Source organism: Pseudophryne corroboree, chromosome 2, assembly GCF_028390025.1.
Source record: "Pseudophryne corroboree isolate aPseCor3 chromosome 2, aPseCor3.hap2, whole genome shotgun sequence".
In the NCBI taxonomy this organism is placed as follows: domain Eukaryota; kingdom Metazoa; phylum Chordata; class Amphibia; order Anura; family Myobatrachidae; genus Pseudophryne; species Pseudophryne corroboree.
In genome coordinates this window covers 910,713,579-910,785,667 of record NC_086445.1, presented here as the reverse complement: position 1 = coordinate 910,785,667, position 72,089 = coordinate 910,713,579, and positions in this window count along the sequence as shown.

Here is a 72,089-nt window from a genome sequence, read left to right as displayed (position 1 = left end):
TGCGGAGCGACCAGTGGAATCGAAAATTGTGGCTGCGAATTCCTTCAGCCTGAGCTTAATGGCCTATATGGGTACCGCACCAACCCTTCCTGGTGTTGTGCTCCTTTCTTTATCTATAGCGGACTTCCTAGTCTGCTGTACCTAGACCTCCTGGTCTGTTTCTGGACCTCCTGGTCCGTGACCTCCTGGTCTGTGCTACAGTGGACCTCCTAATCTGCTATACTATAATGCTCTTATTTCAATGTTTAACAAGGGATGCCTCCCAAGCCACCACGCGTCGTCACTTTCACGGGTGTTCCTCACGAGAACTCGATGATTTCCTGTGGTTCAACCCCAAAAATTTTAGAAACTTATATATATGTATACACACTCTTTCACCTCATATACTCTTTGCTTTCGTTTCTGCGCAGAAATCCCTTTCACTCAGTATCGCAGGCTAATCCCGAGGAGTTGCAGCTAGAGAAGGATCTATTAGCTTAAAATTTTGGACACTGAGATCGATTTGCGCTATTATCGCGTTGCCTCCTTATCGCCTAACTAAAACAATACTATCGTGTGATTTGTATTATGTGGGCGTACCCAGACGCTCCGTTGCGTAATATACGCTCCGTGCGTCGGCCCTTGCGACGCGTACGCTAGTCCCGCCCTTTGTTAGAGACACGTGTACGCAAGCCAGGTATATCCACAGAAATACAATTAACTAGAGATGAGCGCCGGAAATTTTTCGGGTTTTGTGTTTTGGTTTTGGGTTCGGTTCCGCGGCCGTGTTTTGGGTTCGACCGCGTTTTGGCAAAACCTAACCGAATTTTTTTTGTCGGATTCGGGTGTGTTTTGGATTCGGGTGTTTTTTTCCAAAAAACCTAAAAAACAGCTTAAATCATAGAATTTGGGGGTCATTTTGATCCCAAAGTATTATTAACCTCAAAAACCATCATTTCCACTCATTTTCAGTCTATTCTGAATACCTCACACCTCACAATATTATTTTTAGTCCTAAAATTTGCACCGAGGTCGCTGGATGACTAAGCTAAGCGACCCTAGTGGCCGACACAAACACCTGGCCCATCTAGGAGTGGCACTGCAGTGTCACGCAGGATGTCCCTTCCAAAAAACCCTCCCCAAACAGCACATGACGCAAAGAAAAAAAGAGGCGCAATGAGGTAGCTGTGTGAGTAAGATAAGCGACCCTAGTGGCCGACACAAACACCGGGCCCATCTAGGAGTGGCACTGCAGTGTCACGCAGGATGTCCCTTCCAAAAAACCCTCCCCAAACAGCACATGACGCAAAGAAAAAAAAGAGGCGCAATGAGGTAGCTGTGTGAGTAAGATAAGCGACCCTAGTGGCCGACACAAACACCGGGCCCATCTAGGAGTGGCACTGCAGTGTCACGCAGGATGTCCCTTCCAAAAAACCCTCCCCAAACAGCACATGACGCAAAGAAAAAAAGAGGCGCAATGAGGTAGCTGTGTGAGTAAGATAAGCGACCCTAGTGGCCGACACAAACACCGGGCCCATCTAGGAGTGGCACTGCAGTGTCACGCAGGATGTCCCTTCCAAAAAACCCTCCCCAAACAGCACATGACGCAAAGAAAAAAAGAGGCGCAATGAGGTAGCTGTGTGAGTAAGATAAGCGACCCTAGTGGCCGACACAAACACCGGGCCCATCTAGGAGTGGCACTGCAGTGTCACGCAGGATGTCCCTTCCAAAAAACCCTCCCCAAACAGCACATGACGCAAAGAAAAAAAGAGGCGCAATGAGGTAGCTGTGTGAGTAAGATAAGCGACCCTAGTGGCCGACACAAACACCGGGCCCATCTAGGAGTGGCACTGCAGTGTCACGCAGGATGTCCCTTCCAAAAAACCCTCCCCAAACAGCACATGACGCAAAGAAAAAAAGAGGCGCAATGAGGTAGCTGTGTGAGTAAGATAAGCGACCCTAGTGGCCGACACAAACACCGGGCCCATCTAGGAGTGGCGCTGCAGTGTCACGCAGGATGGCCCTTCCAAAAAACCCTCCCCAAACAGCACATGACGCAAAGAAAAATTAAAGAAAAAAGAGGTGCAAGATGGAATTGTCCTTGGGCCCTCCCACCCACCCTTATGTTGTATAAACAGGACATGCACACTTTAACCAACCCATCATTTCAGTGACAGGGTCTGCCACACGACTGTGACTGATATGACGGGTTGGTTTGGACCCCCACCAAAAAAGAAGCAATTAATCTCTCCTTGCACAAACTGGCTCTACAGAGGCAAGATGTCCACCTCATCATCATCCTCCGATATATCACCGTGTACATCCCCCTCCTCACAGATTATCAATTCGTCCCCACTGGAATCCACCATCTCAGCTCCCTGTGTACTTTGTGGAGGCAATTGCTGCTGGTCAATGTCTCCGCGGAGGAATTGATTATAATTCATTTTAATGAACATCATCTTCTCCACATTTTCTGGATGTAACCTCGTACGCCGATTGCTGACAAGGTGAGCGGCGGCACTAAACACTTTTTCGGAGTACACACTTGTGGGAGGGCAACTTAGGTAGAATAAAGCCAGTTTGTGCAAGGGCCTCCAAATTGCCTCTTTTTCCTGCCAGTATAAGTACGGACTGTGTGACGTGCCTACTTGGATGCGGTCACTCATATAATCCTCCACCATTCTTTCAATGTTGAGAGAATCATATGCAGTGACAGTAGACGACATGTCCGTAATCGTTGTCAGGTCCTTCAGTCCGGACCAGATGTCAGCATCAGCAGTCGCTCCAGACTGCCCTGCATCACCGCCAGCGGGTGGGCTCGGAATTCTGAGCCTTTTCCTCGCACCCCCAGTTGCGGGAGAATGTGAAGGAGGAGATGTTGACAGGTCGCGTTCCGCTTGACTTGACAATTTTCTCACCAGCAGGTCTTTCAACCCCAGCAGACTTGTGTCTGCCGGAAAGAGAGATCCAAGGTAGGCTTTAAATCTAGGATCGAGCACGGTGGCCAAAATGTAGTGCTCTGATTTCAACAGATTGACCACCCGTGAATCCCTGTTAAGCGAATTAAGGGCTCCATCCACAAGTCCCACATGCCTAGCGGAATCGCTCCGTGTTAGCTCCTCCTTCAATGTCTCCAGCTTCTTCTGCAAAAGCCTGATGAGGGGAATGACCTGACTCAGGCTGGCAGTGTCTGAACTGACTTCACGTGTGGCAAGTTCAAAGGGCATCAGAACCTTGCACAACGTTGAAATCATTCTCCACTGCGCTTGAGACAGGTGCATTCCACCTCCTATATCGTGCTCAATTGTATAGGCTTGAATGGCCTTTTGCTGCTCCTCCAACCTCTGAAGCATATAGAGGGTTGAATTCCACCTCGTTACCACTTCTTGCTTCAGATGATGGCAGGGCAGGTTCAGTAGTTTTTGGTGGTGCTCCAGTCTTCTGTACGTGGTGCCTGTACGCCGAAAGTGTCCCGCAATTCTTCTGGCCACCGACAGCATCTCTTGCACGCCCCTGTCGTTTTTAAAAAAATTCTGCACCACCAAATTCAAGGTATGTGCAAAACATGGGACGTGCTGGAATTTGCCCATATTTAATGCACACACAATATTGCTGGCGTTGTCCGATGCCACAAATCCACAGGAGAGTCCAATTGGGGTAAGCCATTCCGCGATGATCTTCCTCAGTTGCCGTAAGAGGTTTTCAGCTGTGTGCGTATTCTGGAAACCGGTGATACAAAGCGTAGCCTGCCTAGGAAAGAGTTGGCGTTTGCGAGATGCTGCTACTGGTGCCGCCACTGCTGTTCTTGCGGCGGGAGTCCATACATCTACCCAGTGGGCTGTCACAGTCATATAGTCCTGACCCTGCCCTGCTCCACTTGTCCACATGTCCGTGGTTAAGTGGACATTGGGTACAGCTGCATTTTTTAGGACACTGGTGACTCTTTTTCTGAGGTCTGTGTACATTTTCGGTATCGCCTGCCTAGAGAAATGGAACCTAGATGGTATTTGGTACCGGGGACACAGTACCTCCAACAAGTCTCTAGTTGGCTCTGCAGTAATGATGGATACCGGAACCACGTTTCTCACCACCCAGGATGCCAAGGCCTCAGTTATCCGCTTTGCAGTAGGATGACTGCTGTGATATTTCATCTTCCTCGCAAAGGACTGTTGAACAGTCAATTGCTTACTGGAAGTAGTACAAGTGGGCTTACGACTTCCCCTCTGGGATGACCATCGACTCCCAGCAGCAACAACAGCAGCGCCAGCAGCAGTAGGCGTTACACGCAAGGATGCATCGGAGGAATCCCAGGCAGGAGAGGACTCGTCAGAATTGCCAGTGACATGGCCTGCAGGACTATTGGCATTCCTGGGGAAGGAGGAAATTGACACTGAGGGAGTTGGTGGGGTGGTTTGCGTGAGCTTGGTTACAAGAGGAAGGGATTTACTGGTCAGTGGACTGCTTCCGCTGTCGCCCAAAGTTTTTGAACTTGTCACTGACTTATTATGAATGCGCTGCAGGTGACGTATAAGGGAGGATGTTCCGAGGTGGTTAACGTCCTTACCCCTACTTATTACAGCTTGACAAAGGCAACACACGGCTTGACACCTGTTGTCCGCATTTCTGTTGAAATACTTCCACACCGAAGAGCTGATTTTTTTGGTATTTTCACCAGGCATGTCCGTGGCCATATTCCTCCCACGGACAACAGGTGTCTCCCCGGGTGCCTGACTTAAACAAACCACCTCACCATCAGAATCCTCCTGGTCAATTTCCTCCCCAGCGCCAGCAACACCCATATCCTCCTCATCCTGGTGTACTTCAACACTGACATCTTCAATCTGACTATCAGGAACTGGACTGCGGGTGCTCCTTCCAGCACTTGCAGGGGGCGTGCAAATGGTGGAAGGCGCATGCTCTTCACGTCCAGTGTTGGGAAGGTCAGGCATCGCAACCGACACAATTGGACTCTCCTTGTGGATTTGGGATTTCGAAGAACGCACAGTTCTTTGCGGTGCTTTTGCCAGCTTGAGTCTTTTCAGTTTTCTAGCGAGAGGCTGAGTGCTTCCATCCTCATGTGAAGCTGAACCACTAGCCATGAACATAGGCCAGGGCCTCAGCCGTTCCTTGCCACTCCGTGTGGTAAATGGCATATTGGCAAGTTTACGCTTCTCCTCCGACAATTTTATTTTAGGTTTTGGAGTCCTTTTTTTACTGATATTTGGTGTTTTGGATTTGACATGCTCTGTACTATGACATTGGGCATCGGCCTTGGCAGACGACGTTGCTGGCATTTCATCGTCTCGGCCATGACTAGTGGCAGCAGCTTCAGCACGAGGTGGAAGTGGATCTTGATCTTTCCCTAATTTTGGAACCTCAACATTTTTGTTCTCCATATTTTAATAGGCACAACTAAAAGGCACCTCAGGTAAACAATGGAGATGGATGGATACTAGTATACAATTATGGATGGACTGCCGAGTGCCGACACAGAGGTAGCTACAGCCGTGGACTACCGTACTGTACTGTGTCTGCTGCTAATATAGACTGGTTGATAATGAGATGTAGTATGTATAAAGAAGAAAGAGAAAAAAAACCACGGGTAGGTGGTATACAATTATGGATGGACTGCCGAGTGCCGACACAGAGGTAGCTACAGCCGTGGACTACCGTACTGTACTGTGTCTGCTGCTAATATAGACTGGATGATAATGAGATGTAGTATGTATAAAGAAGAAAGAAAAATAAAAACCACGGGTAGGTGGTATACAATTATGGATGGACTGCCGAGTGCCGACACAGAGGTAGCTACAGCCGTGAACTACCGTACTGTGTCTGCTGCTAATATAGACTGGTTGATAATGAGATGTAGTATGTATAAAGAAGAAAGAAAAAAAAAACCACGGGTATGTGGTATACAATTATGGATGGACTGCCAAGTGCCGACACAGAGGTAGCTACAGCCGTGGACTACCGTACTGTACTGTGTCTGCTGCTAATATAGACTGGTTGATAATGAGATGTAGTATGTATAAAGAAGAAAGAAAAAAAAAACCACGGGTAGGTGGTATACAATTATGGATGGACTTCCGAGTGCCGACACAGAGATAGCTACAGCCGTGGACTACCGTACTGTACTGTGTCTGCTGCTAATATAGACTGGATGATAATGAGATGTAGTATGTATAAAGAAGAAAGAAAAAAAAACCACGGGTAGGTGGTATACAATTATGGATGGACTGCCGAGTGCCGACACAGAGGTAGCTACAGCCGTGAACTACCGTACTGTGTCTGCTGCTAATATAGACTGGTTGATAATGAGATGTAGTATGTATAAAGAAGAAAGAAAAAAAAAACACGGGTAGGTGGTATACAATTATGGATGGACTGCCGAGTGCCGACACAGAGGTAGCTACAGCCGTGGACTACCGTACTGTACTGTGTCTGCTGCTAATATAGACTGGATGATAATGAGATGTATGTATAAAGAAGAAAGAAAAATAAAAACCACGGGTAGGTGGTATACAATTATGGATGGACTGCCGAGTGCCGACACAGAGGTAGCTACAGCCGTGAACTACCGTACTGTGTCTGCTGCTAATATAGACTGGTTGATAATGAGATGTAGTATGTATAAAGAAGAAAGAAAAAAAAACCACGGGTAGGTGGTATACAATTATGGATGGACTGCCGAGTGCCGACACAGAGGTAGCTACAGCCGTGGACTACCGTACTGTACTGTGTCTGCTGCTAATATAGACTGGATGATAATGAGATGTAGTATGTATAAAGAAGAAAGAAAAATAAAAACCACGGGTAGGTGGTATACAATTATGGATGGACTGCCGAGTGCCGACACAGAGGTAGCTACAGCTGTGAACTACCGTACTGTGTCTGCTGCTAATATAGACTGGTTGATAATGAGATGTAGTATGTATAAAGAAGAAAGAAAAAAAAACCACGGGTAGGTGGTATACAATTATGGATGGACTGCCGAGTGCCGACACAGAGGTAGCTACAGCCGTGGACTACCGTACTGTACTGTGTCTGCTGCTAATATAGACTGGATGATAATGAGATGTAGTATGTATAAAGAAGAAAGAAAAAAAAAACCACGGGTAGGTGGTATACAATTATGGATGGACTGCCGAGTGCCGACACAGAGGTAGCTACAGCCGTGAACTACCGTACTGTGTCTGCTGCTAGTATAGACTGGATGATAAATAATGATATAAAATATATATATATATCACTACTGCAGCCGGACAGGTATATATTATATAATGACGGACCTGCTGGACACTGTCTGTCAGCAGAATGAGTTTTTTAATTTTTATAGAATAAAAAAACACCACACAAGTCACACGACGAGTGTACTTTTTCAGGCAGACATTCAATCACAATATACTATACTGGTGGTCAGTGTGGTCAGGTCACTGGTCACAGTGGTCAGTGGTCAGTCACACTGGCAGTGGCACTCTGGCAGCAAAAGTGTGCACTGTTTAATATGTACTCCTGGCTCCTGCTATAACCTATAACTGCTCCCCAGTCTCCCCCACAATTAAGCTGTGTGAGCACAGTCAGATATTATACATAGATGATGCAGCACACTGGGCTGAGCACAGATATGGTATGTGAGTGTGACTGAGTCACTGTGTATCGTTTTTTTCAGGCAGAGAACAAGAACAGAACGGATTATTAAATAATAATAAATTATAAAACTGCACTGGTGGTCAGGTCACTGGTCATCAGTCACTAGTATAACTCCTCCTAAGCTCCAGTAAGTAAATGAAGTGTCTCACTCTCACTCTCCTATCTATTTTAATTTCTAAACGGAGAGGACGCCAGCCACGTCCTCTCCCTATCAATCTCAATGCACGTGTGAAAATGGCCGCGACGCGCGGCTCCTTATATAGAATCCGAGTCTCGCGATAGAATCCGAGCCTCGCGAGAATCCGACAGCGTGATGATGACGTTCGGGCGCGCTCGGGTTAACCGAGCAAGGCGGGAAGATCCGAGTCGCTCGGACCCGTGTAAAAAAACATGAAGTTCGGGCGGGTTCGGATTCAGAGAAACCGAACCCGCTCATCTCTACAATTAACACGTTTATATCAATATAGATGATCTTTAACTGTAATCATCTACCGAACACCACACCGAACTTCCTTGTATCTTAGGCAAGCCGTGCGCGTGTTTTACAAATTACTCCTTAACGTATTAATATTACTTTTAACTACCAATAGCAACACATCTTTCTCAGCACGTTATCAATTGTGAAATGGCAAACAGGAAAGTGATATGTGAAAATACACAAATGAAAAGAAATACAGGTGTGTGCGTGCGTGCGTGTGTACGCAAAACAGAAATAAACAGTTTTAAAAGACAATAGCGTATTGTTCTTACCTCCGGTTCCGGATTCCACCAGCACTCCTTCAACGTAGCGAAACAGACGCTTATCTAGCCAGCACTACTGTATCCCGATTCGAAGGGATACTGCCTTCCCGCCCTTGCTGACAGATAAAGTCTGTGTTCGCTAGTGCGGATATGTGGAGGACGGACGAGCCCCAATTGATAAAGCTAACTATTTATCTTATAACATTCACTATAAATGGGTAAGAGACTCAGTACGCAATTGGCGTGTGGGGTACCGTAAGGGTACGCACTTAGCGTAGCATACGCTTGGACGTGATCGAGACGCACATGCGACACGCTCGCTCACAGCTTAATGCGTGGTGTCGAGCACGCTATAGGCGGCCGACTACCGTAATGCTACGCTACCAGCGTAGCGGACGCTCGAGTCCACGAGGAGAACACGAGCGGCGCAGACGCTCACGGGATGACAATCAGTAAACCTTGAATGTAACACACAGAAAGGATACTCTTATACTGTAAACCTTGTACTGAAATACTGTAGCGATGTAATGCTGCTTAACCTTGTTAATGCTAAAGCTGCTTGAGCGTTTGAGACGCTCCTATTACCCTCTGCAATATAATAAACACACGATACCTTGCTAAGGTTCCAACACCTTTACTAACAAGCTTTTAGTTATATCGAAAAGGGGAAACAGTTTACAAGTCATACACTACAAGCTAACATATCATTTCTAACAGAATATCTAGACAGAAATATACAATAGCGTCACAATCCTATACGATAACAGAGAGAGAGAGAGTATGGCCAATACAAACAGAGAACAAGTTGGTTACAGAGAATTACTTACACACACTGGGAACGATCGCTGCGCAGCTTCTGGTACCAGCTCCAAGTTAGTCAAGATGAAAACCGTTTGTGGAGAGTGAGAGAGCTGCCCAGGCTGGCTGATCTTATATACACTGCGTACAGTACACTACAAAGGGACCTATAATCTCATTGTTCATTGGACACAGGAATGTCTCCTCGCATCATAACGAAAGGTCATAGGTTAGTTTGACCAGGTGGGCTGTGACTATATCAAACTGCTCAGGTGGGAGGGAATCTGAAGATTCCCGCCGCATGGGTAATGAATCGCAAATATAGTAAATGTCCAGAAAATACTAATGGCCATAACTATACGCAGGAGCGATTAATCTTTACCTAACCAGCACCGGATTGTTTCTAATAAAATGTTCTTTAGTTAGGTACCAGACACAGCTGCTCAAACCCTGTCTGACCCTTCGTACCATGCAAAGAGGAATTCCTCTGTCCAGCGACCCTTTACATTAAACAAACTTACAGTCATTATTAAGGGGAACATTATCTATAAAACATACTCTTTGGTTTTATTATTTAACGATTGAGTCGCCCGCTAGACGCACACGAACTCTACCGTAAATGCACATACCACGCGCTCGAGCGCATGGCCGAGGAGGCGCCATCACGCAGCTGCGAGTATCCGTACGCACGGGAGAGAATGTGCACTTGCAGCAGGCACGCGCATGATGTGAATATATGGCAACGTGTAGCATGATATTTTTCCGACTTTGACACAACTGACCGTTTTTAGGGAGTGCTTAGAAAAACATAGGTGTGCCAGGGAAAACGCAGGCGTGGCTGGGTGAACGCTGGGCGAGAGTGTGACATCAAAAGCCAACCCTCCAACGTTAGAATCAACGCACACAAAGAGTAAGTCCAGGGCTGGTCTTGTTTTGCACAAAATGTTTTTGCAGGCGCTCTGCTGCACAGGCGTTCGCACACTTGCAAAGCGAAAATACACTCCCCAGTGGGCGGCGACAATGCGTTTGCACGGCTGCTACAAACTGCTAGCGAGCGAACAACTCGGAATGATCACCAGCTGTGGTTTACAACAGACTCAGCTAAAACCTGGATTGGATTCCATCAGACCTATTGCTGCTGCTCCAATCCTGCAAAAGCCTGCCATTCCACATTAACTTCATGTGGAAATCAGTGTTTCTGGTTTCTACATTAATCACCACTTTTACATTTGCTTGATATATTGGGGCCAAATAGTCAATACAACTGATATATCACATTTCTTGTATCGACCAACATTTATTCAGTATCGTACCACAATGTCGATATATTTGATGTATCGATATTCGATGGCCACCCCATATTTCCATTACATAAATGAGGTGCAGCATTGCATAAATGAGGTGCAGGCAGTTTGGAAGGAATGGAAACAATTTTCTTTATTGCGCTTATAAAGGGCATTATGCCTAGTAACTAGGCCCTACACCAGGGGTGGGGAACCTCCGGCCCGCGGGCCGTATAAGGCCCACAAAGCCGTTTGCTCCGGCCCACCCGCTTCTCCCAGTGAGACACGCCGCCGCTCAGTCCGGCGGCAGCGTGTCTCAGCTGTCAGTGTCAGGACAGGGAGGAGAGTGCGGCGGCGGCGTGTAGAACTTGAAACCAGCCGCCGGTTCGTGAGCCAATCAGAGCTCGCGGACCGGCAGCCAATCAGGAGCCGCGGCTGCCGGTCCGCCAGCTCTGATTGGCTCTCGAACCGGCGGCTGGTTTCAAGTCCTACACGCCGCCGCCCAACATAGCCGCGCTCTCCTCCGTGTCCCGCGGAAAAGGAGCGGTAAGTAGCACGGAAGGGGGGGGGGGCACTGTGGGGACATCTGTATACCTGGCACTGTGGGGGGCATTTGTATACCTGGCACTGTGGGGCGCATCTGTATACCTGGCACTGTGGGGGCATTTGTATACCTGGCACTGTGGGGGGCATATGTATACCTGGCACTGTGGGGGGCATCTGTATACCTGGCACTGTGAGGGCATCTGTATAACTGGCACTGTGGGGGCATCTGTATACCTGGCACTGTGAGGGGCATTTGTATACCTGGCACTGTGGGGGCATCTGTATACCTGGCACTGTGGGGACATCTGTATACCTGGCACTGTGAGGGGCATTTGTATACCTGGCACTGTGAGGGGCATCTGTATACCTGGCACTGTGGGGGCATTTGTATACCTGGCACTGTGGGGGCATCTGTATACCTGGCACTGTGGGGACATCTGTATACCTGGCACTGTGAGGGGCATTTCTATACCTGGCACTGTGAGGGGCATCTGTATACCTGGCACTGTGGGGGGCATTTGTATACCTGGCACTTTGGGGGGGGGGCATCTGTATACCTGGAACTGTGGGGACATCTGTATACCTGGCACTGTGAGGGGCATTTGTACACCTGGCACTGTGAGGGGCATTTGTATACTTGGCACTGTGGGGGCAATTGTATACCTGGCACTGTGAGGGGCATTTGTATACCTGGCACTGTGGGGGCAATTGTGGATCTGGCACTGCACTATTGGGGGCATATGTGTATCACGTCCCATTTTAACTGGCCACACCCATTTTTTGGGCGCGCACACACACAGTACCTCTATGGGGCAGACCTGCTGGGGGGCAGGGTAATTTTTTAAGTTGAGAATTTTTGTATGGCCCCCGAAGGATTTTATAAATATCCAAATGGCCCTCAGTAGAAAAAAGGTTCCCCAACCCTGCCCTACACAAACAAAGAAGAACCTGTACTTACCACATGTTCATTTTGCAGGTTTAAAAGCTGGGCAAACTTTATATTACCAACTGGTCCTTTTTTATACGGGGTTAATGGTGGAGAAATCAGATATTTCTCCAATTTTACCATAGTTACTACAGTTTAGCACAGTCCCCATATAAGGACGGTGACTGCTAACAATTTATCAAGCAGAAACACACTTAGCTTTTCACAGTGGGGACCAGCAAAACCAGAGAGGCTTGGCTGGATCCCACCAGTTCAAATAACTACGCGCACTGTAACCTTTTAACTCTCTCATTCACTCCTACCCACCTTGTCTCCCTCCTAGTTCACCCTCCACCTCTTCATCACCCCTATACAATACATGGTGGACTGCTCACCCTAATTTCAAACATAAACAGGTGCTACAATGCTAAAACTTGTAGTGCCACACATAAAAAAAAAGAAAATACAGGTGCACACTCTAAAAACACTGGCATTCAGAACAATTATAATAAACTCTGCAATTTAACATAGAGTAAAAATGAGGTTTTTAGCATATTTTTGGGCAAAAAAATTGGGAGATGTGGCTGGGCTGTTTCGGGGCATCATTATTGTAACACTTACTCTTAACACTTTTATTACCTAAGCTGCTTTTCACTAATGTAACACTTTCTAACACCCTAATTACTATTTCTCATACGTCCTAGATGATGCTGGGGTCCACTTCAGTACCATGGGGTATAGACAGTTCCGCAGGAGCCATGGGCACTTTAAGACTTTTCAAGGGTGTGAACTGGCTCCTCCCTCTATGCCCCTCCTCCAGACCTCAGTTTTAGAAATGTGCCCAGGCAGACTGGATGCACTCCAGGGGAGCTCTACTGAGTTTCTCTGAAAAGACTAATGTTAGGTTTTTTATTTTCAGGGAGGGCTGCTGGCAACAGTCTCCTTGCTTCGTAGGACTGAGGGGGAAGAAGTAGGAACCAACTTCCTAAAGAGTTTCATGGCTCTGCTTCTGGCTGACAGGACACCATTAGCTCTTGAAGGGTACTGAACGCTAGCTGTGCCCAGATGCTCACTCCCACAGCACGCCGTCACCCCCCTTGCAGAGCCAGAAGTCAGAAGATAGGTGTTAGAAAAGAGATCTTCAATCAAGGTGACGGCTAAAGGTACAGCGCGGCTGGCGGGAGCGCAGCGCGCCATACTGCCCACACAGTATGTACCGCCGCCAGTATAAATAATATCAGAATCTCTGAGGAGAAATGCGCCATTGCGGGGGCGGAGCTTCCTCCTAAGTCAGCCAGCACACTGCTCAGTGCCATTATCTCTCTCTCTTCAGGCCGCAGAGACAACGCTGGTCCTCCTCCATTACTGAATACAAATATCAGGGTGCAAAACGGGGGGGGGGGGGGGGCACGGTGAAATTGGTGCTTTACATTGTGTATTTACATTATAAAAAAGCGCTGTATGTCAGTGGGCATTTTATGTTTCACAGGCATTGTGTTACTGGTGCTGGGTTATGAGCTGGCAAATCCTATCTGTGTCCTTCTGACAGATTTTACTGTGGGTCTGTCCCCTATAAGTCCCGGAGTGTCTGTGGTGTGTTTGTGCACGTGTGTGACATGTCTGAGGCAGGGAGTTCTTCACCTGAGGGAGCCATTTTAGGCACACAGAGTTGTAATGTGGTGGCGCTGCCGGCACACCACGAGCCTGAATGGGTGAAAGAAATACGTGATAGTGTGAATCATATCAGTAGGAGATTAGATAAGTGTGAGTCTCATGCAGAAAGCTGGAGAAAATCAGTTGAAGATGTGATTTTTCAGGGTTCTGCTGTCTCATCCACAGGCGACCCCTCTGGGTCACATAAGAGACCATTTGCAAATATTGTACATACTGATACCGACATGGACTCTGATTCTTGTGTCGACGATAGTGATTCCAGGGGGATAGATCCTAAATTGGCAAAAAACATACAATATATGATTGTTGCTATAAAGGAGGTCTTAAGGGGGGTACTCACGGGAGAGATGTGTGCTGAGCGATCTTAACACAGACCGCTCAGCACACATCTCTCACCCCGCTCAGCACAGCGCGATGTGCTGAGCGAGGGGGAAAGCTGACGGGGGGCCGCTCACTTCACACAACGGTGAAGTGAGCGACTCGCTAGATTGAGCCTGCATGCAGGCTCAATCTAGCATCGGCGATAGCGATGCGCGGGGCCGCGCATCGCTTTCGCTGGAGGGCATACACACGGCAGATCCGTGCTTAAAATCTAAACAATCTAGCAAGATTGCTTAGATTTTAAGCACGGATCTCTCCGTGTGTACCCCCCTTTAGAAGTTACGGAAGCCTCTACTGTACCTCAGGAGAAGGCTTATTTCTATAAAGAAAAGAAATGTAAGGTAACTTTCCCTCTTTCCCACGAGCTAAATACTCTTTTTGAGGGAGTTTGGGTGAATCCTGAAAAGAAATTTCATATTCCCAAAAGGGTTCAGATTGCTTATCCTTTTCCTTTAAGAGGACAGGAAAAGATGGGAGTCACCCCCGGTGTTAGACAGTGCACTGTCAAGGTTAACAAAAAAGGTGATTCTCCCTGCACCTGGGACGGCTTCACTAAAGGAGCCGGCAGACCGAAAAATTAAGACTACGTTAAAATCTATGTGGCCAATGGTACGCTGCTCAGACCCACCATTGCTTGTGCGTGGGTGATTCGTGCTATTGAAAAATGGTCAGATAACTTGTCATCGGAAATTGACACGATTGATAGAGACGAAATACTCCTAACGTTAGGTAATATCAAAGACGCTGCCGCATACATGCTGGAAGCTATGAAGGATATTGGACTCTTGGGTTCAACAGCCGCTACCATGGCAGTATCGGCTCGGAGGGCGTTGTGGATTCGCCAGTGGAATGCTGATGCAGATTCCAAAAGAAATATGGAGGCTCTCCCGTATAAAGGTGAGGCCTTATTTGGTGATGGGCTGGATGCGTTAGTCTCGGCGGCTACCGCAGGTAAGTCGACATTCTTGCCTTATGCTCCTGCACCGGCGAAAAAGACACATCACTCTCACATGCAGTCCTTTCGGCCCAACAAATACAGAAAGGCCAAAGGTTCCCCCTTCTTTGCAGGTAGGGGAAGGGGAAAAGAAAAGAGATATGCAGCGTCTCCAGGATCCCAGTAACAGAAGTCAACCCCTACTTCTGCCAAATCTGCAGCATGACGCTGGGGCTCCCTTGCAGGAGTCCACTCGGGTGGGAGCACGTCTGAAACTTTTCAGTCAAATTTGGATTCAATCTGGCCTGGACCCATGGGTCTTACAAATAGTGTCCCAGGGGTACAAACTGGAGTTTCAAGACGTTCCCCCATGCCGATTTTTCAATCGACCTTGCCAGCTTCTCTTCCAGAAAGAGAGGCAGTAACAACGGCAATTCAAAAATTATGTCAGGATCAGGTCATGGTACAAGGAGAAGGGTTTTATTCGAGCCTCTTCATAGTTCCGAAGCCGGACAGCTCAGTCAGACCGATTTTAAACCTGAAAATCTGAATCTCTACCTGAAAAGGTTCAAGTTCAAGATGGAATCCCTGAGGGCAGTGATTTCCAGTCTGGAGGAGGGAGACTTCATGGTGTCAGTAGACATAAAGGATGCTTACTTGCATGTTCCCATTTATCCTCCTCACCAAGCTTATCTGAGATTTGCAGTACAGGATTGCCATTACCAGTTCAGACATTGCCGTTCGGGCTCACCACGGCACCAAGGGTATTCACCAAGGTGATTGCGGAGATGATGGTCCTCCTTCGTCAAAAAGGAGTCAATATAATTCCTTATCTGGACGATCTCCTGATAAAAGCGAGATCCAGGGAACAGTTGTTGCAGAACATCGCACTCTCCCTGTCAATGCTCCAACAACACGGTTGGATCATGAATTTCTCTTACGTCCTAGAGGATGCTGGGGACTCTGTAAGGACCATGGGGTATAGACGGGCTCCGCAGGAGAAATGGGCACTATAAAGAACTTTAGAATGGGTGTGCACTGGCTCCTCCCTCTATGCCCCTCCTCCAGACCTCAGTTAGATCCTGTGCCCAGAGGAGATTGGGTGCATTACAGGGGAGCTCTCCTGAGTTTCTCTGATAAAGAATTTTGTTAGGTTTTTTATTTTCAGGGAGCACTGCTGGCAACAGGCTCCCTGCATCGTGGGACTGAGGAGAGAGAAGCAGGCCTACTTAAGTGATAGGCTCTGCTTCTTAGGCTACTGGACACCATTAGCTCCAGAGGGAGTCGGAACGCAGGTCTCCCCTCGCTGTTCGTCCCGGAGCCGCGCCGCCGCCCTCCCCGCAGAGCCGGAAGATAGAAGCCTGGTGAGTATAAGAAGAAAAGAAGACTTCAAGGCGGCAGAAGACTTCAGATCTTCACTGAGGTAAGCCATTGCTCCCACACAATACACACACCAGCGTGCACTGATGGGTGCAGGGCGCAGGGGTGGGCGCCCTGGGCAGCAATAAAACCTCTATATCTGGCATTATTAGGTTGGACACTGCAGAGGCAGTAATTCTTTGAATCCCCCGCCAGTTTTGAGATACTTTGAGCAGGACCGAAGCCCGCCGCTGGAGGGGGCGGAGCTTGGTCCCTCAGCACTAACCAGTGCCATTTTCTCCACAGAGATCTCCAGAGAAGCTGGCTCCCTGGTCTCTCCCCTGCTGAACACGGTGACACAGGGCTGAAAAGAGGAGGGGGGGCACTTGGAAGGCGCAGTGAGTGTATTAACACAGTAATTAATATAAAAGCGCTATTATCTGGGAGTTTATTTTCCAGTGTCAGTTGGCGCTGGGTGTGTGCTGGCATACTCTCTCTCTGTCTCTCCAAAGGGCCTTATTGGGGAACTGTCTCCTTATAACTATATCCCTGTGTGTGTGGGGGTGTCGGTACGAGTGTGTCGGCATGTCTGATGCGGAAGGCTCAACTAAGGAGGAGGTGGAGCAGATGATTGTGGTGTCTCCGTCGGCAACGCCGACTCATGATTGGATGGACATGTGGAATGTTTTAAATGCAAATGTGACATTATTACATATGAGATTGGACAAAGCAGAGTCCAGGGAAAAAGCAGGGAGTCAATCCACGGCTTCGGCTGGGTCACCGGGCCCTTCTGGGTCTCAAAAACGTCCCCTGTCCCAAATAGCAGACACTGATACCGACAGGGACTCTGACTCCAGTGTCGACTACGATGAAGCGAGGTTACACCCAAGGGTGGCAAAAAGTATTCATTATATGATTGTTGCAATAAAAGATGTTTTGCATATCACAGATGACCCCTCGGTCCCTGACACGAGGGTGCGCATGTATAAGGAAAAGAAACCTGAGGTAACCTTTCCCCCATCCCATGAGCTTAACGAGTTATTTGAAAAAGCTTGGGAAACTCCACATAAAAAACTGCAGATTCCCAAGAGGATTCTTATGGTGTATCCTTTCCCTGCACAGGACAGGGTACATTGGGAATCCTCACCCAGGGTGGACAAGGCTTTAACACGCCTGTCCAAGAAAGTGGCACTACCGTCTCTGGACACGGCAGCCCTCAAGGATCCTGCTGATCGCAGACAGGAAACTACTTTAAAGTCTATTTATGCGCATACAGGCGCTTTGCTCAGACCGGCAATAGCATCGGCATGGGTGTGTAGTGCAGTTGCAGCTTGGACAGATATCTTGTCAGCTGACCTTGATACCCTAGATAGGGATACCATTTTATTGACCTTAGGCCACATTAAAGACGCAGTCTTATATATGAGGGACGCTCAAAGAGACGTTGGGCTGCTGGGTTCGAGAGCCAACGCCATGGCGATTTCGGCTAGGCGAGCCCTGTGGACCCGCCAATGGACGGGTGATGCCGACTCAAAGAAGCATACAGAGGTTTTGCCATACAAAGGTGAAGTTTTATTTGGGGAAGGTCTCGCGGACCTGGTTGCCACAGCTACAGCGGGTACATCTACCGTTTTGCCTTTTGTTCCCCCGCAGCAAAAGAAAACTCCACAATATCAGATGCAATCCTTTCGGTCGCATAAGTCCAGAAGAGGTCGGGGCTCATCTTTCCTCGCCAGAGGTAAGGGTAGAGGAAAGAGAGCTTCTGCTCCGGCTAGTTTCCAGGAGCAGAAGTTCTCCCCGGCTTCTACTAAATCCACCGCATGACGCTGGGGCTCCACCGAGGGAGTCCACACCGGTGGGGGCACGTCTTCGACTCTTCAGCCAGGCCTGGGTTCTGTCAGACGTGGATCCTTGGGCAATGGATATTGTATCCCAAGGCTACAAACTGGAATTCGAAGAGGTGCCCCCTCGCCGATTTTTCAAGTCGGCCTTGCCAGTTTCTTCCCCAGAGAAGGAAGTAGTGTTAGCTGCAATTCAAAAGCTGTATCAACAGCAAGTGATTGTCAAGGTTCCCCTAGTTCAACAGGGGAAAGGGTACTATTCGACCCTGTTCGTGGTCCCGAAGCCGGATGGTTCGGTCAGACCCATTTTAAATCTAAAATCCCTAAACCTGTACTTGAAAAAGTTCAAATTCAAGATGGAATCGCTCCGGGCTGTGATCTCCAGTCTGGAAGGGGGGGATTTTATGGTGTCACTCGACATAAAGGATGCATACCTTCATGTCCCCATATATCTTCCTCATCAGGCGTACCTGAGATTCGCTGTATGGGACTGTCATTACCAGTTTCAGACGTTGCCGTTTGGGCTTTCCACGATCCTGAGGATTTTCACCAAGGTGATGGCGGAGATGATGGTGCTCCTGCGCAGGCAGAGAGTCACAATTATCCCATACTTGGACGATCTCCTGATAAAAGCAAGATCGAGAGATCAATTGCAGAAGAGCGTGTCGCTCTCCCTGAGAGTGCTACAACAACACGGTTGGATTCTCAATCTGCCAAAGTCACACTTGATTCCAACGACTCGACTATCATTCCTAGGCATGATTCTGGACACGGAACAGAAGAGGGTTTTTCTCCCGATGGAAAAAGCCCAGGACCTCCAGGACATGGTCAGAGATTTACTAAAACCAAAAAGAGTGTCTGTTCATCAATGCACTCGAGTTCTGGGCAAAATGGTGGCAGCCTACGAGGCCATCCCCTTCGGCAGGTTTCATGCAAGGACGTTTCAGTGGGACCTCCTGGACAATACATCAGAAGATAAGCCTGTCCCCCCTGGCCAGGGTGTCTCTCCTGTGGTGGCTGCAAAGTGCTCACCTTCTAGAGGGTCGCAGGTTCGGCATTCAAGACTGGGTTCTGGTGACCACGGACGCGAGCCTCCGAGGATGGGGAGCAGTCACACAAGGAAGAAGTTTTCAGGGCCTATGGTCAAGCCAGGAAGCTTGTCTGCACATCAACGTACTGGAATTGAGGGCCATATACAACGGCCTACGACAAGCGGAGAATCTTCTTTGCGACCTACCAGTTCTGATTCAATCAGACAACGTCACAGCCGTGGCTCATGTAAACCGCCAAGGCGGGACAAGGAGCAGAGTGGCAATGGCGGAAGCCACCAGGATTCTGCGCTGGGCGGAAAATCACGTAAGCGCTCTGTCAGCGGTCTTCATTCCGGGAGTGGACAAATGGGAAGCAGTCTTCCTCAGCAGACACGATCTCCATCCAGGAGAGTGGGGACTTCATCAAGACGTTTTTACAGAGATAACAAGTCTTTGGAGAATTCCTCACATAGACATGATGGCGTCACGCCTCAACAAAAAGCTTCGGAGGTATTGTGCCAGGTCAAGGGACCCTCAGGCAGTAGCGGTGGACGCCCTGGTGACACCTTGGGTGTTTCAGTCGGTCTATGGGGGTAATTCCAAGTTGATCGCAGCAGGACTTTTGATAGCAATTGGGCAAAACCATGTGCACTGCAGGGGAGGCAGATATAACATGTGCAGAGAGAGTTAGATTTGGGTGGGGTGTGTTCAATCTGCAATCTAATTTGCAGTGTAAAAATAAAGCAGCCAGTATTTACCCTGCACAGAAATAAAATAACCCACCCAAATCTATCTCTTTCTGCACGTTATATCTGCCTCCCCTGCAGTGCACATGGTTTTGCCCAATTGCTATCAAAAATCTTGCTGCGATCAACTTGGAATTACCCCCTATGTGTTCCCCCCTCTTCCTCTCATCTCAAAAATATTGAGAATCATAAGACAAAAAAGAGTGAGAACAATCCTCATTGTTCCAGATTGGCCTCGAAGGGCCTGGTATTCAGATCTTCAGGAGATGCTCACAGAAGATCCATGGCCTCTTCCTCTCAGGGAGGACCTGTTACAACAGGGGCCCTGCGTGTTCCAAGACTTACCGCGGTTACGTTTGACGGCATGGCGGTTGAACACCGAATCCTCGCTGGGAAAGGTATTCCAGAGGAGGTCATCCCTACTCTGATAAAGGCTAGGAAGGAGGTGACGGCAAAACATTATCACCGTATCTGGAGGAAATATGTTTCTTGGTGTGAAGCCAAGAATGCTCCTACGGAAGATTTCCATCTGGGCCGTTTTCTCCACTTTCTACAGACAGGAGTGGATATGGGCCTAAAATTAGGCTCCATTAAGGTACAGATTTTGGCCCTATCTATTTTCTTTCAGAAGGAATTGGCTTCTCTCCCAGAAGTCCAGACTTTTGTAAAGGGAGTGCTGCACATCCAGCCTCCTTTTGTGCCCCCAGTGGCACCCTGGAACCTTAACGTAGTGTTACGGTTCCTGCAGTCTCACTGGTTTGAACCTCTTCAAACGGTTGAGTTGAAATATCTCACTTGGAAGGTGGTCATGTTGTTGGCCTTGGCATCCGCAAGGCAGGTGTCCAAATTGGCGGCCTTGTCTCACAAGAGCCCCTATTTGACCTTCCATGTGGATAGAGCAGAGTTAGAGGACTCGTCCTCAATTTTTGCCTAAGGTGGTTTCTTCATTTCATATAAACCAACCTATTGTGGTGCCTGTGGCTACGGGTGACTTGGAGGATTCTAAGTCCCTGGATGTAGTCAGGGCCTTAAAAATCTATGTAGCCAGGACGGCTCGAGTTAGGAAAAAAGAAGCACTGTTTGTCCTGTATGCAGCCAACAAAGTTGGCGCTCCTGCTTCAAAGCAAACTATTGCTAGCTGGATCAGTAACACGATTCAGCAGGCTCATTCTACGGCGGGATTGACATTAACAAAGTCAGTAAGGGCACATTCCACTATGAAGGTGGCCTCTTCTTGGGCGGCTGCCCGAGGCGTCTCGGCTTTACAGCTTTGCCGAGCAGCTACCTGGTCAGGTTCAAACACTTTTGCAAAGTTCTATAAGTTTGATACCCTGGCTGATGAGGACCTTGCGTTTGCTCAGTCGGTGCTGCAGAGTCATCCGCACTCTCCTGCCCGGTCTGGTGCTTTGGTATAAACCCCATGGTTCTTATGGAGTCCCCAGCATCCTCTAGGACGTAAGAGAAAATAAGATTTCTTTTTCATCCACTAGGGGTCACTGGAGTACTCTTGGGATATGGACGGCTTCCGCAGGAACAAGGCACTGAATAATTAAATTTAGAACTCTCCTCCCCTCCATATCACAAGGTACCTCAGTGTTTTTTCTGTGCTCATAGTAGCAACAAGGCTTGTGTGGAGCTTATCCACACTACTTTTGAATATTTTTCTTTTTACAACATTTTCCACATCCCTTCCCCCCTTCCAATAGGCGTGGGTCCGGGATAGTGGAAGCTGCTACAAGCAGCTGTGGCGTGTCGGGCCTCTCTAAAAGAGCTCCCTCACAGCCTAGTGCAGCACTACCTGCAGGAAAGGCTGGACGGAGCTTACAGAAGAAGCCCCGTCATAGCCCCTCACCACAGGCGTCCAGGTATGTTGGGGACGGGGCGGTCAGCTCACGCTGCCGCCCCGCTGTGTGGGGACACTGTTGTGAAGTGCCGAGCCGCCCGCCACTGCTTCCAGGACACCGCCGCTATGTGAGCGCCCGCCGCCGCTACCTGGTCACCGCCGCTATGTGCTGCCTCCCGCTGCTCACACAGCCGCGCCGGCCGCATTCACCATACATAGCCGCCGCTCCACAGCTCTATGCAGCGCGCTCCCCGGCTCCCGCTACCTCTCCCCGGCTCCCTCTACCTCAGCTCCCCGCATGTAAGCCCCGGCTCCGTGTTAAAGACAGCGGTACACGGAGCACGGGGGGGGGGGGGGGAGCACACACACAAGGGGGGAGAAGTGTGCCCATAGCAGCAGCAGAACACTGCATGGGTTATTAGATAGATAGGCTATTAAGCCTTTTTTAACAGGATTATTCACTGGTTATATCTGTTTGGAAAAGTTATAATCTGCACTTTGTTTTATACTGTAAGCATGGGGGGGCCATTTTAACCATGCTTCCTGTTTTCTTCCTGTTGTGATTCCAGAACGTTCCTGTACTACATCTCTACTCCACCGAAGGCGCAGGGGTGTTAGTGGGAATTTGGGATCAGATTTCATATAGACTGGCGTGCACTGCACTTGGCCAGATATATATATATAGAGACACCTTAGTACTATTTTACTGAGTCGTGCAAGTTGTCTGTCTTTGTATTTTGTGTTGTCTGTCTGCATAATGAGTAAGGCACCAGCAAAAACAAAAAAGCAGTTTCACTGCCATGTCTGTAAGATGGTGTTACCGGATGGATCTACCACATGTACAGTATGTTTTGTGGATTCAGCTACGAATACAAGTTCGGCTCCGGTTTCAAAGCCGGTTTCATCCCCGGACCCTCCATGGGCTATGCTAGCAGATGTCCTGGCTGGATTGCAATCAGAATTGGCCGCCGCTCGACAAAAGCGGGAAGCGGCAAGATCTGAGTCTAGGGTGAGACCGCTAGAACTACCGGAGGGGTCTCAGCCTTACCAAAAGTCCAAGTCCACTTTGGGTAGAAGGGATAAATTTCATTTGTCTTATGATTTACCAGTTTCTGCTATGTTGCATTCTGACGATTCTATGCCAGACCTCTTTGCGCAAGATGACGGTGAGGAGGGCGAAGTAGACCAGCAGTCAGATAGTGACGATTTTGACAGCCCGGGCATTGATAATCTCATCAGAGCGGTGCGTCAGTCTCTGAAGTTTACAGAAACTGAGGAGCCTCTGACAAATGATGAAGTCGTCTTTACTAAACGACAGAGAACTCCAATGTGTTTTCCTGTTTCGGAATCTCTTAATAAGATGTTACTAGAAACACGAAAGAATCCGGATAAACGGTTTTCTATACCTCGCAGATTTAAGTCTAGTTACCCGTTTCCAGAGTCTGTGACAGCTACATGGGAGAATCCGCCAGTGGTGGATTCGTCTGTGTCTAAATTTACAAAGAAATTAACCATACCAGTACCAACTGCTACTACGCTTAAAGACCCTTCGGACCGTAAAATAGAAGCTATGCTAAAGTCCATGTATACAGCAGCAGGAGTGTTGCTTAGACCTGGGTTAGTTGGCATTTGGGTAACTAAGGCGCTAATGGTATGGATAACAGAACTCAAGTCTGCCCTACATGACGATCACCTTATACTTCTCGCTGATCAAATCTGGGAAGCTGCTGATTATCTATGTACAGCTTCTACTGACGTCTGTCAGCTCACTTCTCGCCTTTCATCGTCGCTAGTTACAGCACGACGAGCACTCTGGCTGCGTTCTTGGCAAGCGGAGGCGGAGGTCAAAAGAGGTATAGCGGCGTTACCTTACGGTGGCAAGAAGTTGTTTGGTCCTAAATTGGACAAATGGATTTCTGAGGCCACGGGAGGAAAGTCTGTTTTCTTACCATTGCCTCCAACAGTACCTAGACGGAGATACTCTGGACCTGTGTTCAAATCCTTTAGACCTCAGTCCTTTCGCGGGCGTGGCAGAGGAACAGCCACGCCTGGTAGACGAGGTCGAGGACGTGGTTTCCAACAAACCAACACCAGTCGTCAGGACGCTAAGGTCACCGACAAGCCAGTGGCATGATGGGCTCCCAGCCCATCTCGGATCTCCAATTGTGGGAGCACGCCTTCAGACGTTCCAGTTGGCGTGGCTCCAGACGTCCACAGATGGGTGGATCCGCAATTTAGTGTTAAAAGGTTACAAAATAGAGTTCGACTGTCTCCCGCCACTGCGGTTTTTCAAGACAGGACTGCCTGTGTCGGATGACAAGAGGGCGGTTCTGCAAATTGCCATTCAGTCTCTGCTGGATGCAGCAGTTTTGATTCCGGTCCCTGTACACCAACAAGGTCAGGGTTATTATTCCAGTCTGTTTGTGGTACCAAAGCCGGATGGCTCGGTCAGGCCAATATTGAACTTAAAGGGTCTCAATCAGTACGTCACTTACTACAGATTCAAGATGGAATCTCTGCGGTCAGTAATTGCAGGTTTAGAGCCACAGGAATTCATGATTGCACTGGATCTCAAGGATGCGTACTTACACATTCCGATTTGGCCACCTCATTAGAGGTTCTTGCGGTTTGCAATACGGCAGAACCATTACCAGTTTCAGGCTCTACCGTTTGGCCTCTCGTCAGCGCCTCGGGTATTCACCAAGCTGATGTCTGTGATGATAGCTCATCTCAGATCCCTGGGAGTGATAATAGTTCCGTACTTGGACGATTTGCTCATCAAAGCTCCGTCTCAACAGATGCTCCTCCAACATGCGTTGCTAACGTACAATGTACTGGTTCAGCACGGTTGTATTGTCAACTTCAAGAAATCACATCTGATTCCGTCTCAACGACTTCAGTTCCTAGGTATGATTCAAAGAATTTACCTACCAGAACAGAAAGTACAGGTCATTCGTCATCTGGTACAATTAGGGGTGGTCTTCTGTTTGCCGGCGGTCGGGCTCCCGGCGCTCAGTATACCGGCGCCGGGAGCCCGACCGCCGGCTTACCGACACTTATTTTCCCTCGTGGGGGTCCACGACCCCCATAGAGGGAGAATAAAATAGTGTGGCGCGCGTAGCGCGCCACCGTGCCCGTAGCGTGGCGAGCGCAGCGAGCCCGCAAGGGGCTCATTTGCGCTCGCCAAGCTGTCGGTAAGCCGGCGGTCGGGCTCCCGGCGCCGGGATGCTGGTCGCCGGGAGCCCGACCGCCGGCCACCCGTAGTGAACCCACAATTAGTGCTCAAGCCGCGCACAGTCTCGGTACATTTGTGCATTCGCCTCTTAGGCACAATGGTGGCGGCTTTCGAAGCGCTTCAGTTCGGAAGATTTGACTCACATCCTTTTCAACTGGATGTGCTCGCACAGTGGTCGGGCTCGCATCTGCAGATTCACCACAGGGTGAGGTTGTCGCCACGGGCCAGAGTGTCTCTACTCTGGTGGCTCAAAGTACACAATCTAACCGCAGGGAAACGGTTCGGCGCCTGGAATTGGATAATTCTAACGACGGACGCGAGTCTTAGAGGTTGGGGAGCTGTAGTTCAAAATTGTCAGCTCCAGGGTCTTTGGGCGGATCACGAAAGATTGCTGTCTATAAATGTCCTGGAACTCCGGGCAATTTACAATGCGCTTCGACAAGCAGTGCACATGCTTCGGTCTCAGACTGTTCAGGTGCAGTCAGACAATGCGACGGCGGTCGCATACATCAACAAACAAGGAGGAACGAGAAGCCGCATGGCAATGCGGGAAGTAGCTCGAATCCTCAATTGGGCCGAGCATCACCAAGTGATATTGTCGGCAGTGTTCTTTCCGGGAGTGGACAACTGGGAGGCGGATTATCTCAGCCGTCGGAATTTTCATCCAGGAGAATGGGCATTAAATCCAGAAGTGTTTCACATGTTGGTCCAGAGGTGGGGTTACCCTCAAGTGGACCTGATGGCATCTCGCCACAATCACCAAACGCCCCAGTATGTGTCCAGAACGCGAGATCCAAAGGCAGTGGCAGTGGATGCTCTCACCATCGCGTGGCCATACAGCCTCGTGTATCTGTTTCCACCATTTCCGCTGCTCCCTCTGTTACTAAAACGGATCAAAAGAGAGTCCGTCACAGTCATACTAGTGGCGCCTCATTGGCCTCGGAGAGCTTGGTTCTCGGATCTCCGCGGACTACTCGCAGACGATCCTTGGCCGCTCCCACTACGTACGGACCTGTTACAACAGGGTCCGTACCTTTACCCCGATTTAGCGCGGCTGCGTTTGGCGGGGTGGCTGTTGAGACCGCCCTCTTAAGAAGAGAGGGCATTCCAGAATCGGTTATACCAACCATGTTACGAGCTAGGAAGCCGGTTACGGCAGCTCATTATTACAGACTTTGGCGTGCCTATATAGCTTGGTGTGAAGATCGGAAGTTTCCGACATCATCTTTCAAGTTATCCCATCTTTTGTTATTTCTACAGACGGGGTTAGATGGAGGACTGCGTTTATCTACACTAAAGGTGCAGGTATCTGCGTTGTCAATTTACTTTCAAAGACGATTGGCTCTATTGCCATCGGTACACACTTTTCTGCAAGGTGTCCTCAGAGTACAGCCTCCATTCATTCCACCTACAGCGCCATGGGACTTAAATCTGGTTTTAGATTTCTTACAGTCTTCATATTTTGAACCCTTACAACAAGTGGATATTAAGTTTCTCACTTGGAAAACAATTTTTCTACTAGCCTTAGCTTCGGGAAGGCGTGTTTCAGATTTAGGTGCCTTGTCATGCAAGCCACCGTATTTGGTGTTTCATGATGACAGAGCGGAACTTCGGACGAATCCCGCTTTCTTACCAAAGGTAGTGTCATGTTTTCACATCAATCAACCAATAGTAGTTCCTGTGTTGACAGGAAGTTCTGGAACCTTGGATGTGGTACGCGCATTACGCGTTTATGTATCCCGAACGTCTACAGTTCGTAAGACAGATACGTTGTTTGTTCTCTATGATGCTGCCAAGATGGGTTGGCCAGCTTCTAAGCAGACCTTATCCAGATGGATTAAACTGACCATTCGTCAGGCTTACCTTCATGCTAGGTTACAGCTGCCTACATCAGTAACAGCTCATTCCATACGTTCTGTGGGAACTTCGTGGGCAGCTGGTTGTGGGGCTTCTATGACGCAGCTTTGCCGTGCGGCTACGTGGTCATCAGTGCACACGTTTGTGCGCTTTTACAAGTTTGATACGTTTGCGGCATCAGCATCTAGCTTTGGCCGCCTAGTGTTACAGGTGCCAAACTGCTCTCCCGCCCACGGGGGAAGCTTTGGTACATCCCAAGAGTACTCCAGTGACCCCTAGTGGATGAAAAAGAAAATAGGATTTTGGTATTTACCAGGTAAATCCTTTTCTTTGAATCCATAGGGGGCACTGGACGCCCACCCAGAGCAGTTTTACCTGGTTTGTGGTAAGTTCAGGGGATCTTATGGTAACACATTCTCACCGACTGGTTCAAAGTTTCAAGTTCTAGCGGTTATAGTGCCAACTGTTTAGTTGTCAGTCACGTTATGTGTCAACTTTATTATTGTCCGTTATGTTATATGTACTTCTCCATTGTCAACCTCTCTATAGCTCCTGTTCGGCTCAGTAAAAAACACTGAGGTACTCTGGGATATGGAGGGGAGGAGAGTTCTAAATTTAATTATTCAGTGTCTTGTTCCTGCGGAAGCCGTCCATATCCCAAGAGTACTCCAGTGCCCCCTATGGATTCAAAGAAAAGGATTTACCTGGTAAGTACCAAAATCCTATTTTTAAACCTACCGATAAATCTTTTTCTCCTAGTCCGTAGAGGATGCTGGGCGCCCGTCCCAGTGCGGACAAAATCTGCAAGGCTTGTATATAGTTGTTGCTTCCATAAGGGTTATGTTACAGTTGAGATCAGTCTTTAGCTGATACTGTTTTTTGTTCATACTGTTAACTGGTTGCGTATATTCCAGGTTATACGGTGTGGATGGTGTGGGCTGGTATGAATCTTGCCCTTAGATTAACAAAATCCTTTCCTCGTATTGTCCATCTCCTCTGGGCACAGTTTCTCTAACTGAGGTCTGGAGGAGGGGCATAGAGGGAGGAGCCAGTGCACACCCATTCTAAAGTTCTTTATAGTGCCCATATCTCCTGCGGAGTCCGTCTATACCCCATAATCCTTACGGAGTCCCCAGCATCCTCTACGGACTAGGAGAAAAAGATTTACCGGTAGGTTTAAAATCTTGTTTTTCCAAAGTTGCAGTTGGAACCAACGACAAGATTGTCCTTTGTAGGGATGATTCTGGACACAGAAGTACAGAGAGTATTTCTTCCAGTGGAAAAGGCTCTGGAAATCCAAAAAATGGTCAAACAAATATTGAAACCAACAAGCGTGTCGATCCATCAATGCATTCGGTTGTTGGGGAAAATGGTAGTGGCCTACGAGGCCATACAGTTTGGCCGATTTCATGCCAGAGTATTCCAGTGGGACCTGATGGACAAGTGGTCCGGATCCCACCTACACATGCACCGGAAGATAATCCTGTCCTCCAAAGCCAGGATTTCGCTCCTGTGGTGGCTACACAGTTCTCACCTACTAGAGGGACGCAGGTTCGGGATTCAGGACTGGGTCCTGGTAACCCACGGATGCAAGTCTCCGATGCTGAGAAGCTGTCACACAGGGGGAAAGCTTCCAAGGAAAATGGTCAAGTCAGGAAGCCTGCCTTCACATAAGCGTTCTGGAATTGAGAGCCATTTACAACGGCCTTCTACAAGCGGTACATCTTCTTCAAGATCATCTCGTGCAGATCCAGTCGGACAGTGTAACAGCAGTGGCGTACATAAACAGGCAAGGCGGAACGAAAAGCAGAGCGGCAATGGCAGAGGTGACAAGGATTCTCCTCTGGGCAGAAAGACACGTAAGAGCTCTGTCAGCAATTTTCATTCCGGGAGTGGACAACTGGGAAGCAGACTTCCTCAGCAGACACGATCTAAACAAGAAGCTTCAGAGATATTGTTCCAGGTCGAGAGACCCTCAAGCAATAGCAGTGAATGCACTGGTGACCCAGTGGGTGTTTCTGTCGGTATATGTTTTCCCTCCACTTCCACTGATTCCAAAAGTTCTCAAAATAATATGAAGAACAAGAGTTCGAGCAATCTTCATTGTCCCAGACTGGCCAAGGAGGACTTGGTATCCAGATCTTCAGGAGTTGCTCATGGAAGATCCTTGGTCTTTTCCTCCTCGAGAGGACCTACTACAGCAGGGGCCGTGTGTGTATCAAGACTTACCGTGGCTACGTTTGACGGCATGGCTGTTGAGCGCCGGATCCTAGCCCGAAAGGGTATTCCCAAGGAAGTCATCCCCACTCTTATTCAGGCCAGGAAAGGAGTAACGTCTAAACATTACCACCGTATTTGGAGAAAATATGTGTCTTGGTGTGAATCCAAGAAGGCTCCTACGGAAGAGTTTGAGTTGGGACGTTTTCTCCATTTTCTGCAGGCTGGTGTGGATGCGGGCCTTAGATTGGGGTCAATCAAGGTCCAGATTTCGGCCTTATCAGTTTTTTTCCCCAAAAACAATTGGCCTCCTTTCCAGAAGTTCAGACGTTCGTGAAAGGGGTTCCAGCCTCCATTTGTGCCTCCAGTGGCACCATGGGACCTTAATGTGGTGTTGCAGTTCTTTCAATCAGATTGGTTTGAACCTCTGCAGGAGATAGAATTGAAGTTTCTCACTTGGAAAGTGGTGATGCTTTTGGCCATGGCATCCGCAAGGCGGGTGTCTGAGTTGGGGGCCTTGTCTCACAAGAGCCCTTACCTGATCTTCCATGAAGATAGGGCAGAGTTGAGAACTCGCCAACATTTTCTTCCAAAGGTGGTTTCATCTTTCCACATAAACCAACCTATTGTGGTGCCAGTGGCTACTGACACTTTCACTAAGTCAAAGTCTCTAGATGTGGTTAGAGCTTTGAAGATTTATGTCGCAAGAACAGCTCGGATATGGAAAACAGAGGCTCTGTTTGTCCTGTATGCTCCCAACAAGATTGGGTGTCCTGCTTCTAAGCAGACTATTGCGTGCTGGATCAGAGGTACGATTCAGCACGCTCATTCTTCGGCAGGATTGCCGATACCGAAGTTGGTGAAGGCCCATTCTACTAGGAAAGTGGGCTCATCCTGGGCGGCTGCCCGGGGCGTCTCGGCTTTTTTGCCGAGCGGCTACTTGGTTAGGGTCAAACACATTTGCTAAATTTTATAAGTTTGACACTTTGGCCGATGAGGACCTCAAGTTTGGTCAATCAGTGCTGCAGGGTCATCCGCACTCTCCCGCCCGTACTGGAGCTTTGGTATAACCCCATGGTACTGAAGAGGACCCCAGCATCCTCTAGGATGTATGAGAAAATAGGATTTTAATACCTACCGGTAAATCCTTTTCTCCTAGACCGTAGAGGATGCTGGACACCCGACCCAGTGCGTACTTTACCTGCAGTTTGTTCATTATAGTTACACAAGTTGTGTTATATTTGTTTTCAGCATGTTGCTGCAAATGGTTCATGCCTGTTGGCGTGTGTTATGTTGAATGCCATGTTGTGCGGCATGGTTGAGGTGTGAGCTGGTATGAATCTCACCATTAGTATAAAAGTAAATCCTTTCCTCGAAATGTCCATCTCCCTGGGCACAGTTCCTATAACTGAGGTCTGGAGGAGGGGCATAGAGGGAGAAGCCAGTTCACAGCCTTGAAAAGTCTTAAAGTGACCATGGCTCCTGCGGAACGTCTATACCCCATGGTACTGAAGTGGACCCCAGCATCCTCTATGGACTAGGAGAAAAGGATTTACCAGTAGGTATTAAAATCCTATTTTCTCATCTATGTAACACTTTTAGGGGGCAATTTATAATTGATCGCATTTGCAATATCAGTGAACTCGAAAGGGTACAAAGGCGAGCTACTAAATTGATAAAAGGCCTAGAGGGACTGGATTATGAGGAAAGGCCTACTAGGTTGAATATGTATACACTTTAAAAGAGGCATCTAAGAGGAGATATTATTAATATCTTCAAATATGTAAAGGGACATCACAAAGAGTTATTAGAGGAATTATTTATTAAAAGAACACAGTTTAGGACACGTGGGCACTCGCTGCGACTGGAGGCGAGAAAATTCCGAATGCAACAAAGGAAAAGGTTCTTCACTGTTAGGGCAATCAGGATGTGGAATTCCCTGCCAGGGAAGGTGGTAATGGCGGACTCTGAAAATGGATTTAAAAAAGGAATGGATACATTTCTGAATGAAAATGATATACAAGGTTATAATATTTAAAATATCAACGTGGTTAATCCAGGGGTAACATGAGTTATAGTAGTTAACTAGTCATAAAACATTATTCAGCGGCAGTGGCGGATTTAGGGGGGGGGCACCAAGGCACGTGCCCCCCCTGTCGTTTAGCTGTTTTTAAAACTGCAGTTAAATAATGGCTGCCCTCCCGCCCGATACAATTATGACTTATGAGGCTGCTGCCGCTGCTGGATGTTAGTCAGAGGCGAGCCACTGGTATCCCCCCCCCCTGTCAGCTGCTCCACCTTGCCAGGCCAGTGATTGGCTCCCTGGAGACATGTGACAGGACTCGGAGTACAGCCGCGAAGAGGAGCCGAGCAGGAGCATCTCAGCGCCGCCGCTGACGGACAGCGCACCGCCGCCAACACGGGACAGAGCACCCACCAAGTTACAGAGCGCACCGCCGCCCAGGGTCCGGACATCGCACCGCCGCTGAGGGTCCGGACATCACACCGCTGCGTACTGCCGCTGAGGGTCCGAAACCGGGACATCACTCGCTGAGGAACAAAGTGCCGCCGGGGTCCGGGACAATGTACTACTCCTCCCAGCCAGAGCAGACACCACAAGGACGCCCAGCCTGGGCCAGCAAGCAAGAAGAAGCCTGGCTAGCCCTGCTTTCTATGGTCAGTGTGTCTGGTGAGCGGCATGCTGTGTTGCTGGGTAAGGGTAGAAGGCCCAGGAGGTTAAAGGCCTGCTTGTGAGTGAGGTGGGGAGTCTCTCTCAGGTGGTGAGGACAGAGGCCGGGTGCTGCTGGGGAGGGAGAACCGAGGAGCTGTGTGTGACTGTCTATTGGAGGGAGTGGGAGGGAGAAGTAGCTGGAAGCTAGGCTGCTGTGCTGCTTAGGAGGGGTTGAATGGTGAGCAGAGAAGCTGTACTAAGTAGGGGGTCCCTGAAGGTTATTTAATACAATATCTTTAATAACTATGGTGTACATTCCGAGTTGATCGCTAGCTGCTTTTTGATGAGGCAAAAATACGGCACTTCTGCGCATCCGTATGCGGCGCAATGCACACGCGCAATGTACTATTACAACGAACTATATAGTTTCACACAGGGTCTAGCGAAGCTTTTCTTTCACACTGCTGGCCGCAGAGTGATTGACATGAAGTGGGCGTTTCTGGGTGTTTCAGGGAGTGTTCGGAAAAACGCAGGCGTGACAGAAAAAACGCAGGCGTGGCTGGGCGAATGCAGGACGTGTTTGTGATGTCAAAACAGGAACTGAATAGTCTAGTGATCGCACGGGAGGCGGCATAGCGTTTGCACGGCTGCTAAAAACGGCTAGCGAGCGAACAACTCTGAATGACCACCAATGTGTATTAAACAAAGTTTGTGTACATTGAGCCATCAGAAAACAAAGGTTTTTCTATCTCACTCTTACTCAAAAAATTCTGTATTTCGAAATATTCCGTATTTCGGAATAATTGGATATGGGATACTCAACCTGTGTGTGTATATGTGCATATATATGTATGTATGTATGTATGTATATATATATATATATACACACACACACACACACACACACACACACACACACACACACACACACACACACACACACACACAGTATAGATATATAGATAGACATACCTGTACGGAAACCCCCTTAAAAAAATCTTTTTGACCTTGGAAGGTGCCGTGGGGTGGGAGAGTGCTGTGCTGTGGAGTGAACACTGAAGGCGTTGTGGTTAGGGGAGTACTGTACTGAAGACATTGAAGGGGCTGTGAGAGTGCTGTGGTGTGGACATTGAAGGGACTGGTGCAGGAGGGGGTGTTGTGGTTATTGAAGGGGAGTGCTTTGAGCTGTACATTTCTTTTTAACTATGCTGTCTCTGTTTTATTTTTACAACTGACTATAATGCACAGGCTGTGGAGAGGAGCCAGGCTGCCATCACTTGGAACAGTCATCCGGAAGGATTGGTCATCGACTAGGAGACAAAAGACAAACTGCATGGCAAGCAGGTAAGTGGAATGGCCTTGTTTTTTGTATATTCCTCCCAGTGTGACTATAATGAGAGGTGTGGTTCATGGGGATGGCATATCTTGTGAGGCCATGCCCCTTGTAGTGAGTCCACCCTTCTTTTCTGTGAGCACGCGCGAAGAAGGTGCGTGCAAATACAACTGGTACCACAGACATTCTCCCCATCCCCTGTCATGGTGCCCCCCCTGTCATTTTTTTCTGGATCCGCCCCTGTTCAGCGGGTATGTAGAATCATCACAACTTAATACAGGTTGAACACGATGGGCAATTTGCCTCTTTTCAACCTCAATTACTATGTTACAATGCGATCTGGATGCAATATTAGTGCCCAAGATCGCATTGCAAAATACGATCACATCGGGTGAATGTATCACCCAGCACAGGCAGGGACAGGGCTCCGAAAGCAACCCATCCCTGTGATATGCTGAATATGGTGCCGGGGCTGCTGTGCATGTGCGGTCAGGCTGACTGCTGTGCACAGGGACTATTTCTGGTGGAGGGTTCCCGGGGAATCCTGCGGGAAATACTGCCGTGATCTGTAGCCCATATTGTACAATGGACTACCGAAATCTGAAGCTGCGACAGGCAATATCGGGAAAACTTCACATTACGGATATTGGTAAATCTGGCAACATTGCATCCCCCATAGAAACCAATGGGTGATGCGGCTGCCAGCAGGAATGTAGGGATCGCAGCAGGTATCAGAGATATCCGCTGAGATTGCTCCTTAATACATTCAGGGGATACTTAATATTTGCAGCTAACTCCGTTTCATGGAAATAATAAGATTTTACTTACCGATAAATCTATTTCTCGTAGTCCGTAGTGGATGCTGGGGACTCCGTCAGGACCATGGGGATTAGCGGCTCCGCAGGAGACAGGGCACAAAAATAAAGCTTTAGGATCTGGTGGTGTGCACTGGCTCCTCCCCCTATGACCCTCCTCCAAGCCTCAGTTAGGATACTGTGCCCGGACGAGCGTACACAATAAGGAAGGATTTTGAATCCCGGGTAAGACTCATACCAGCCACACCAATCACACCGTACAACTTGTGATCTGAACCCAGTTAACAGTATGACAAACGTAGGAGCCTCTGAACAGACGGCTCACAACAATAACAACCCGATTTTTTTTGTAACAATAACTATGTACAAGTATTGCAGACAATCCGCACTTGGGATGGGCGCCCAGCATCCACTACGGACTACGAGAAATAGATTTATCGGTAAGTAAAATCTTATTTTCTCTGACGTCCTAGTGGATGCTGGGGACTCCGTCAGGACCATGGGGATTATACCAAAGCTCCCAAACGGGCGGGAGAGTGCGGATGACTCTGCAGCACCGAATGAGAGAACTCCAGGTCCTCTTTAGCCAGGGTATCAAATTTGTAGAATTTTACAAACGTGTTCTCCCCCGACCACGTAGCTGCTCGGCAGAGTTGTAATGCCGAGACCCCTCGGGCAGCCGCCCAGGATGAGCCCACCTTCCTTGTGGAATGGGCCTTGACAGATTTAGGCTGTGGCAGGCCTGCCACAGAATGTGCAAGTTGAATTGTGCTACAAATCCAACGAGCAATCGTCTGCTTAGAAGCAGGAGCACCCAGCTTGTTGGGTGCATACAGTATAAACAGCGAGTCAGATTTTCTGACTCCAGCCGTCCTTGAAATATATATTTTCAATGCCCTGACAACGTCCAGCAACTTGGAATCCTCCAAATCGCTAGTAGCCGCAGGCACCACAATAGGCTGGTTCAGGTGAAACGCTGACACCACCTTAGGCAGAAACTGAGGACGCGTCCGCAGTTCTGCCCTGTCCGAATGGAAAACCAGACATGGGCTTTTATACGATAAAGCCGCCAATTCTGACACTCTCCTGGCTGAAGCCAGGGCCAGTAGCATGGTTACTTTCCATGTAAGATATTTCAAATCCACCGATTTGAGTGGCTCAAACCAATGGGATTTGAGAAAATCCAAAACTACATTAAGGTCCCACGGAGCCACTGGGGGCACAACCGGGGGCTGTATATGTAGTACTCCTTTTACAAAAGTCTGGACTTCAGGAACTGAAGCCAATTCTTTCTGGAAGAAAATCGACAGGGCCGAAATTTGAACCTTAATGGACCCCAATTTGAGGCCCATAGACAATCCTGTTTGCAGGAAATGTAGGAATCGACCCAATTGAAATTCCTCCGTGGGGGCCTTCCTGGCCTCACACCACGCAACATATTTTCTCCAAATGCGGTGATAATGTTGTGCAGTCACCTCCTTCCTGGCTTTTACCAGTGTAGGAATGACCTCTTCCGGAATGCCTTTTTCCCTTAGAATTCGGCGTTCAACCGCCATGCCGTCAAACGCAGCCGCGGTAAGTCTTGGAATAGACACGGTCCCTGCTGAAGCAGGTCCCGTCTTAGAGGTAGAGGCCACGGATCTTCCGTGAGCATCTCCTGAAGTTCCGGGTACCAAGTTCTTCTTGGCCAATCCGGAGCCACGAGTATCGTTCTTACTCCCCTTTGCCGTATAATTCTCAGTACTTTTGGTATGAGAGGCAGAGGAGGAAACACATACACTGACTGGAACACCCACGGTGTTACCAGAGCGTCCACAGCTATTGCCTGAGGGTCTCTTGACCTGGCGCAATACCTGTCCAGTTTTTTGTTGAGGCGAGACGCCATCATATCCACCTTTAGTTTTTCCCAACGGTTCACAATCATGTGGAAGACTTCTGGATGAAGTCCCCACTCTCCCGGGTGGAGGTCGTGCCTGCTGAGGAAGTCTGCTTCCCAGTTGTCCACTCCCGGAATGAACACTGCTGACAGTGCTATCACATGATTTTTCGCCCAGCGAAGAATCCTTGCAGTTTCTGCCATTGCCCTCCTGCTTCTTGTGCCGCCCTGTCTGTTTACGTGGGCGACTGCCGTGATGTTGTCCCACTGGATCAATACCGGCTGACCTTGAAGCAGAGGTCTTGCTAAGCTTAGAACATTGTAAATTGCCCTTAGCTCCAGTATATTTATGTGGAGAGAAGTCTCCAGACTTGATCACACTCCCTGGAAATTTTTTCCCTGTGTGACTGCTCCCCAGCCTCTCAGGCTGGCATCCGTGGTCACCAGGACCCAGTCCTGAATGCCGAATCTGCGGCCCTTTAGAAGATGAGCACTCTGCAGCCACCGCAGAAGAAACACCCTTGTCCTTGGAGACAGGGTTATCCGCTGATGCATCTGAAGATGCGATCCGGACCATTTTTCCAGCAGATCCCACTGAAAAGTTCTTGCGTGAAATCTGCCGAATGGAATCGCTTCGTAAGAAGCCACCATTTTTCCCAGGACCCTTGTGCAATGATGCACTGACACTTTTCCTGGTTTTAGGAGGTTCCTGACTAGCTCGGATAACTCCCTGGCTTTCTTCTCCGGGAGAAACACCTTTTTCTGGACTGTGTCCAGAATCATCCCTAGGAACAGCAGACGTGTCGTCGGAAACAGCTGCGGTTTTGGAATATTTAGAATCCACCCGTGCTGTCGTAGAACTACTTGAGATAGTGCTACTCCGACCTCCAACTGTTCTCTGGACCTTGCCCTTATCAGGAGATCGTCCATTTTCTTTGAAGAAGAATCATCATTTCGGCCATTACCTTGGTAAGGACCCGGGGTGCCGTGGACAATCCAACCGGCAGCGTCTGAAACTGATAGTGACAGTTCTGTACCACGAACCTGAGGTACCCTTGGTGAGAAGGGCAAATTTGGACATGGAGGTAAGCATCCCTGATGTCCCGGGACACCATATAGTCCCCTTCTTCCTGGTTCGCTATCACTGCTCTGAGTGACTCCATCTTGATTTGAACCTTTGTATGTAAGTGTTCAAATATTTCAGATTTAGAATAGGTCTCACCGAGCCGTCTGGCTTCAGTACCACAATATAGTGTGGAATAATACCCCTTTCCTTGTTGTAGGAGGGGTACTTTGATTATCACCTGCTGGGAATACAGCTTGTGAATTGTTTCCACTACTGCCTCCCTGTCGGAGGGAGACGTTGGTAAAGCAGACTTCAGGAACCTGCGAGGGGGAGACGTCTCGAATCTCCAATCTGTACCCCTACTTGTAGGATCCAGGGGTCCACTTGCGAGTGAGCCCACTGCGTGCTGAAACTCTTGAGACGACCCCCCACCGCACCTGAGTCCGCTTGTACGGCCCCAGCGTCATGTTGAGGACTTGGCAGAAGCGGTGGAGGGCTTCTGTTCCTGGGAATGGGCTGCCTGCTGCAGTCTTCTTCCCTTTCCTCTATCCCATGGCAGATATGACTGGCCTTTTGCCCGCTTGCCCTTATGGGGACGAAAGGACTGAGGCTGAAAAGACGTTGTCTTTTTCTCCTTTATACGGCAATACTTCCATGTGCCGTTTGGAATCTGCATCACCTGACCACTGTCGTGTCCATAAACAACTTCTGGCAGATATGGACATCGCACTTACTCTTGATGCCAGAGTGCAAATATCCCTCTGTGCATCTCGCATATATAGAAATGCATCCTTTAAATGCTCTATAGTCAATAAAATACTGTCCCTGTCAAGGGTATCAATATTTTCAGTCAGGGAATCCGACCAAGCCACCCCAGCGCTGCACATCCAGGCTGAGGCGATCGCTGGTCGCAGTATAACACCAGTATGTGTGTATATACTTTTTTGGATATTTTCCAGCCTCCTATCAGCTGGCTCCATGAGGGCGGCCCTATCTGGAGACGGTACCGCCACTTGTTTTGATAAGCGTGTGAGCGCCTTATCCACCCTAAGGGGTGTTTCCCAACGCGCCCTAACTTCTGGCGGGAAAGGGTATACCGCCAATAATTTTCTATCGGGGGAAACCCACGCATCATCACACACTTCATTTAATTTATCTGATTCAGGAAAAACTACAGGTAGTTTTTTCACACTCCACATAATACCCTTTTTTGTGGTACTTGTAGTATCAGAAATATGTAACACCTCCTTCATTGCCCTTAACAAGTAACGTGTGGCCCTAAAGGAAAATACGTTTGTTTCTTCACCGTCGACACTGGAGTCAGTGTCCGTGTCTGTGTCTGTGTCGACCGACTGAGGTAAAAGGACGTTTTAACGCCCCTGACGGTGTTTGAGACGCCTGGACAGGTACTAATTGGTTTGCCGGCCGTCTCATGTCGTCAACCGACCTTGCAGCATGTAGACATTATCACGTAATTCCTTAAATAAGCCATCCATTCCGGTGTCGACTCCCTAGAGAGTGACATCACCATTACAGGCAATTGCTCCGCCTCCTCACCAACATCGTCCTCATACATGTCGACACACACGTACCGACACACAGCACACACACAGGGAATGCTCTGATAGAGGACAGGACCCCACTAGCCCTTTGGAGAGACAGAGGGAGAGTTTGCCAGCACACACCAAAACGCTATAATTATACAGGGACAACCTTTATATAAGTGTTTTTCCCTTATAGCATCTTAATATATATAATCATATCGCCAAATAAGTGCCCCCCCTCTCTGTTTTAACCCTGTTTCTGTAGTGCAGTGCAGGGGAGAGCCTGGGAGCCTTCCCACCAGCATTTCTGTGAGGGAAAATGGCGCTGTGTGCTGAGGAGAATAGGCCCGCCCCCTTTTCGGCGGGCTTCTTCTCCCGTTTTTCTGAGACCTGGCAGGGGTTAAATACATCCATATAGCCCCAGGGGCTATATGTGATGTATCTTTTAGCCAGTATAGGTATTTCATTGCTGCCCAGGGCGCCCCCCGCAGCGCCCTGCACCCTCCGTGACCGCTGGTGTGAAGTGTGTGACAACAATGGCGCACAGCTGCAGTGCTGTGCGCTACCTCATGAAGACTGAAAAGTCTTCTGCCGCCGGTTTCTGGACCTCTTCACTTTTCGGCATCTGCAAGGGGGTCGGCGGCGCGGCTCCGGGACCGGACTCCATGGCTGGGCCTGTGTTCGATCCCTCTGGAGCTAATGGTGTCCAGTAGCCTAAGAAGCCAATCCATCCTGCACGCAGGTGAGTTCACTTCTTCTCCCCTAAGTCCCTCGTTGCAGTGAGCCTGTTGCCAGCAGGACTCACTGTAAAATAAAAAACCTAAAAACTTTTTCTAAGCAGCTCTTTAGGAGAGCCACCTAGATTGCACCCTGCTCGGACGGGCACAAAAACCTAACTGAGGCTTGGAGGAGGGTCATAGGGGGAGGAGCCAGTGCACACCACCTGATCCTAAAGCTTTATTTTTGTGCCCTGTCTCCTGCGGAGCCGCTAATCCCCATGGTCCTGACGGAGTCCCCAGCATCCACTAGGACGTCAGAGAAAGGTGTAAATTTGTTTGATAAATTGGCCCCTTAGTACTGAGTTGCTACTTCTTATTGATGTAACTCCTTTTAACTGTTAAACTGCTACTTCTCACTAGTGTGATGCTGTTGGGCGGTTGGGTTGTGCTTGCCCGGGAAGTCCCATGCTCTGGACTTGACAGTTAGGATTGTTAAAAACTCACCTGATGAGGTCACTTTGACGTAGTAGGTGGACCCATATTTTGTGGGCAAAAATTATGCTAAGAACCTCAATTTTACTCCATGTTAAATTGCAGAGCTTATTATAATTGTTCTGATTACCAGTGTTATTATAGTGTGCACCTGCATTTTCTCCTTTTCTTCTGCGTAGCACCCCAGTAGCATGTCGGCTCTTAGGTAAGGCCCACTTCACTCTTGTTCTATTCCTTGCACTATCTATACCACCAGTGCTCTTTGTCTTTTGTGTTTTTCTCCCCTTCAGTGACTCTGACAGTGTCTGTTCCCCCATATGATGAGTACAGTGGCGGTTCTTGCCACGGGCAAGCGGTACTTTTGCCCGGGGCGCCGCCTTCCGGAGGGCGCCGGCGCCATCCGGAGGGCGCCGGCGCCATCCGGAGGGCGCCGCACCAGGGCAAGATCCGCCACTGTGCCCCCCGCAGTGCCCTGCTGTGCCCCCCCGCTTTGAAGGGAACCAGACGCGTAGCGTCTAGTTTCCCTTCATTGAGAGGACCTTAGTTGTGCGGTGCGCGATGACGTCATCGCGCGCCGCACAGCAAAGGTCCTCTCCATGAAGGGAAACTAGACGCTACGGTCTAGTTTCCCTTCGTGTAGAGGACCTTTGCTGTGCGATGCGCGATGACGTCATCGCGCACCGCACAGCATAGTGGCACAGACACTAGGGGTCATAATTGACCTCTAGTGTCTATGCTGTTCTATGGGAGAGACGTAATAACGTCTCTCCCATAGATCGAAGAGAAGAGGGGAGAGGAGAAGAGCGGCGCCGCCGGCGGAGGGGGTCTGGATCAGGAACGGGCATGGTAAGTATACTTTTTATTTATTTATTTATTTTCTTTCAGCGTCGTGACCACGCCCCCAATTGAAGCCACGCCCCCATATTTTTCCCGGGGCGCCACAAGTCTTAGAACCGGCCCTGGATGAGTAGTTTCATTAACCATGGTTGTGTCTTCCCCTGCAACCAGTGGTGCAAGTGGGCGGGTATGGGTGGGTACGGCGTACCCTTAAGAATTTATCCGTGGGTACGCCATACCCACCGCCGATGGGCCGCCGCTCCCTCTCTCCGCTGCTGCTCACCACTGCTGCTGCTTGAGGAAAGGAGAGCGCAGCGTGCGCATCTCCTCCCCCCAGTGTCTACCTTCAATTCAACGCCGGCCCGTGAGCCAATCAGAGCTCGCGGCCCGACAGCCAAGGCTCCTGATTGGCTGCCGGACCGAGAGCTTTGATTGGCTCACGGATCGGAGCTGAATTAAAGGTAAACACCCGCACCGCCGCTGGAGACTGAGGGGCAGGAGAGGCGCAGGCTGCGCTCTCCTCCCCTCACACTCAGGATCAAGACAGCAGCAGCGGTGAGCAGCAGGGGAAGGGGGGCATGTGTACCTGGCACTGGGGACATATCTGGCACTGGGGGGACATGTGTATCTGGCACTGGGGGCATATCTGGCACTGTGGGGGCATTTCTGTATCTGGCACTGGGGGCATATCTGGCACTGGGCATATATTGCACTGGGGGGACATGTGTATCGCACTGGGGGCATATCTGGCACTGCGGGGACATATTTATCTGGCACTGGGGGCATATTTGGCACTGGGAGCATATCTGGCACTGTGAGGGCATTTCTGTATCTGCCACTGGGGGCATATCTGGCACTGTGGGGGCATTTCTGTATCTGGCACTGGGGGCATATCTGGTACTCTGGGGGCATATCTGGCACTGGGGGACATGTGTATCTGGCACTGGGGGCATATCTGGCACTGCATGGACATGTGTATCTGGCACTCTTGGGGCATATCTGGCACTGGGAGTATATCTGGCACTGCGGGGGCATTTCTCTATCTGGCACTGGGGTCATATCTGGCACTGGTAGCATATCTGGCACTGTGGGGGCATTTCTGTATCTGGCACTGGGGGCATATCTGGCACTGTAGGAACATGTGTATCTGGCACTGAGGGCAATGTATATCTGGCACTGTGGGGCAATGTATATCTGGCACTCTGGGGGCATTTGTGTATCTGGCACAGTGGGGGCATTTGTGTATCTGGCACTGTGGGGCAATGTGTATCTGGCACTGTGGGGCAATGTATATCTGGCACTCTGGGGGCATTTGTGTATCTGGCACAGTGAGGCAATGTATATCTGGCACTGTGGGGCAATGTATATCTGGCACTGTGGAGCAATGTAAATCTGGCACTGTGGGGCAATGTGTATCTGACACTATTAGGGTCATATGTGTATCTGCCCCTCCCTCCCATATGTTTATCACGCCCCCTTTTCATTGGCCACACCCCATGTGGCATTTGGCCACACCCATTTTTGGCGTGCACACAGTACCTAAAAGAATTTTTTTCTACTTGCACCACTGCCTGCAACTCCCCTTTGCCTGCTGACCCTAGCTACAGGACTTAATCTACCCTTCCCCTATACTTGTCATTCCTTGTCTATGGTTTTATTGCTATGCTTTTTATTCCTGAAATGCTTATTGGGCAGTGACAATGTGATCACATGGAAATGTCTTGTGGGAGTGTAATGAAAGTGCCATGGGCGCTGTATCTTGTGGTCCATGGTATTCTATATGGAGAAGGGGAGCCTGTTTTAGATGGATCTCTTGCACCTGGCACATTAGTAGAGCATGTGCCAATACTAATGGTGACCATTGCAGATGTTGACAGAAATACAGCTTCCCACTTATAGCCACTTGGATCCCCGTATTAGCCCTACAGAAACTTGCATCAAAATAAGATAGTAAAATAGGCTTCTGCAGCGCCACACAAACAGATCCACATAGTGTTTGACTCAACATCATCCTCAGAATCAGTGTCGGACTGCGGCATGTAGGGCCCACCAGGAGAATGCAGTGGTAGGGGCCTATGTTAGGGGTATGGTCAGTCTGCGGAGGAGTGTTGGTTTTGACTAACCATTAGAGAGAAATGTGTCTGACTAACTGTTAGAGTGTGCAACGTCTGGGCCCCTTCATAAATATATACAGTAAATTCAGGTGCAGCATGCATGATAATGTACCAGATTAATAACAGATTAATAACAGCAATGCACTGTAGAAAATACACCATAGTCCAGTATAAGGTAACATATGTATAATGTATAATTCAAGTGCCCAGTCTGGAACCTGATCCTTAGAGCAGAAGGTGGGCCCCCAGGCAGTAGGGCCCACCGGTGGTTTCCCCTGTACAACTGTGAGCCAGTCCAAGTCTGCCCAGAATGTTCATTTCTGCACAGTTATAATCAGTGATGGATTAGGGCCATGAAACAGCCCTGGCAACCCAATCTGCATGCGCCTGCTGCCTGCGCAAGCATGACAAGGGGGTGCAGTCACATCTCACGGGGGCGCGCCTCGTGTCAGGGGGGCTGGCCTTGCTGTGCGTCCTTTATACCGGCAGTGGGTGGGATGGAGGGAACGCAGGTGGCCGAGCAGAGATCCGGATGGCTGCCCGGCTCGGCCAGCACACTCTCTGTGTGGTCTGGCTGGACATTGGCCCTTCTGGCACTTTCTAAGAGTGCCAGTTGACCATTCCACCCCTGGTTATAATAAATATGGTATCCGGTCTTTAGGTCGATCAGACTTAGGTCGAAAGTCATTAGGTCGACCACTATTGGTCGACATGCATTAGGTCGACATGGTTTCTAGGTCGACATGGTCACTAGGTCGACATGACAAAAGGTTGACATGAGTTAAATTTTTTTATTTATTCTTTTAATTTTTTCAAACTTTACGATCCACGCGGACTACGATTGGGACACCCGCATGTCAGGCCTGCCCCCCCCCCCCCGCACAAGTACAAAAGCATCGCACAGTGGCGATGCTTTTGTAGTTGAAGAGTAGCTTCCTACCATTGCAGCTCCTGCGCCCTGGTAGGGAGCTACTCGTTGCTGTGAGGGTCGCAGCGGCTACATGTGATGTCACACAGCCACCGTGGCCCACACCTCCTCGCGGACCGGGCAACGTAGCCCCTAAAACGGCGGCCAAATGCCGCCTGCCCGCCCAGCGACCGCCTCTGCCTGTCAATCAGGCAGAGGCGATCGCAGAGCTGATGTATCCGTCGGCTGTCTGGCATGCGCCAGCGCACTGCGGCGCCGGCGCATGCGCAGTTCAGACCTTATCGGCTGCTGTGCGAAAACGCACAGCACCGATCAGGTCTGAATTAGGCCCAAGGTTGAACTAATTGGGGTTCCCGGTCACACTACGAAGATAACAACACAATTTAAAAAAAAAAAAACTCATGTCGCCCTTTTGTCATGTCGACCTTGCTCATGTCGACCTAATGCTTGTGTTGACCTATTTTAGGTGTCGACTTATTCATTGTCGGCCAATAGTGGTTGACCTAGTGATTGTCGACCTAAGTGTGGTCATCCCTATGATCCACACCCAATAAACATACCATGGCCTTTTAAAATAATAATAATAATAATAATAATTTTATTTATATAGCGCTCTTTCTCCAACAGGACTCAAGGCGCTTTACAGACATCAAAAACAATGCACATGATACAGAGGATTTGAGTAATACAACAATAGACAAGCAACACAGACATAAAAGAAAAATCTTAAGTCCACAGAAAGCATAACGCAGGATTGGTGAAGGCATTTTGGGTAATAATAACTTCCAAGGGTTGTGTATTCCACCCTTATAGGTACCAAGTGCAGCAGCCATCTTGGGCGCTAAGCGTAGGATTACCCAGGTGGAATAGTCTACCCCTAGAAGAGATGACACAAAATGGGGGTGATTTCAGAGTCCTACAGTTTAGAGTAGGGTTCCAACAAAACCACAAGGTCCATGTATTTTTTCATCCCATCCACAAGTGTACCATATGGGGCAGCCATGTTGGGCGCACTTTGAAGGTTACACTGTGGGAGGTGAGCCATGCAAGGGCCAAGTTCATATGTGGGAAAACTGATGCTTAAGTAATAGTATGATGTACCCTGCATGTAGGGCACAATGGAAAGGTGTGCAATCAGTGTAGGTAAACATTACAGGAAAACACATGGTGGGTTGGAAGCGAGCAATGGAGAGAAAAAAAAAAAAAAAAAAAAACACAATAGCAGGTAACTAGTGGCAGAAGTAGGATTGGGATAACATTTTGATCAGATCTTAGTTCGGTTGGGTATGAGAATGAGGGGGGCAAATCAGCAAACATTTTATTTTTTTTAAGCAGGTGCCATTTTCAGTTCATTAGCTGAAAACATTACAACCTAAAATATGCAGCTCATAGGGAATATTGTGTGTTGTTTCCGCAATGTGTGTTAAAAGGGTGCTATTGAGCGTGATCAAAACATATTACTGACTAGATATCTCAAATTGAATCCACTGAATGCTCATCAGGAGATTTGACTGATAAAACAGCCTTTTCTTTCCATCAGCACCATCTGCTGTTGTGGTCAACAACCCATGCGATTCTCAGCCAGGCGTGCTTCCTGTGTCTAGTGTCTCATTACATGTAATTAAGATAACCCACAAGTGCATCAAGAACCAACTAGACCCACAACAGTGTGCTGACAGAGGCTGCTGAACTGTCAGTGCTGCCTGTTTTCTGTGGTTTTCAAAGCGCTTCTTCTCACATGAGTGACCTGTTTCAGCCTCAACCAATTTCCTTTATGGGTAGTAAATGTTTGTTGTCTAGGAAACGCTGTGAACTTTACCTTCAAATAAACACTATCTACTTTTAAAAAGTGCAATTAGTTGTGATGTTCAACTTTATTACCAACAGAAAAACAAAATCTTATTGAACATGTGTGTAGTGCATGAATTTCAATGATATTTACTTTTTGCATCTGTAAATGTTCAGCCAAATATATTGTTTTAACATTATTTTTCTGTTAACTTTTATTAGCAGGAGTCTGAACCACCATGTTCATTGAACGATCAGTATTCCTTCTTTATAAATCTTTATATATAAAAGGTTAACGCTTGGGGGGGAATACAAGAGTTTTGTGCACCCTCGGCCACTAGATGTCGCCCAATGAAGCAATGCAATTGTTGCTCCATTCAGGAGCGCACAGCCACTGGCGCTGACACAGCCCCCCCAGCTGGCGAACAGAAATGACCGAAAAGTGACCTGTTTGAGCGCTCAAACGGGACTTTCCACTCCACGGCCATTATTTTGGTCAAGTTTAGCTGCTTTACGCGGCTAAACTCGACCTCTCTGGGCACGACGATGTTCCGTAATTTTGACGGGCTGGTAACTAGTATTATACAGTGGGGCAAAAAAGTATTTGGCCAGCCACCAATTGTACAAGTTGACCCACTTAAAAAGATGAAAGAGGTGTGGAATTTCCATCATAGGTACACATCTACTGTGAGAGACAGAATCTGAGGGGGGAAAAAACACAGGAAATCACATTGTATGATTTTTAAACAATTTACTTGTATATTCTTGTGGAAAATAAATAGTTGGACACCTACCAAGCAGCAAGATTTCGGGCTCTCACAGACCTGTTACTTCTTTAAGAAGCTCTTCAATCCTCCACTCGTAACCTGTATTAATGGCACCTGTTTGAACTGGTTATCTGTATAAAAGACACCTGTCCACACCCTCAAACAGTCAGACTGCTACCTCCACACCATGGCCAAGACCAGAGAGCTGTCTAAGGACACCAGGGACAAAATTGTAGAGCTGCACAAGGCTGGGATGAGCTACTCGACAATAGGCAAGCAGCTTGGTGAGAAGAGAATCAACTGTTGGCGCAATTATTAAAAAATTAAATACAAGATCACTGACAATCTCCCTCGACCTAGGGCTCCATGCAAGATCTCACCACGTGGGGTATCAATGATCTTGAGAACGGTGAGGAATCAGCCCAGAACTACAAGGGGGGACTTGGTCAATGAGCTCAAGAGAGCTGGGACCACAGTCACAAAGGTTACCATTAGTAACACACTACGTTGTCATGGATTGAAATCCCGCAGCGCCCGAAAGGTCCCCCTGCTTAAGCCAGCACATGTCCAGGCCCGTATAAAGTTTGCCAGTGACCATCTGGATGATCCAGAGGAGGATTGGAAGAATGTAATGTGGTCAGATGAGAGCAAAATCGAACTTTTTGGTATAAACTCTACTCGCCGTGTTTGGAGGGCATCCCAAGAGCCCCATACCCACTGTGAAGCATGGGGGTGGAAACATCATGCTTTGGGGCTGCTTTTCTGCAAAGGGGACAGGACGACTGTTCCGTATTAAGGAGAGGATGAATGGGGCCATGTATCGTGAGATTTTGGGCAAAAACCTCCTTCCCTCAGTAAAAGCATTGAAGATGGAACGTGGCTGGGTCTTCCAGCATGACAATGACTCCAAACACACTGCTTGGGCAACTAAGGAGTGGCTATGTAAGAAGCATTTGAAGGTCCTGGAGTGGCGTAGCCAGTCTCCAGACCTCTACCCAATAGAAAATCTGTGGAGGGAGTTGAAAGTCCGTGTTGCCCGGCGACAGCCACAAAACATGACAGATCTAGAGAAGATCTGCATGGAAGAGTGGGCCACAATACCTGCTACAGTGTGTGCAAACCTGGCCAAGAACTACAGGAAACGTTTGACCTCTGTAATTGCCAACCGAGGTTATATTACAAAGTATTGAGTTAAAATTTTTGATTGTCCAAATATTTATTTTCCACAAGAATATACAAATAAATTGTTTAAAAATTATACAATGTGATTTCCTAGTTTTTGTTTTTTTCAGATTCTGTCTCTCACAATAGAAGCGTACCTATGATGGAAATTACAGATCGCTCTCATCTTTTTAAGTGGGTCAACTTGCACAATTGGTGGCTGTCCAAATACTTTTTTGCCCCACTGTATATACAATAGTATAATTTGCAGGACATACAGCATGATGGCATATCAGGGCTCTTTATTACTTGTGTCACTATACTACAGTTGAATGTTTTCAGGGTATTTCCATGTAAAAGCACATGGCAGGATTCCACGGACCACCTTGTCAAAACAAGTGCATATTGGCAAAAATATACATGTGACAAATCTGCATTTGTGCTGTCCCTGTAGACAGTTCTGGATTAACTGTAGGGTTGCCAAGGGGTCCCACGCTTGGGGGGCCCCTACACACTACTCCAGAACTTGCAGAGGAGTTTTATTGTCAAGGGGGCCCACATATTCTTTGTCCCGTGGATCCACACACCTTAATGTGGTTCTGTCTGGAAGATACTGAGGTAAAAAAAAAAACTTGCAGGCATATGGAGAACAAGCTGCTCAGGAGGGGACATATCAGGGAGACACTGGGGCATTTGGGGCACATATGAGGAACATACTGCTATGGAGAGGGCATATCTGAGAGATATTGGGGGAATATGGGCACACAGGGGCATGTAGGGAACACGCTGCTGGTTGGAAATGGGACAGAGATGATGAGGGCATTTGGAGCACACAGGTGGGTATGTGGAGAAAATGCTGGTGTGAAGGGGGCATGTCAGGGAGACTCTGGGGACATTTGGGGAACACAGGCATGTGGAGAAAATGCTGCTGTGGACGGGGCATGTCAGGGAGACTGGGGGCATTTGGAGCGCACAGGTGGGTATGTGGAGAAAATGCTGGTGTGAAGGGGGCATGTCAGGGAGACTCTGGGGGCATTTGGGGCACACAGGCATGTGGAGAAAATGCTGTGGACGGGGCATGTCAGGGAGACTCTGGGGGCATTTTGGGCGCACAGGTGGGTATGTGGGGAAAATGCTGCTGCGTAGGGGACGTGTCAGAGAGGCTCTAGGGGCATTTGGGGCACACAGGCATGTGGGGGAAATGCTTCTGTGTATGGGGTATGTCAGTGAGGCTCTAAGGGCTCACGTAAAGGCATACAAAAACAGCAAAACAAGAACATTTAGGACTTTTACAACCATTACTACTTTTCATACTCCCATCCATTTCACTTCATAACCTTTTAAAAGTGAGAAGAAAGTGAGAAAGGCAGTGGGAAGTCCATAAATGAACTGGGAAGATTAAAAAAATGTGGTTAATAATAGTTAGCAGATAAATAGAGTGGAATATAGCGTTTAAAAAAATAAATAAAAAAAATAAGCAAAGCAATTAAACAGAAAGGAATGGAAAGACAGAATGTAGAGAATGAAGAGATTGGGTTGGTACAAAAGGACACAGGGTTATTCAGAGCTAGACGCAGATCTTGCTTCCCGCAGCAAGATCTGTGTCCATCTACTAACATGCTGGGGGCCGCTCAGCACAGGGCAAGGGCCGTCCAGTATGTGTGTGGCGCCACCCTGCAATGCATCCGCAATTTAATTGCTGACGCATCAATTTAAGGTTGACCCCTGCCTGCGCAGCCTGGCTGCGCTGGCATGCAGTCTGACTTTATTTTTTTGATCGGAGCGGCTGCGTGTTATCGAAAACGTTCCGGACAGCGTTATCATTAAAAATATTTATTTTACAAACAATGAATTACAAAAAGCTACCAAAATGTAAACTTGGATTTAAATTCCTTTTATATTATTCTTATATTATCGCAATAATATACTAATTTATAAGTTCAGTTTTGTCATCCTTGAATGGCCCCCATCTGTTCTCATAAAGTAACTCTATGCTCACTTGTTAATATCAGCATCAACTGTTTTCGGTTTGTTTTAGTAATTTCAAAAAGTATACAGTATATGCTATTGTAATACACTGGCTAATAATTAAACAATTGCATCACATTGAACTAATTGAGTCACTGTCAAGTTTAGACTTGCACAAGGAAAAATATATCAATAGTAAATTTTTAAAAGACAAAAGTCAAGTTATGTTTATATATCAATAGAGTAATAGCTGGTTTTGGCATTTGTCCAAAAATATTTTTCTTTTATTTTCAAAATAATATTAAGTGTAACTGAACAAATACAAAACATTCTATATAAAAGCAATATAACCAATATCAAACAAACTTATGTGTGTAGTAACGCAATGGAATTTGTTAATAGATAAATAAATACTTCCTATAACAATAAGGTTATTGCTGTTCTTTACAGGGGGTCAGTATGAATGACCGATGGACGGATGCCGGTGTTCAGCATATCGACACTGGCATCCCGTCCATCATAATCCGGACAGTCCCCCAATAAGCCCCTAGCCCTCACCCTTTCCCTACCCTAACCCTCCCTTGTGGGTGCCTAACCCTAACCTTCCCCGTTGGTGCCTAACCCTAACCCTCCCCGCTTGATGCCTAACCCTAACCTTCCCTCCCTGGTCCCTAACCTTCCCTGCGCTTACCCCTAACCTTAAACCCCTTATTCAGCTTAAACCTAACCTCCTGTCAGAACGTTCGGGATGCCGGCTGTCGGTATTGTTACGCTGGCATTCCGTTCAGCGTCGGTGTGTAGACGCCGGGATAGCATCCTTCTTTGGGATGCCGGCTTTGGTATAGTGATCGCCGGTATCCCGGCCGTCAGTTAGGTAATTGCTTCCCCTTTACAGAACTAGATGGTGCATCAAGTCAGTCTGTAGAAGTGAAAAGAAGCACCTACTAGTATGATATTTAAAGTTTAATAAGATTTCTACAAAGTGCCAAATGTGTGTGTACCGAAGTGAAAAAATTCATATGCTAAATGGTACACTGCTGCATGTAGACAAAAGTGATTGGACACTGACAGCAAATACATCAACAAGATTTTATTGACATCAGTACTTTGTAGGTCCACCACATGTAGTGATTACTGCAGACCAGGATCACCGCACGTGAGGTAAATGGCTCAGGAGGTACTGGCTAGTACCAGAGCCAGATTCACAGACAATATATGAGCCCAATGGTGCATGTAGGCATTATACACAGGTGCAGCAGTATATATTGCTGGAAATTTGGTGAGTTTTGATCCGAGATGTGCGTGAAAAGATACGCACTGCCTCACCTGCCATAGACATTTCACTACATTTACTAGTTTTGAATAAAAACATTATTAGCATAATACAAAGAAGATATTTATAATATATTCTTTCATTTAATTTCTTTTTTTCATATCTATCTTTCTGCTGTGGGGTACACTGGGCTCCACAAGGAATGTACAATGGGGTGTAGAGCAGGGACGGATCTACACTTTTCTTTAGGGGGGGCGGTTTACTGTTTAATCTTAACTCCTCCCTCTACAGTCCCAACTCCTCCCATCTGCAATCCTAACTCCTCCTCTCTCAATTCTGACTGAACTTTTTGAGTGAGACTGAGATAGTACTTTGTGATTGTTCTATGTACATGTGACTGTGCTATGGGGTAATTGTATTTATTAGCCCTAGTACCCACACACCAGCAAGTGAGGGGCAAATGCTCTGTAACCCTTGCTCTCCTGGCTCCTCTGTGCTGCTGTGGTATAAGCTGCAGCTCATCGTTCTGCCTCAGGCTCTCCCGAGAGAGCTCTCTTCTGCTCAAAAGTGGGCGTGGCTATGACTGTGTTAGGGGGGGCGGTCGCCCCCTTCGCCCCCCCCCCCCCCCCCCCCTAGATCCGGCCCTGGTGTAGAGCAGGATCTTGATCCGAGGCACCAACAGGCTCAAAGCTTTGACTGTTCCCAGAATGCATATTGCCGCCTCCTATATCACCCCGCCTCCCTGCACAGGATCTCAGTTTTGTAGTTGGTGCTGCAGTAGCAGGCACTTAACAGAGGGGCTGCTCAGGCAGCCCTAAGAAGAGATTTTTTTCTGAGGAAAAAAGTGAAGACTTCAAGGGCAGCAGCAGTGTTACATGTCAGTGGACATTCACGGCTGCAGCTCCGGCTCTCCCCAGCGGCGCTGTACACTCCCGAGCCCTGGTTGCCGGGTAACTACAGCAGGAGGCTCCTGTTTTCTTCTTGTCAGGCACACACGATGGGGACTCTCCGGGATCGCGTGGCCGCGCTTCGGGAGGTGGTAAGTGGGTCCCGGTCTTTATCGCGATCCGGCGCGGTCAGTGGGAGGCGGGCCACGTGCGCTGGAGGTGGACACTGTGGCAGTACAGGCGATCCCACTAGATCACCAGGGCATGGGACAGGTCAGGTTTTCTCTATAAACCTCTTTATTAGAGCCCGCAGTACCCAGTGGTTTTGCCAGCAGGGGGATAGAGCTTGGACCTGAAGACCCTCCCCCAGCCCCAGGGCGCCATTTTCTGCAAATGTTCCCGCCCTGGAGCTCCATATCTGTCTCTCCCTCACTCCCTGGCAGTGTCTGCAGCGCCATTATCCCTCAGCTCACTGTTCCTGGGAATGCTTGGGCAAATCCTCCTATGTAAAGCCGCCTGGTTGTCAGTGCTGTGACTTTACAAGACACTTAAGTATTCTACCTGCCTTTTTTAGTCAGTGTTAGTTAAGAAAGAGTGCACTTAGTCAGGGTTTTATAGTACAATTACCCTGTGATATACATCCAGTTCTTACTGTGTACTGTTATATCTATTGTTATATAGCTGTGTAAGCTAGTCCAGGGCAGTATTATTGTTAGTAATAACCTCTGCATTGTACAAACTGTGACTATTTGTGTGTGCATTTGATAGCTGAGTGGTGTCCATTTCGTGTCTTTCACTCAACCTGCTATCCCTATATTCTATAACCTGAGGGGGCTTGGTGCGTCAGGTTTTATCTAATACAGGTTGAGTCTCCCTTATCCAAAATGCTTGGGACCAGAGGTATTTTGGATATGGGATTTTTCCGTATTTTGGAATAATTGCATACCATAATGAGATATCATGGTGATGGGACCTAAATCTAAGCACAGAATACATTTATGTTTCATATACACCTTATACACACAGTCTGAAGGTCATTTAATACAATATTTTTTTATAACTTTGTGCATTAAACAAAGTGTGTACATTCACACAATTCATTTATGTTTCATATACACCTTAAACACACAGCCTGCAGGTCATTTAATACAATATTTTTAATAACTTTGTGTATTAAACAAAGTTTGTGTACATTGAGCCATCAAAAAACAAAGGTTTCACTATCTCACTCTCACTCAAAAAAGTCCGTATTTCGGAATATTCCGTATTTCGGAATATTTGGATATGGGATACTCAACCTGTATAGGATTTTCACAAAGATATACTGTATTACGTATTTTTCTCTGTGATTTAGTCACCATATCTCACCTTTATCTCTGCTGGTGCTGACTACACTTGCGCAGGGGTTTGGGCTAGAGGTATTGTGCTGCTGACAAATTGTACTGTGTTACCTGATACTGCAAGTAATATCATGTCTGCTTCTGAGAGTAACGGTTCTGGGGCTGAACACACTGCCGGTGTTGCTGAAGCCGCAGATACCTATGAGGAGAATATAGTAGCTTTGAGCTCTGGTTCTGGAGGCTACTTGCCCCCCAGTGGGACGGTGGCAACGGGGGCAAATAATGACCCGCCGTGGGCCGCTTTTTCCACGCTTCTGCATACGCTAGTTCATAAACTAACACCCCCTATGGGACCCCCAATGCCGGTGCAACCGTTTGTGGTCCCTGCAGCTAACCCGCCGTGGGCGGACAATTTATCTGCTCAAATAAAGAAGTTGAACCAGTCCCTGACTACTAAAAAGTCTGACCGTCGCTCGCCTACGTCTAAGGGGTCCTCTAAGCGAGCGCTTGTCTCCTCACAATCCACTGCTGTCACTGACACCTCGTCGGATGAAGACGGCACTTACACTGACCCCACAGGTTCTGACTCAGATACGGCTGATGGGGAGGGTGGTTCACATGTGGATGTTCCTGATCTTTTGGAGGCTATTAAGTTGATTTTACAGATTACGGATGAACCCGAGCCATCCGTTCCTCCTAATAAACCAGATAGGTTCTTAGGAGCAGGAGGTGATTAAACAAGTTTTACCTCACTCTGACCACCTAATTGATATACGTCAGGAACCCTGGGAAAACCCGGATACGAAGTTTGTGCCTCAAAAGAAGATGCTGGCTCGCTATCCCCTCGTGCCGGAGCTGTCTAAGAATTGGGAAACGCCTCCTCCAGTGGACTCACATGTGGCTAGGATGGTGGTTTCCTCAGCTCTACCGGTCACCACCGTCACGTCTCTAAAAGAGCCTACGGATAAACGTGTGGAGGGTTGTCTGAAAGCAATTTACACCCTCACGGGTGCTGCACAAAGGCCCACTATTGCAGCTACTTGGGCTGCAGAGGCCATTGAAGCATGGGCCTTGGAGTTAGATGCTGAAATCTCCTCTGACCATGTTAGACAATGCTTATCTTATATTGTCACAGCTTCTCGTTATATTAAAGAGGCGGCTTCTGATGCCGGTATCCTAGCAGCCAAGGCCTCTACTACGTCAGTCCTGGCTCGCCGGATATTGTGGCTGAGATCCTGGTCTGTGGATCTGGACTCTAGGAAAACCCTGGAGGTACTCCCTTTTAAGGGAGATATTCTGTTTGGGGAGGATTTAAATAAGATTGTGGCTGACTTGGCTACTGCCAAAACTGCCTGTCTGCCAAGTACTGCTCCTTCTGTGTCGAAGGCTAAAGGTACTTCCCTTCGCCCCTTTCGTCCTTCAGGTAAAGCAAAAGGTCAGGGGTACAACAAGCAGGCCCGCACTTCCAAACCTGGTAAGCCTAAGCCCAAAAGAGCCTGGGCGGCCAGTCAGCCAGCTTCCAAGACAGATAAGCCTGCCGCATGACGAGGCGGGCCTCCCTCTGGGGGATCCCAGGGTGGGGGGCCCGCTTCTAGGGTATACCCAGGAATGGTTGAAGACCACTTCAGATGCCTGGGTACGGGAAGTCGTCACTCGAGGTTACGCCATAGCCTTCAAAAACCGACCCCCTCATCGATTTTGCCAGACAGATGTCCCGTTGGACAAGACAAAGGCAAACACTCTGCATGCGGTGGTACAGACCCTCCTGGATACAGGAGTCGTAGTACAGGTGCCTCTTGCGCAGAGGGGCCGGGGGTACTATTCTCCGCTGTTTCTAGTCCCGAAACCGAATGGGTCCTCCCGGCCCAATCTCAACCTCAAGGCATTGAACAGGTTTGTGAAGGTTTCCAAGTTCCGAATTGAAACCCTTCGCTCTATAGTTCTGGCCTTGGAACCTGGGGACTTCCTTGTCTCCCTGGATATACAGGATGCTTACCTGCATATTCCTATAGCAGTGTCTCATCAGCAATACCTGAGATTAGCGATTGGCAACTGCCATTACCAGTTTCGGGCGTTACCTTTTGGTTTAACAATGGCTCCGCGAGTCTTTACAAAAGTCATGGCGGTGATGACGGTGGTACTCCGCCGTCAAGGGGTCAGGATACTGCCGTATTTGGACGACTTGTTAATCCTGGCAAATTCCCCAGAACTTCTCCTGCGTCATCTAGATGTGACGGTCCGGTTTCTGCAAGCCCACTGGTGGCTCATCAACTGGAAGAAGTCGTCCCTGATCCCTGCTCAGAGCATGGTACATCTGGGAGCACTATTGGACACTCACAACCAGCGGTTGTTCCTGTCTCAGGAGAAAGTCCTGAAACTTCAGGACAGGATTCGTTGCTTCCTATCTCGTCCGCAAGTGTCGATACATTTGGCGATGCAGGTGCTGGGCCTCATGGTGTCAGCATTCGACATGGTGGAGTACGCTCAATTTCACTCTCGCCCTCTCCAGAGGCTGATTCTAGCCAAATGGGACGGCCTGCCTCACCGGATCAGGTCTCAAATGATCTCATTGACTCCGGAGGTCCGTCTGTCGCTGCTCTGGTGGCTCCGGGACCAACAACTGTGCAGGGGCCGTCCGTTCTGGATATCCGACTTGGTCCTGTTGATGACAGATGCCAGTCTAAGAGGTTGGGGCGCGGTGCTGGAGCAACACTACCTTCAAGGGCGGTGGACCAAGGAGGAGTCCCTCCTCTCGATCAATATTCTGGCGTTGCGGGCGGTCTTCAATGCCTTGAACCTAGCCCAGCATTTAATTTAGAACCGTCCTGTTCAAGTACAGTCGGACAACGCCACCACAGTGGCTGTTATGATTCCCGTACTCCAGACCAGAGGAGATCTAATGGCAGAGGTCTGAGTACTGGGAAGATTTGCTGGTTGTGGGAGCAGGAGAGCCTAGTAACCCCTGGCGCCCTAACTCCGTTGTCTCGCCCGTGTTATCAGAAATCCCCTGCGAGACTATGGTTGCTTGAGCCCATGGCAGCCGCGTTCGAAGGGCGGATTATGTCTGCCCAACCCCGATGTCCCCTCAGGTCTTAATGGGAGACAAAGGGAAATCCGAGACAGGGTGATAACAAGGGGCCCTCTGACTAAGCAACCAGGCCAGGGGTTACAAGCTAACTAACTTAAACCAAGGTATGTGCGGACTAGCCGCCAGGGAAAAGGACAACCAAAGATCCACTGATCCGTTACTCCTATCCAGCACCGCTGGATACCAGAGTGGATCTGTGGGAGCGGAATCCTCCGCAAAAGCTCCAGAACACAAATAAACTAAATAATAAACAGTAAGCGGACAAGCCGCAACACACGGCTGCGCCGCGACTCACGAACACCACAGGATGTTAAAGGTGCTCGGTCAGACTCCAGGAATAGATGACAAATATCCGAGTACAGGACCACTGAGGACAGGAACAACCGGATTGAGCAGGACTGGAAACTCTCTGCAACTGACAAAGGCAAACAGGAAGCTATCACCGGCGTCTGTGAGAAGTCCAAAGGGTGCTTATAAGTGTGAGCTCCCCAATCAGGAGCCAAACTGGGTCATCACAATTAATGCCGTGCAGCTTGCATGCTGCACGGCCAGCACACCATGATACAATCAAAACAGACCCAGCAACGGGGAACGCGGCCCGAACGTGGCGTCCCCGTTGCTAGGGTCAGAGCGGCTCCGTGCGCCCGGCGTCTAGCGTTGCCAGGGAGCCGGCGGCTGTACGCGCACGGCGTCCCTGGTTGCTAGGCGCCGGGCCGCACCGACGAGCGGACCCCGGCGCCTAACAGTACCCCCCCCTTGAGGAGGGGTCAAGGAGCCCCTAAAGCCAGGTTTCTGAGGAAATTCTCGAAAAAATGCCCTTTTGAGCCTCGGGGCATGAAGATCCTCATCCAGGACCCAAGACCTTTCCTCTGGCCCATAACCTCTCCAATGTACCAAAAAATAAAGCCGACCCCGGGACAACTTGGAATCGAGAACCTTCTCCACTAAGAACTCCTGCTGACCCTGTACATTTATAGGTGATCTCCCCTGAGATATTTTACGAGGAAATCTACTGGACGAAACATATGGTTTCAGCAATGAGCAATGGAAGGTATTTCCGATCCGTAAAGTTTTTGGTAAACGTAACCGGAAAGCAACTGGATTGACTTTTTTGATAATGTGAAATGGTCCAATAAATTTAGGACCCAATCTGGCTGAGGTTTGTCGAAGTTTAATGTTGCGAGTCGACAACCACACCTTATCTCCTACTTTAAAAGTGCACGGCCGCCGGAGCCTGTCAGAAAATCTTTTTTCCCGGAATGCCGCTTTTCTGAGAGCCAGGTGCACTTTTCTCCAAATAAGTTTAAGATGAGAGGTCAGGGCCAGTGAGGAGACAGAGGAATGTTGAAAAAATGAATTAGCTCTGGGGTGAAAACCAAAAACTGCAAAAAATGGAGACACATTGGTGGAAGAATGACAGGCATTATTATAAGCAAACTCCGCCAATGGAAGAAACTCCGACCAGTCATTTTGGAGTTTGGCCGAGTACAAACGCAAATATTGTTTTAGAGATTGATTAACTCGCTCAGTCTGCCCATTGGATTGGGGATGATAGCCGGACGTTAAAGATAACTTCATCTTTAATGAAGCACAAAAAGACTTCCAAAATTGTGCAATGAATTGTGGACCCCGATCAGAAACAATATCAGTGGGTAAGCCATGGAGTCTGAAAACATGGCGGAGGAACAAGACTGCCAATCCCTGGGCAGATGGCAATCGGGGAAGAGCAATGAAATGGGCCATTTTACTAAAACGGTCCACTGCCACCCATATGACTCGGCATCCGGCTGACAGAGGGAGGTCCACCACAAAATCCATGGAGATATGCGACCATGGCCTAAGAGGAACATTCAAGGGCATAAGTTGACCGATGGGTAAAGAACGGGGAACTTTATGCTGTGCACAGACCTGACACGAAAAAACAAACTCTTTAATGTCTTTGGAAAGACCAGGCCACCATACTGAGCGGGAGACTAATTCCAAAGTCTTAGCGATTCCCGGATGCCCGGCAACTTTGCTATCATGAAACTCCGTCAAAACAGTTGCTCTCAAAAACTCAGGGACAAAAAGACGACCAGCAGGAGTATTTCCAGGAGCTTGATGTTGAAGCAGCTTTAACTGGGTAAATACATCCTGTGTGAGGCCTGCCCGAATGGTTGAGGACGGCAGTATGGGAGTAACAGGACTGTTGTCTTGAACTGGAAGAAAACTGCGTGACAGGGCATCTGCCTTAGTATTCTTGGAACCTGGCCTGAAGGTGATAATGAATTTGAAACGAGTAAAAAATAAAGCCCAACGAGCCTGCCGGGCATTCAGTCGCTTAGCTGATTCAATGTATTGAAGATTTTTGTGATCAGTCAAAACTGAAATAGTATGAGTCGCTCCTTCAAGCCAATGTCTCCACTCCTCGAAAGCCCATTTAATAGCCAGCAATTCCCGGTTACCAACATCGTAGTTGGATTCTGCAGATGAGAATTTCCTGGACATAAAGGCACAAGGATGTAATTCAAGGGAATCCGGATCCTTCTGAGATAGGATAGCCCCCACTCCAACCTCCGAGGCATCAACCTCAACAATGAAAGGCAATTCTGGGTTGGGATATCTGAGGACAGGGGCTGAGACAAAGGCTTGTTTCAAGGCCTGAAAAGATAACTCAGCTTCACGTGACCAATTGGTAGGATCTGCTCCCTTCTTAGTTAGTGCCACAATGGGAGCAACTAGGTCAGAGAAAGAGTGAATAAATCTTCTATAGTAGTTCGCAAACCCTAAAAAGCGCTGAATTGCTTTTAAGTTGGTGGGTTGCGCCCAACTAAGGATGGCTTGGAGCTTCTTTGGTTCCATACAGAATCCCCGAGGGGAAATAATGTACCCTAAAAAGGATACCTCCGTAACATGAAATTCACACTTCTCCAGCTTGGCATACAGGTGATTTTCACGTAATTTTTTTAGAACTTGACGCACCTGGGTAACATGTTGTTCTACAGAATCAGAATATATCAAAATATCGTCTAAGTAGACTACAACGAACCTTCCAAGAAATTCACGGAGCACATCGTTAATGAGATCCTGGAAGACTGCCGGAGCGTTAGACAGGCCAAATGGCATGACCAGATACTCATAGTGGCCTGACTGAGTACTGAATGCCGTTTTCCACTCATCCCCTGACTTGATTCTGATGAGGTTATATGCTCCTCTCAGGTCAATCTTAGAAAAAATCACAGCCGAACGTAGCTGATCAAAGAGGACAGAGATCAGCGGCAGAGGGTAAGTATTCTTTACTGAGATTTTATTCAAAGCTCTAAAATCAATGCAGGGTCTGAGAGAACCATCCTTCTTCTCTACGAAGAAGAAACCTGCACTTAAAGGGGATTTGGATGGCCTGATAAATCCTTTCCCAAGGCTTTCTTTCACATACTCATTCATGGCCACAGTTTCAGGACCAGACAATGCATATAACCTTCCTTTAGGCAACGTGGCACCAGGAATTAGCTCAATGGCACAATCATAAGGCCTATGTGGAGGCAGAATATCCGCATTGCCCTTGGAAAATACATCAACAAAATCCTGGTATTCCACAGGAATGGGTGCGGGAACGGCGGCAGCTACTCGGATAGGAAGCGTAATACATTCTTTATTACAGATGGTACCCCATTGTAAGATCTCCCCCGACTGCCAATCAATGATGGGATTATGAAAGGCCAGCCAAGGGTGACCCAGAACCACAGGAACTGCTGGACAATGGGTAAGGAAAAACTCAATCTTTTCAGAATGTAGAGCTCCTACCGAAAGTAAAACAGGAGGTGTACAGAGAGAAATAACCCCATTGGACAAGGGACTCCCATCTAAACCATGCATGGTGACACACCTACCCAAGGTTAACTGAGGAATACCTAAGGCCTTGGCCCATGTTAAATCCATAAAGTTCCCTGCAGCTCCACTGTCCACAAAAGCAGAGACCGAGGAACAGAGGCTGCCAAAGGAAACTTTAGCAGGAACTAACAGTGAATTATTTGAGGAGATAAGCTGCAGACCAAAGTGAACCCCCTCACAACTCACTTGGTCAGGAAGTTTCCCGACTTGTTCGGACAACTACGGGCAAAATGTCCCTTACCTCCACAGTATAAACAAAGACCAGAATTTTGCCTCCTGGTTCTTTCTTCAGGAGACAATTTGGAGAGACCTATCTGCATAGGCTCCTCCATGTCCCCAGGGATGGAAAAAACACAAGGAGTAGACCCGACAGACGCTCCTTTTTCAGCCCTCCGCTCTCTGAGCCGACGATCTATCTTAATAGAGAGCTCCATGAGTTTATCGAGAGTCTCAGGAGCGGGATACTGAAGGAGACTGTCTTTAATAGATTCAGATAAGCCGAGGCGAAACTGACTGCGCAGGGCTGGGTCATTCCATCCACAGTCGTTCGACCAACGGCGAAACTCCGTACAATAAATCTCTGCGGGATTCCTACCCTGTCTGAGAGCACGCAACTGACTCTCAGCGGACGCCTCTCTATCAGGGTCGTCATACAGTAGCCCTAACGATTTTAAAAAGGCGTCTACAGACAATAAGGCTGGATCGTCTGTCTTTAAACCAAAAGCCCAGGTCTGAGGATCCCCCTGAAGCAGAGAAATAATAATTCCAACCCGCTGAGCCTCCGTACCTGAGGAGACTGGTCTTAAACGAAAATAAAGTTTACAAGACTCTTTAAAATTAAAAAACTGTTTTCTATCCCCAGAAAAACGGTCAGGCAGATGCATCTTTGGTTCAGGAATGACCCTCGGGGAAGTCCGTAACAGATCTTCCTGTGACCTCACCCGGAGGGACAGATCCTGAACCATCTGAGTAAGTTCTTGAATCTGACTAACTAGAAGCTGGCCAGGATTTGGCCCAACACCGGTGGGATTCATGAGGCCGACAAAAATCTCCCAACTGAATAAGTAAAAAAAAATCAACTCCTGTTAATTTTAATTTTCTTTTTTTGTCTGGCCGGTGATAATGTTATGATTCCCGTACTCCAGACCAGAGGAGATCTAATGGCAGAGGTCTGAGTACTGGGAAGATTTGCTGGTTGTGGGAGCAGGAGAGCCTAGTAACCCCTGGCGCCCTAACTCCGTTGTCTCGCCCGTGTTATCAGAAATCCCCTGCAAGACTATGGTTGCTTGAGCCCATGGCAGCCGCGTTCGAAGGGCGGATTATGTCTGCCCAACCCCGATGCCCCCTCAGGTCTTAATGGGAGACAAAGGGAAATCCGAGACAGGGTGATAACAAGGGGCCCTCTGACTAAGCAACCAGGCCAGGGGTTACAAGCTAACTAACTTAAACCAAGGTATGTGCGGACTAGCCGCCAGGGAAAAGGACAACCAAAGATCCACTGATCCGTTACTCCTATCCAGCACCGCTGGATACCAGAGTGGATCTGTGGGAGCGGAATCCTCCGCAAAAGCTCCAGAACACAAATAAACTAAATAATAAACAGTAAGCGGACAAGCCGCAACACACGGCTGCGCCGCGACTCACGAACACCACAGGATGTTAAAGGTGCTCGGTCAGACTCCAGGAATAGATGACAAATATCCGAGTACAGGACCACTGAGGACAGGAACAACCGGATTGAGCAGGACTGGAAACTCTCTGCAACTGACAAAGGCAAACAGGAAGCTATCACCGGCGTCTGTGAGAAGTCCAAAGGGTGCTTATAAGTGTGAGCTCCCCAATCAGGAGCCAAACTGGGTCATCACAATTAATGCCGTGCAGCTTGCATGCTGCACGGCCAGCACACCATGATACAATCAGAACAGACCCAGCAACGGGGAACGCGGCCCGAACGTGGCGTCCCCGTTGCTAGGGTCAGAGCGGCTCCGTGCGCCCGGCGTCTAGCGTTGCCAGGGAGCCGGCGGCTGTACGCGCACGGCGTCCCTGGTTGCTAGGCGCCGGGCCGCACCGACGAGCGGACCCCGGCGCCTAACAGTGGCTTACATAAATCATCAAGGCGACACTCTAAGCCGCCTAGCAATGAAGGAAGTCTCACGGATTCTACAGTAGGCAGAACGCCATCTACCGGCCATATCGGCAATATTCATTCCGGGAGTCCTGAATTGGGAAGCGGACTTTCTCAGTCGTCAGGACGTGCATGCCGGCGAGTGGGGCCTCCAACCAGAAGTGTTTCAACTCCTAGTGGAAAGGTCGGGCCTTCCAGACGTAGATCTGATGTCGTCTTGACACAATCACAAGGTTCCGGTCTTCGGAGCAAGGACAAGGGATCCTCAAGCAGCATTCGTGGATGCGCTGGCGGTACCGTGGAGGTTTAGGCTGCCGTACATGTTCCCTCCGGTGTCACTCCTGCCCAGGGTAATTTGGAAGTTCAAGCAAGAAAAAGGAATTCTGCTTCTCATAGCTCCAGCGTGGCCCAGACGGCACTGGTTCTCAGACCTGCAAGGCCTATCGTCAGAGCGTCCAATTCTACTTCCACAACGCCCAGACCTCCTCGTTCAGGGCCCCTGTGTCTACCAGGACCTAGCCCGGCTGTCTTTGTCGGCTCTTGAAGCTTTCGGTTTTCTGAGGCGGTCGTTCAAACTATGTTGCGGGCCCGGAAACTGGCTTCGGCTCGGATTTACTATAGGGTCTGGCATTCTTACTTTGTTTGGTGCGCATCTAACGATTATGACGCTTCCAAGTTTAGTATAGTCAAGTTATTGGCTTTTCATCAGCAGGGCCTGGACTTAGGCCTGCGTCTGGCCTCCCTCAAAGTTCAAATATCTGCCTTGTCGGTGTGGTTTCCGAGAAAAATTGCGACCTTACCTGATGTGCATACCTTTACTCAGGGCGTGTTGTGTATCCAACCTCCCTATGTCCCGCCTGTGGCTCCTTGGGACTTGTCGGTAGTTTTGGAGGTGTTACAAGAGTCTCCGTTTGAACCTCTTGGTTCAGCTGACCTTAAGTGGCTTTCACTTAAGGTGGTGTTTCTGCTGGCTACTGCTTCAGCTAGAAGAGTGTCGGATTTGGGTGCCTTGTCCGGTAGTACCCCATATCTGATATTTCACCGTGACCGGGCGGTTCTTAGGACTCATCCCGGCAATCTACCTTAGGTGGTTTCTTTGTTCCACCTTAATCAGGAGATTGTGGTTCCGGCACTTGTTTCTCCTGATCTGTCTCCCAAAGAGCGGTCTTTGGATGTGGTACGGGCTCTCCGTATCTATGTGAAGAGAACTGCTCCTATTAGGAAATCTGATTCTCTTTTTGTTGTGTTTGGGTTTCACAAACAGGGCTGTCCTGCTCACAAGCAAACTCTGGCCAGATGGATTAGAATGGTGATTGCACATGCTTATGTGAAGGCTGGTCTCTCTGCTCCTGATCACATTAAGGCCCATTCTACTCGGTCTGTTGGACCTTCTTGGGCGGCCCAACGTGGTGTGACCCTTGAACAATTGTGCAAGGCGGCTACGTGGTCCTCTGTGAACACGTTCATAAGGTTCTATGCCTTCGATACTGCCGCTTCCCAGGATGCTTCCTTTGGACGCCAGGTTCTTGTGCCCGCTACAGTGCATCCCCTCCCATAAGGAACTGCTTTAGGACATCCCCATTGTCCATTCCTTGTGGAGCCCAGTGTACCCCGCAGCAGAAAACGAGTTTTATGGTAAGAACTTACCTTTGTTAAAACTCTTTCTGCGAGGTACACTGGGCTCCACAAGGCGCCCACCCTGACGCACTTAGCTTCTTTGGGTTGGTATGGCATTAGCCGCTGACACGTCTCCTGTCGTGAGAATGCGGTGTTGTGGCTACTAACCATTGTCGTCTCTTTTCCTGCTACTGCATTGGACTGGTTAACTAAAAACTGAGATCCTGTGTAGGGAGGCGGGGTGATATAGGAGGCGGCGCTATGCATTCTGGGAACAGTCAAAGCTTTGAGCCTGTTGGTGCCTCGGATCAAGATCCTGCTCTACACCCCATTGTCCATTCCTTGTGGAGCCCAGTGTACCTCGCAGAAAGAGTTTTAACAAAGGTAAGTTCTTACCATAAAACTCGTTATATATACACTGCTCAAAAAAATAAAGGGAACACTAAAATAACACATCCGAGATCTGAATGAATGAAATATTCTTATTAAATACTTTGTTCTTTACATAGTTGAATGTGCTGACAACAAAATCACACAAAAATTATCAATGGAAATCAAATTTATTAACCCATGGAGGTCTGGATTTGGAGTCACACTCAAAATTAAAGTGGAAAAACACACTACAGGCTGATCCAACTTTGATGTAATGTCCTTAAAACAAGTCAAAATGAGGCTCAGTAGTGTGTGTGGCCTCCACATGCCTGTATGACCTCCCTACAATGCCTGGGCATGCTCCTGATGAGGTGGTGGATGGTCTCCTGAGGGATCTCCTCCCAGACCTGGACTAAAGCATCCGCCAACTCCTGGACAGTCTGTGGTGCAATGTGGCGTTGGTGGATGGAGCGAGACATGATGTCCCAGATGTGCTCAATTGGATTCAGGTCTGGGGAACGGGCGGGCCAGTCCATAGCATCAATGCCTTTGTCTTGCAGGAACTGCTGACATACTCCAGCCACATGAGGTCTAGCATTGCCTTGCATTAGGAGGAACCCAGGGCCAACCGCACCAGCATATGGTCTCACAAGGGGTCTGAGGATCTCATCTCGGTACCTAATGGCAGTCAGGCTACCTCTGGCGAGCACATGGAGGGCTGTGCGGCCCCCCAAAGAAATGCCACCCCACACCATTACTGACCCACTGCCAAACCGGTCATGCTGGAGGATGTTGCAGGCAGCAGAACGTTCTCCTTGGCATCTCCAGACTCTGTCACGTCTATCACATGTGCTCAGTGAGAACCTGCTTTCATCTGTGAAGAGCACAGGGCGCCAGTGGCGAATTTGCCAATCTTGGTGTTCTCTGGCAAATGCCAAACGTCCTGCACGGTGTTGGGCTGTAAGCACAACCCCCACCTGTGGACATCGGGCCCTCATACCACCCTCATGGAGTCTGTTTCTGATCGTTTGAGTAGACACATGCACATTTGTGGCTTGCTGTAGGTCATTTTGCAGGGCTCTGGCAGTGCTCCTCCTGTTCCTCCTTGCACAAAGGCGGAGGTAGCGGTCCTGCTGCTGGGTTGTTGCCCTCCTACGGCCTCCTCTACGTCTCCTGATGTACTGGCCTGTCTCCTGGTAGCACCTCCATGCTCTGGACACTACGCTGACAGACACAGCAAACCTTCTTGCCACAGCTCGCATTGATGTGCCATCCAGGATGAGCTGCACTACCTGAGCCACTTGTGTGGGTTGTAGACTCCGTCTCATGCTACCACTAGAGTGAAAGCACCGCCAGCTTTCAAAAGTGACCAAAACATCAGCCAGAAAGCATAGGAGCTGAGAAGTGGTCTGTGGTCACCACCTGCAGAACAACTCCTTTATTGGGGGTGTCTTGCTAATTGCCTATAATTTCCACCTGTTATCTATTCCATTTGCACAACAGCATGTGAAATTGATTGTCAATCAGTGTTGCTTCCTGAGTGGACAGTTTGATTTCACAGAAGTGTGATTGACTTGGAGTTACATTGTGTTGTTTAAGTGTTCTCTTTATTTTTTTGAGCAGTGTATATATATATATATATATATATATAAAAGGTAAATACCACTGACTCGTCACAAAATCTCCTGAACCATAAGGACTAGGAATTTGACATTTGGACAGTAGCTTGCTTTTGTGACGTAGGCACCCACTAAGAAGGGATTTTTCTAAATTCTACACACAAAGGGGTTAAAAGGGGTGAGATGATTATTGGGAATTCCCACCTCTCAGACGAGAGTTAAGACAGCCCACCCGGCTATAAAGAATGCATGGTGCAGGCGATACCATGTCACGGAATGGGGAGGACACAATGCTGTGTTCCTGGACTTCCTTGCCAGTGGCAGTTGCAGAGCAGTCCATTATTCAAATAGGGGAGCCACATCAACTGCTACCCCTAAACACTGTCAAACATCGCTGGGTGTGTCTCACCTATTTGAATAATGGACTGCTCTGCAACTGCCACTGGCAAGTTCCTGGACAACAGCAGGCGGTAAGTTTTGGCATTCCACCTTATGTACAGTTCCCAACTGCGACGCTGAAGAAGGTGGAGTCAGTCTAGAATGCACGCTTCGCTCCAATTCGTCCCAGAACTTCTCAATGGGGTTTAGATCTGGACTATGGGGTAATTCCAAGTTGATCGCAGCAGGATTTTTGATAGCAATTGGGCAAAATCATGTGCACTGCAGGGGAGGCAGATATAACATGTGCAGAAAGAGTTAGATTTGGGTGGGTTATTTTATTTCTGTGCAGGGTAAATACTGGCTGCTTTATTTTTACACTGCAAATTAGATTGCAGATTGAACACACCACACCCAAATCTAACTCTCTCTGCACATGTTATATCTGCCTCCCCTGCAGTGCACATAGTTTTGCCCAATTGCTAACAAAAATCCTGCTGCGATCAACTTGGAATTACCCCCTATGAGCTGGCCAGTCCATCCGGGTTACCAAATTTTCTGTATACATGATATTGTGCAGCCTGTGGTTGATATACATTAGGTTGACAGGTACAAAAGGTTGACAGATAAAAGTTCAACAGTGTTTAAGGTCAACAGGTTCAAAAGGTCGTCATGACAATGGTCGACACACAAATGGTCGACACCTTTTTTTTGTGATGTATACATGTTTCCCCAACTTTTACTTGATTTACTATCTAGATGGACTACGACTGGGAATAGTAACTTGTGGCAAGTATAGTGATAGTGGAGTGAGCCACCTTGCACAAAGTGTAGCGAGAAAAGGGTACATGTTTTCACTGTGTCTCTATCACACCCACCAGAACAACATGTAATTATAAACTGCAATCACATCATATAGCCTGTCTGATGAGTTTTATTGCTTTTATTGGATAGGAAGGACAATTATAATTTCAAGTGGGAGGTTACATAGAAACATAAACATAGAATTTGACGGCAGATAAGAACCACTTGGCCCATCTAGTCTGCCCCTTTTTTATTTTATCCTTTAGGCAATCTCAACCCTTTTTTAACCTTAATTCTTTGTAAGGATATTCATATGCCTGTCCTAAGCATGTTTAAATTGCCCTAAAGTCTTAGCATCTACCACCTCTGATGGGAGGCTATTCCACTTATCCACTACCCTTTCTGTGAAGTAATTTTTCCTTAAATTTCCCCTGAACCTCCCCCCCTCCAGTCTCAATGTATGCCCTCGAGTTCTAATACTTCTTTTCCTTTGAAGAATGTTTCCCTCCTGAACTTTGTTAAGACCCTTGATATATTTGAACGTTTCTATCATGTCCCCCCTTTCCCTTCTCTCCTCCAAACTATACATGTTAAGATCTTTTAGCCTTTCCGGGTAAGTTTTGTGATGTAGGCCATGCACCATTTTAGTTGCCCTTCTTTGTACACTCTCTAATGTATTTATATCCTTCTGGAGATAGGGTCTCCAGAACTGGACACAGTATTCCAGATGGGGCCGTACCAATGACCTATACAGTGGCATTATCACTTCTTTTTTCCTGCTACTGATTCCTCTCCCTATGCAACCAAGCATCTGACTTGCCTTTCTCATTGCTTTGTTGCATTGCTTTCCTGCCTTCAAGTCACTTGAAATAGTGACTCCTAAATCTCTTTCCTCCTCAGTAGTTTCCATTATAGTACCCTTGATACTATACTTAGCCTTTGGGTTTTTGAGACCCAAGTGCATGATTTTGCATTTTTTAGCATTAAACTGTAGTTGCCACGTTCTTGACCATTTCTCAAGCCTACCTAGGTCATTAATCATTTGTTTGACCCCTCCCGGTGTGTCTACCCTGTTGCATATCTTTGTATCATCTGCAAAAAGGCATATCTTCCCTTCAATACCATCTGCAATGTCACCAACAAAGATATTAAAGAGAACTGGACCAAGTACAGATCCCTGGGGTACTCCACTGGTAACATTTCCCTCCATAGATTGCACTCCATTAACTACGACTGTCTGTTTCCTATCCTGCAACCAGGTTCTTATCCATTTAACTGATTTATAATCCACCCCCAGGCTTTCAAGTTTATTTAGCAGTCTGCGATGTGGGACAGTGTCAAATGCCTTACTAAAGTCTAGATATGCTACATCTACAGCTCCCCCTTGATCTATTATTTTCATCACAGAGTCAAAAAAGTCAATAAGATTTGTTTGGCATGATCTCCCACCAGTAAATCCATGCTGTTTTGGATCCTGTAAGTGGTTTGATTTAAGATATTCCACTACTCTTTCTTTTAATAGTTTTTCCATTACTTTCCCTACTACTGATGTAAGGCTTACTGGTCGAAGGCAGAGCTATGGCTCTGGTATCATTATTGTCAAATGTATTCCATTATTATATGTCCTTGGCATTATATTGTGATGAGGAAGATTCTATGTAAAATTCAAATTCATATCATTAGTTCCTTCAGTTATTTGGTACTGAAATGTTAGCATTGTTGATTTCCCTTTATCTTAATCAATATGCGTTTACCTTCCTATCCCTCACTTCACATATTCTTTATTTTGTCTTTCCCAATTGACATATGGGACTTTGTTCAGTTAGACATTGTGTCATCGTTACCCCCTTCACCACCCAAATAGGATGTTATTTTTTAATAATCTGGTGATTCTGTCACCGTTTCCATACAACACAAGGTTCTCAAGGGGGCTGGGACGAGGTGTGGAGACATGACCAGTATAGTCATGGTAACAACCATTTGTCTGCCCTTTTAGTGTGCATTTATTAGGGTATGAGGGTCAGGGGTTAGAACCAGATTAGGGGTTTGGGTTAGGGGTTTGGTTAGGGTATTAGTGTTAGGGTCAAGGTTCAGATTAAGGGTAAGGTTTTGGGTGTTAGTGTGAGGATTGTAGGATTAAGGGTAAGAGTTTGGGTGTTAGGGTAGTAGGTATAAGGGTGAGGGTTAGCGTGTTGGTGTTAGGATTAAGGGTGAAGGTTAAAGTATTAGTGTAATGGTGTTAGGATTATAGATAGATATCTCTGTTTTCAGGTATGTGGAATGGTGGGTAAGTAAGCTGCCCCTGAGGGTGTGAAATTCAATGATATAGGGGCGCAAAAATATTTTTTTTCTTGGCCACCCCCACCTAAAAACGTGTTGCCCCTGCTTGTGAGGCTAGGGAGATGACCACTTTCCATGATGTTTGAAGTTTGGTACAGCTTCACCACATATGCAGAAAAATACCCCAGTTGGTTCGCTGTTTCACCAGTAGGAATCTAATGCATCAGGAAAAGATACTTTGAAGTCTGGTGGGGACATAATACCAGTGATAAAGTAATTTATAATGGAAACATTGAAAGATGATTTGGAAACACCTTTGACGATATTGGCCCAGTCCTCCTTGGCAAGCTGCACTCCAAAGTCAGCTTCCCACTGGGTTTGAAAAAATCTTCCTTCTTAGTACCAGAGGAGGGTACATTTTTTTCAAATGTTGCCATCTACACATAACAAAACTTATTTAAAAATTACAGGAATGTACAGGGGTGCCAACAGCTCTGCCAGGCCCTAGTACAGGGAGGGAACGTGCCTAACATGGAATAGATGTGGCCAGACCCCTTCCAAAGAAAATATTTTCAATTACACCTTACGTGCTGCTGCAAAGCCGCATCGCACAGGAGAGCACCGAGGTCAGATACAGGCGCGATCGCTCCCCAAGACACTGTCTGTCTGTCTCTTTCTCTCCCTGACACTGTCTCTATCTCTTTCTCTCCCTGACACTGACTCTCTCTGACACTTTCTCTCTCTCCCTGATACACTTACTCTCTTCCTGACACTTTCTCTCTGACACTCTCCCTCTCCCTAACGCTCTGTCTCTCCCTCTCTCTCTCTCTCTCTCTGACACTTTCTATCTCTCTCTATACCTGACTCTCTCTCCCTCTCCTCCTGACACTATCTTTCCCTCTCCTTAACGCTGTTTTGCTCCCTCTCACTGTCTCCCTCTCCCCTTGATGCTGTTTCTCTCTGCCTTACACTGTCTCTCTCTCTCTCCCTGACACTCTCTCTCTCTCTCTCTGGCATTCTCTATCTTTCCCCCTGACACTGTCCCTCTCTTCCTCTCTACTCTCCCTCTTTCTCTCTCTCCCTGACCCCTTCTCTCTCTCCCTGGCACACTCTCTCCATGTCTCTCTCTCTCTCTCCATGTGTGTCTCTCTCTCTCTCTCTCTCTCTCCCTGTCTCTTCCTCTCTCTGTCCCTCTCTGGCACTCTTTAAGTGTGTACACAAGGGGGGTAATTCCAAGTTGATCGCAGCAGGAAATTTTTTAGCAGTTGGGCAAAACCATGTGCACTGCAGGGGGGGGGGGGGGGGGGGGCAGATATAACACGTGCAGAGAGAGTTAGATTTGGGTGGGTTATTTTGTTTCTGTGCAGGGTAAATACTGGCTGCTTTATTTTTACACTGCAAATTGGATTGCAGATTGAACTCACCACACCCAAATCTATCTCTCTCTGCACATGTTATATCTGCCCCCCCTGCACTGCACATGGGCCCTCATTCCGAGTTGTTCGCTCGGTATTTTTCATCGCATCGCAGTGAGAATTCTCTTAGTGCGCATGCGTAATGTTCGCACTGCGCATGCGTCAAGTAACTTTACTAAGAAGAAAGTAATTTTACTCACGGCTTTTTCGTCGCTCCGGAGAACGCATTGTGATTGACAGGAAATGGGTGTTACTGGGCGGATGTACGGCGTTTTAGGGGCGTGTGGCAGGAAACGCTACCGTTTCCGGAAAAAACGCAGGCGTGTCTGGAGAAACGGTGGGAGTGCTTGGGCGAACGCTGGGTGTGTTTATGACGTCAGCCGGGACCGAAAAGCACTGAATTGATCGCACAGGCAGAGTAAGTCTGGAGTTACTCAGAAACTGCTAACTCGGTTTTGATCGCAATATTGCGAATACATCGGTCGCACATTTAAGATGTTTAGATTCACTCCCAGTAGGCGGCGGCTTAGCGTGTGTAACTCTGCTATAATCGCCTTGCGAGCGAACAACTCGGAATGAGGGCCTTGGTTTTGCCCAACTGCTAAAAAATTTCCTGCTGCGATCAACTTGGAATTACCCCCAAGGTGCGATATTACCTTGCAATTCTGGCTATATAGTCAAAATCGCAAGGAAATTTAGTGCAAATCGCAAGGCGTTAGCCATGTTGCGATACTGATGCGATCCCAATTCGCAGTCCCGCGGGGTCAGTATCGCAAAGTTAGATTGACTGTGTCTAGTACTAAAATATAGTCAAAATTGTCACGTAGTCAAAATCGCACATAGCCAATATCGCACATAGCCAATATCGCACATAGCCAATATCGCACATAGCCAATATCGCACATAGCCAATATCGCAAGCACACATTCTGTAGCAGCAAATTTGTTAGCCAATGGGCAAAACCATGGGGGTCATTCCGAGTTTATCGTAGCTGTGCTAAATTTAGCACAGCTATGATCTTCTTCCCTGACATGCGGGGGGACGCCCAGTCCAGGGCTATTCTGCCCCGCATGTCAGTCCGGCCTCCCCCCCCCCCCCCCCCCCGCGCACAAGTACAAAAGCATCGCACAGTGGTGATGCTTTTTTACTTGTGGAGTAACCCCCGGCCAGCGCAGCTCCTGCGGCTGGACGGGAGTTGATTGTCGCTGCCCCTGGTCGCAGCGGCTGCGTGTGACGTCACGCAGCCGCTGCGGCCTGCTACCGCACGGTCCGGCCATGCTTGCATTGGCCGGACCGCGCTCCCATAACGGTGGGCAAACGCCGCCCAGCGACCACCTCTGCCTGTCAATCAGAGTTCCGACCCGATCACTGCACTGCGATAAACTGCAGCGAGCGATCGGGTCGGAATGACCCCCATGTGCACTGCAGGGGGGGGGCAGATATAACATGTGCAGAGAGAGTTAGATTTGGGTGGGCTATATTGATTCTGTGCAGGGTAAATACTGGCTGCTTTATTTCTACACTGCAATGTAGATTTCAGTTTGAACACACTCCACCCAAATCTAACTCTCTCTGCACATGTTACATCTGCGCCCCCCCCCCCCCCCCCCCTGCATTGCACATGGTTTTGCCCATTAGCTAACAAATTTGCTGCTGCGATCAGATCTGAATTAGGCCCATAGTCAATATCGGATAGTCGCATAGCAAAAATTGAAGATAGCCAAAATCTCACCGTGTGTATGCACTTCTCTCTCTCTCTCTCTCTCTCTCTCTCTCTCTCTCTCTCTCTCTCTCTCTCTTTCTCCATGGCACTCCCTCTCTCATTCTCTCTCCCTCTCCTGCTCCCCTCAGGGGCATTGTAGTGACAATGGTAGGGGAGTGGGGGGGGAAGGTTATTTT